Source organism: Labeo rohita, chromosome 10, assembly GCF_022985175.1.
Source record: "Labeo rohita strain BAU-BD-2019 chromosome 10, IGBB_LRoh.1.0, whole genome shotgun sequence".
Classification (NCBI taxonomy): domain Eukaryota; kingdom Metazoa; phylum Chordata; class Actinopteri; order Cypriniformes; family Cyprinidae; genus Labeo; species Labeo rohita.
Genome location: NC_066878.1, coordinates 3,839,812 through 3,911,900, shown reverse-complemented (window position 1 = coordinate 3,911,900; position 72,089 = coordinate 3,839,812). Strand labels below are relative to the sequence as shown.

Genomic DNA, 72,089 nt, shown 5'->3' with positions numbered 1-72,089 from the left:
CTTCTGACACTTTTCAGGGCCTGACCCGACTTCATGCTCTGCACCTCTACCACTGTGGCCTAATCACTCTGCCCGCTGGCTTATTCGAGGGGTTGCACAACCTGCAGTACCTCTATTTACAGGTAGGTGTCATATTATATACAGTACATGCAAAACAAGGAATAGCTGATGGCATTAAGAGAGATTTTTTGATGGAGCTATATATGCAGTATGTGTGTGTGTGTAAACATATATTTAGGTTCAGTTTGCTAAATTGAGCGTGAATTTATAAGACGCTTGGCTTGGCATGGTTGTGCTGACACTATAAATTCTCACTGGATACAATACCGTTTTAAAGAAAGCAAAAATGCCCTTCTTGAATGGATATACTTTTTTTAGACTGGCAGTGCTCCCGGTTTGAACTGTTGCTTAGGAATCATCTGACTTGCCAAATAAATCCAGATAAGATCTGCTCAAAATGTTCAATATCAGCCTTGGCAGCAAAAAGTGCTGCACTAAAACGATGACCAGAGACAATATTTCGTCCTAATGAAAATGTCAAAAAACGAAGCACACTCTTCAGGTGCAAAGAACATTATGGACACACAGCTCTAGGAATTTGATTTATGTTTAAGGTTAAATGCTTCTGACCTTTCATGAGGTTTAATAAGTCTAGTCATATATTCATACAAGTCATATAAGATTATGGCTAGATTATGGCTAAAAAAAAAAAAAAAAAAGATCATAGTGCAGTGCCGGGATCAAATAATAAAAGATATAATCCAAAATGTGTGTATATATATCCTTTACATATATACACACACACACACACAGTTGAGGTCAAAAGTTTACACACACCTTGCAGAATCTGCAAAATGTTAATTATTTACCAAATTAAGAGGGATCATACAAAATTCACATTATTTTTAATTTAGTACTGACCTGAATAAGACGTTTACATATACATAATAGTTGAATTTATAAAAAAAATTACCCTGTTCAGAAGTTTACATACATTTGATTCTTAATACGGTGTTATTACCTGAATGATCCACAGCTGTGTTCTTTTAGTGATAGTTGTTCATGACAAAATATAGCTGCAAGCAGCAATTACCGGGGTTCAGGTGCTTTAAGGCATTTAAGCACATGTGAAAAAAGATATTATTTAGCAAGGTTGTAACCACCTAAATCAATGATTTAAAAAAGCATTTTTAGCAAATCCAGGTAATTTACCATAGAAATATTATGTTTTTTTAATGGTTATGGCTGTTATAGCGACAGCTGTGGTCTGATCTCCTTAAAACGTCGCATGCTTGTTTAGAATCGCTTGTCTCATGTGCTCACCAGGTTTAATGAGTTTTCCCTTAGGCTTTATTAGACTTTGGGTAAATTCGGACAGGCCCTTTTTCTAAACGACCCCGTTATTGCTTCCCAAAGGGTAAATTTCAACATTTCAGCCAACTTCAGCCAACGGCAGACATGCTTTTTGAGATGCGCAAATAATTAATAATTATTGGCTTTCGCTCTCCAGAGAACCTTCTTGCACTGATTTGGTTCCAATCGGGCGAAAATCCTAGGACTAGTTTGCAATAGGTTTTTCAAAGAAAAATCTAAAATACCCCAAAATTTCACCAGGGTCACAATCGAATCCGAGGTGTGCGTTTTGTCCAGCTTGAACCAAGGATTCCAACGACATAAGACACTTGAGCGACTGACCGTTTAGGAGTTAAGAGTGATTTTGTACTTTTGATCACTGTAGCATGAGACTTAATGAAGTTGTTGGGGGTGTGAGTACAACCATCCCTCCAAGTTTCAAGTCTGTACAACTTACGGTTTGGTCTGCACAATTGTTTTTACGTGGAGATTGCTGACCCTTGGCCATTCTAACTGCTACAATAGGGTTACAGCTCTACGCACTTGAACCCCTAAATACACATAATGTTATTCGCTCTCAGACCAATCTTTCACCTTCACACATGCCTATTCATCATAAATACCAATGCAGAAGTTAGGAGTTCACATATTGTCTATAAATATATTTACCTTCAATGCATCTTGTCCTGAGAACTGAATTGAAGGCATGCTGGATTTTCAAAAAGATTCTTGTAAAAGAAATGTATAGAAGAAAATCTAATATCTAATATCGTCCAGTATGAATATCCAAGGTCTTCCAATTTTATGATTCATCTTTGAACTGCCTTTATGAAAAAGGACAGAGATGCACTTGCATGATTTGATTTTTTCCTTGAACATGTTTTGCGGTTTAAACTTATCAGCAACTTGATCAGCAACTTTTTTTAATTTCTCAGACAATAGCAAGACAAATATTAATAAACAATTTTAAATCATAAAACCTCTTCTAAGTGATATTGTTGAAATTATGATGAGAAAAAACTAATCTACTGAGAGATATTAACAGTGTTTTTAGTGTTTTCTCATTCAGATAATCCAATCATAGTTATTTGAGCTGATTGAGCCGTTTTGTCGCAACATTTCACTCAGAGTTAAAACGGGCTAAAACTAATCCATACCACAAGATGAAATATTGACTAAATTTGCCAGGACATTTCATCAAAAGACGAAAACAATAACACTGTCGCTTTGGATATTCATATCTGTGACTCGTTTTTTCTGTGCCTGTTACTGACTGTTGGTGTTTATCTGCCGTTCTACAGAACAACCAGCTGGAGTTTCTTGAGGATGACATGTTCATTGATCTTCTGAATCTGAGCCATTTATTTCTGCATGGAAATCGGCTGTGGAGCCTGCACCAGAACACTTTCCGTGGCCTGGGGGCCCTCGATCGCTTACTGCTCCATCAAAACCGGCTCCAGTGGGTTCACAAACAGGCTTTCCACGACCTGCGGCGCCTCACGACTCTCTACCTGTTTAACAACTCCTTACCTGAACTTCCGGCCGAAAGCTTGTCTCAGCTCCCGGCGCTGGAGTACCTGCGACTCAACGACAACCCTTGGGAATGCGACTGCAAGGCAGTGCCGCTCTGGGATTGGCTGCGGCGCTTCCGTGGCTCCACCTCCTCGTTAATATGCGTGGCTCCGCCAGAGCTGGCGGGGAAGGATCTTAAACGGTTGACGAAAGAAGAGCTGCCTTCCTGTACGGGCTCGGAGTCGCTCCACCAGAGCAAATCCAGTCAAGGGGACGTGGGGGTGTCACTAAAGAAAGATCACCATCACCGATCACGCAATCATCATCATCATCATCATCATCCTCACCTGCCACATCAGGATCAATACTACCCCACCTCCCCGTCGCCGCTCCCTCGACCACCCAAGTCGGGACGCAACAGGAACTGCACGAGGCATCGCAGCCGCAAAGGCAATGGACAGAACGAGGTGTATAACCTAAAGGAGCTGGCTAACAAGGAATCAGACGACAAATATGACCCGTCAAAACCGAGGCGAAAGAACAAATGCATCCCACGGACTTCGGTGGGTCCCCCTAGTGGCGTGCAAAGAGCGAACAGCAGGGCGGCGTCCCTCTTGGCACCTTGTTTCATCATCCCTCTTTGCTTATTGGTGTCTCTCACTGCCCTTATTTTCCGCTGAGCCTCGTGGAAGCCTCTACTAATGGTTTTACTGAACAAACTCGGCCCTCTGTCTACTCTGGCTCCTACACTTCAGTGTGCGAATGTGTGTGTGTGTGTGTGTGTGTGCGTTTGTGTCAGTCAGTGAGCCCTTTTCGAGGGACAGAGGACTTGTGCGAAGTTGTGGGCCTGGAATTAAACCGGAGATGGGACGAAACTCTGGGATTTGTAGGCGGGACACTAAAATGGACTACTCCTCGATCATCACCATTTCCTGTTGCTCCTAATAGACCAGGGCAGCTTCGATAAATAAAAAAAAAAAAAACCCAACTGCATTTGTTAACTACATTTAGTTGTACATCACACCTCTGCAGAATAATTAGCAGCTCATTGTGATCAAGCTCACCGCCATTAAAACCTCCGAATCCCTGTCCTAACCTTCGACCTGCTCAGGCTGCGGCCCAGCGGGAGGGAGGAGTGTGAACGAAATACATAAACCAACCATTTACACAAATGTACACAGGGGCTGCTTCGCTAACCCGTTAGCATCTCAGCGGTTTCTGTGGGAGGGTTGTTGTTAACACCTTTAGCACCTGACAACATAAAAATGAAAGCCAATCACACAAGAGAGTGATTGGGTTAGTTATGAGTTTTTTTTTTTTTACATGTTAGAAATATAATTGCAGTTGCAATATTCACACATTGAAGTTGGTTCACATAGCCCAAACAGGGTTGGATCCAACAAAACCAAAAGTTGCTGTCGCAGTGTGAATTAGAGCTCAGATTCTACTGTTCTGAAGCTGCTATGCTGGCGAGGTCAGTAAAAAAGAAAAAGTCAAGTTTATAAAGCATTATGGGATGGCTGTGGGTTTGTGTGTTGTTATTCGTTGATTGTGCCCTCAAGATAGTATTTTGCATAAAAACCGGCAGGCAAAAGTTATTAAGACATGAAAAGGTCAAGTGGAGCTCAAAAAAGGCATCATGCGTTATCTGTTGCTCAGCTGCAATGTGCTAACCTTGAAGGGAAACAACACCAACACTACATTAATATTGGCACACGGCACAGTTTAGGAAAATGAAACAGGAAATTTCACAAAGGGAGAAACACAGCTGTTCAGTCACAAATGTCGAGGCTAACTTGGAAGGCTAATTTACTATAGGTTCCCTCAGGAAGTTCTTAAGGGTTTTTAGTGATTTTTTTTTTTTTAATTTAAAAGCACTATGGAGAAAGAAAAACATCTCAAACAGTTAGACTTTCTTGATATTATAAATAGCACTAGGAAGTTAAAGGCAGACATTGTGCATCTGCATATATTATAAGCTTTATAGCCTACACATCTGTCATTATTATAAAAAATAAATAAGTCTCAAGTCTAAATTTATTTATAGAGCCCAATTAAAAACAACTACAGTTGACCAATGTGCTGTACACTGTTCTAAAAGACTTATAAAAACATGTATACAGACATGATTATTGCTGTTGAAAATGGAGTAAGTTTATTTAATAAAATAAAATAAAATAATAAAGAGTGTTTTCACAACACGTCATCAATCGGCCATATTGGCGGCACTAAAATTTGAATAAAATAAAATAATATAAAATAGTGTTTTCATGACTCATCAACTGGTCATATTGGTGGCACCGAACATAAACAATGCCACTGAACTGAATGAAACTCACATATTTTGGTGATTATTGCTGCTGAAAATTGAAACATTTATTAGACCATATTTCCAATCTGGGGCCATAAGTGAATGTGCAGGCAAGGTTCTGAAAATAATAAAAAAAATATATATATGTAAAAAATAAAGTGTTTTCACAACATGTAATCAATCGGCCACACTGGCGGCACTGAACATAAACAATGCCACTGAACTGAATGAAACTCAAATAGTTTGCAGATTATTTCTGCTGAAAATGAAGTAATTTATTAGACCATATTTCCAGTGTTGGGCCATAAACCAATGTGAAGGTAAACTTCTAAAAATAAAACAAAACAGAACAAAACAAAATAAAACAAAATAAAATAAAAAAATAAAATAAAATGGTGTTTTCACAACATGTCATCAATCAGCCACACTGGTGGCACTGAACATAAACAACGCCACTGAACCAAAAGAAACCCACATATTTTGGTGATTATTGCTGCTGAAAATTGAAAAATTTATTAGACCATATTTCCAGTCTGGGGCCATAAGTGAATGTGCAGGAAAAGGTTCTGAAAATAGTAATAAAAAAATAAAATAAAATAAGTTTTTTCACAACATGTCATCAATCGGCCACACAGGCGGCACTGAACATACACAATGCCACTGAACTGAATGAAACTTTCTGATAAAAATTTCTGCTGAAAATGGAGTAATTTATTAGACCATATTTCCAGTGTTGGGCCATAAACAAATGTGCAGGTAAACCTTTAAAAATAAAACAAAATAAAATAAAGAGACTGAACGAAACTCACATATTTTACTGATTATTGCTGCTGAAAATGGAGTAATTTGTTTCCAATCTGGGGTCAGTGTTCAGGCAAAATTCTGAAAATAAAATAAAATAAAATAAAATAAAATATTTTCACGATGCATCATCAATTCGGCCATATTGGCGGCACTGAACGTAAACAATGTCACTAAACCGAAAGAAACTCGCATATTTTGCTGATTATTGCTGCTGAAAATAGTCAATTACTGCCATGTTTTGGGCTGTAGTAATTGGTCAGACTGAGAAAAGCATTTGTAGTACTATAGACTGCCTAAAGTTAAAACAAATCAAGGTGAAAAGTGCAAAAAACTGAGGCACAAAAGGCGTTTGTGGTTGGTTAAATTGAACCAGGATTTCCAGGGCAAGACTCGTGACAACATTCATGTTTGTTCTTATTTCCTGTCAGATAGGTGAAATATTAGACTAATATCTTAATGAAAACCGTCCATATCTTTACCACCTATTAACTTAAGTTTGTCAAAATATTGCGCCCTTTTCTGCTTGTGGAAACTGAGCAAACTGTGGGTCAAACAACCTCTGTAATCCTTACATAGCCACTTATTACACAAATACGAAAAATAATGTTACACTACAGTCCTTATATTACTTATGCGAGTAATATAAGTAATAATTCTTAATGAGAAGCCAACTTCTAAAAACCCATTAGAAACTCCAGAGGGAACCGACTACCCAAAAATGCCAATTCTCGTCCAGGTTTTTTTTTGGAGTACAAACTGAACAGCTCCATACAGAAAGTCAACGCAAGTTCTGAGGTAATAATCCTTGCAATCCAGATTAATCCTTGCAAGCCATAGAAAAACTTATCTGTCACTCACCGTCTCTGACCCCTGCTGCTGTTCAGCCATCAAACACATGTCTATACTGGGATCCTAAAGCTGAGAGATAAATCGTCAATGGAAAAAGTCACAGAGCCCCCTTTTGGACAGGTGGGGTAACAGCACTTTCCTCACCTCTACCTTGTCCCTCCTCAAAGACTCTATATCTTTATACAGAAGAGAACTGAGAATATTATGACATGTCCAGTGTGAACATTTATTTGTTTGAGAATATATGTCACTTGTTGACAAAAGACTATGTGTATGACATTGTCAGAGGAAGTTATTTTATATTCATGTTTTTTTTTTCTTTGTACATTGTTGTCAAAATGCAATTTTGAACATACGAGTGCACCATACTAACACCTTCCTCGTATCCCTCGGTCTGTCCTTCATCTTTCTTCCTCCTATTTTCATGACTCAAACTTTCTGTCTGTTATGAAACACCACCAGACTCAAAAGCTGTTTCTAAAGAACATTAAAGAGAAATGTGGTCTCACGCTGATGCCTCTGTTTGGATACTGCTTGAAAACAGAGAAAACAAAGTAGAAATCAGACACTGTTTAACCAGGGAAACGATTACACGAGACAGAGCTTTTCATTTTCTGGACCAAACGAAGTTACTGCAGAAACATTTCATAGTAATTCACATTAAATCGCTGGGGTGATTTAAATTCTGATTATAAAAGACAGACGAGATATAGTGCTTTCTCAATTGCATATATTTTACCTATTCACAGACGCACAGTGGAAATAATTGAACAGATACATATTTCAAGCTGAATTTCTTCAGGGAGTTGCAGGACATCTCCTTTCAACAGACAGACATATTTTATTGAACCCTGCAGGGGAATTTTGTCACCCAGACAGATAATAAGCCTGTTCAAACTGTTGCTATGTACAGTAGTTGATCTGAAATGGAAAAGTGAGTGTAAGGGAATACGAGTTTATACTAATACTTGCTATAGTGGCCCCTGTGGTTTGGGGCAAAGCTACTTCAACTTAACACTTCAACTGTATTCGGTTTCTTTCTCATTCAAAAAACAGACAGCTCAGTTTGGTTGTCAATTCACCTTTTAGTGCTTAAAGGAGAAGTCCACTTCCAGAACAACAACCCCCTTGTCATCCAAGATGTTCATGTCTTTCTTTCTTCAGTCGTAAAGAAATGAGGAAAACATTTCAGCATTTTTCTCCAAATAATGGACTGGTATGGAAGTTTGAACTTCCAAAATGCAGTTTAAACGCGGCTTCAAACGATCCCAAATGCATATGTAAATAATCCCAGCCAAGGAAGAAGGGTCTTATCTAGCGAAACGATTGGTTATTTTCATAAAAATAATATAATTTATATACTTTATAATGTCAAATGCTCGTCTTGTCTTGCTCTCCCTGAACTCTGTGCATTCTGGCTCAAGACAGTTTAGGGTATGTCGAAAAACTCCAATCATATTTTCTCCCTCAACTTCAAAATGGTCCAATATCACTGTTTTACCTTTTTTGTTAAGGGTGTTTGATCTTCTTTGCATGTTCACTTTGCAAACACTGGATTGGAACTTCTGCATTGATGTAGGATGATTTTGAAATGATTTTTGAAGTTGAGGGAGAAAATACGATTGGATTTTTCGACATACCCTAACTGTCTTGAGCCAGAATACACAGAGTTCAGGGAGAGCAAGACAAGACGAGCATTTGAGATTAAAAAGTATTTAAATGGTTTTTTTTTTTTTTTTTTTTTATGAAAATAACCAACCGTTTTGCCAGATAAGACCCTTCTTCCTCGGCTGGGATCGTTTACAACCGCATTTGGGATCTTTTGAAGCCGCATTTAAACTGTATTTTGGAAATTCAAACTCGGGGCACCATATCAGTTCATTATATGGAGAAAAATCCTGAAACGTTTTCCTTAAAAAACACAATTTCTTTACGACTGAAGAAAGAAAGACATGAACATTTTGGATGACAAGGGGATGAGTACATTCTCTGTAAATTGTTGTTCTGGAAGTGGACTTCTTTAATCCTGTTCTGTTCACACATATTGCAGTAAATTTACAGGAGTAACAACTACTTGTTAATGACGCATTTAAACGTGAGTTGTGTCTTTTCTGTATGTGCGGCGCAAGAAATCCTACTCAAATCCAATCGCGTTATCTTGGAAATAAGCCACATACCAAAATATAGCGACCTACTCCTGCCTACTTTATCTCCATAAACTGGATCGCTTTATGAGCCGAGCCCAAACAACAACCCCAAAGATGCATAATAAGCCTTGCTTATAATAAGTGGACATGGCAACCCTTCAAGAATGCGCTCTGCAAAGCAGCCTTCCAAACTTAAACAAAACATGATAGCGCTGTTAAAGAGTGGTTTAGTTCAAATCACTGAACATAATAGAGTCTTTGGTTGATGTAATATTACTTTGATTTAAAACAGCAGATACCAAATGGGCAAGATGGCAGAATGTTGCTATGGTTACCATGCTGTCAATCATCACAGTTTTGAGAGCGAGTTTTGATCTGTACACACACGAAACAATGATTTAGGAAAACTCACTGCATATTTAAACACAGCTGTCACCAGATCTGGGTAGTAACTGATTACATGTAATCTGGATTATGTAATCAGATTCCAAAAATTAAGTACTTGTAATCAGGGTTGCCAGGTTTTCACAACAAAACCCAACCAATTGCTACTCAAACCTATCCCAAAAGTTGCCCAGTCACATTTTAAAGGGGGTCCCTGTTAAAAATACTCTTTTTTTTTTAAGCACGGTTCCCCTGGTAAAATTTGCATTCCAGGGCCTAAATATTACGTTATTGGGGTCGCTTCAACCCACGGACATGAAAAACAACTCGCAGCAGCAGTGTTAAAGTAGCCCAATTCAAGACTTGGTAACAATGCTTGTAATGAGATTAAATTACATTTTAAAATAATCATAATCAGACTACAGTTACTTTACTGATTGCATGTTTACATATTCACACAATAGCAATAAATTATAATTTATTCTCCCTAATTCCTCTTTTTCATCTTTTAAATGTTTCTTTCTAAAATAGCCTACTGCTTATATACAGTCAGAAAGTCTTCCAGTTTTGTAGACATTACCACAAAGAATGCAGAGTTTTAAAATGCACAGAGTCACGTTACTTCTTATGTACATGTAATGCAGAATCTGAACATCTTTCACCTAATGTGACTTGAAGTGCCCTGAGATATTAAAATACTTTTTTTTATTTTATTATTTTTTTTATTTTTAATATTGAAGTATTACATTTGCATGTTCATTGGTTCTCTGACGTTGGTTAATGGTCACACGACATGCAGGTAAACTAGTATAAAAAACAAACAAACAAACAAAAAACAAATTAATAATAATAATAAATAATATTATAATATATAATATATAATATATAATATATATATATATATATATATGTGATTTAATTAATGATTAGCTGTTCATTAGATTCAAACCTCCTGCAGTTTCTTTACGAACCCCAGTATTTAATCCACTTCATGTTGTTAATTACAACATATTTAATATATTTTCATACTCTTTGTATTTTTACATCAATATAGTATTATCCTATTACAAATCAATGTGATAAATGATTAAGGTCAAAAGTAATCTAAAACTAATCAAAATGTAGTGTGATTACATTGCCTAAAATGTGTAATGTTATGGACTGTTACTAACTACAATTTGTCACGTAATTTGGAATCAGTCATCCACCCAGCTCTGGTTGTCACTCCTGTAACTTTACAGTGTGTACGTGTTCAATATAATACAAAGCAGAGCAAAATGAAACTGTTTAAGAACAGAAAATGGTTGACACGGAAGGTCAGGATGACTGTTAATGGAACTTGTGAAGAAAAATTGCCTTCTTTTCCCCCTTGGCACCTGATGAAAAGTGATCTGAGAGTTGGGATAAAATCGGGTTTTGTTTTGTCATTCAAAAGGAAAAGAACTTCATGCAAGACTGCAGTACAGACAGGCTCTGAGCTACATGAAATATCAGCAATCTGAATCTTTTTTCAAAGCACACACAACTGACCTTCTCTCCCTGTTATACTTATTCCCCATGTTAAATATTGATGAAACTTCCAATATTTTGATGAGAAAAAGAGAGACATGACTGAAAGTCAGCAAACAGTGTGATACTGACTGGAAAAGCAGTCCATGCGTGTAACATTTCAGCAGTTTACACTGTGCACAGTTAGCACATTTTCTATATGCTTGGAATATCCGAATGACCTTCTGCATTTTCCAGATTCTGCAATATACAATGAGAGCACACTGAAAACACAGACTTTAGCGTCACATGATCCCCCAGAAATCGTTCTAATATGAAGCTCTGTTGCTTTTGATGCATTAAAGGTCCAAACTGTAGTTTCAATGCAGCATTAAATGGCTCTTCATGATCCCAGCCGAGAAACAATGGTCTTATCTAGTGAAACGATTGGTCATTTTCTAAAAAAATAAAAATGGATATACTTTTTAACCACAAATGCTCATCTTGCACGATACGTGACATCCAAGATGTTCATGTCTGTCTTTCTTCAGTCGTAAAGAAATTATGTTTTTTGAGGAAAACATTGCAGCATTTTTCTCCATATAATGGACTAAACGATCAAACGATCCCAAATGCGGTTGTAAACAATCCCAGCTGAGAAAGAACGGTTTTATCTAGCAAAACGATCGGTTATTTTCATAAAAATAACACCTACTCTGCCTGTCTTACTCTGCCTGGACTGTTTTTTTCTGGTTCATGACAGTTAGGGTATGTCGGAAAACTCCCATCTCATGTTCAACCGCAACCGCATTTGGGCCACATTCATTTTGGAAGTTCAAAATTGGGGCACCATATCAGTCCATTATACGGAGAAAAATCCTGAAGTTGTTTTTCTCAAAAAACTATTTCTTTAAGACTGAAGAAAGAAAGACACAAACATTTTGGATGACAAGGGGGTGAGTACACTATATGTGAATCTTTGTTTTGAAAGTGGACTTCTCCTTTAAAGTCCACTATATGGAGAAAAATCCTGGAATGTTTTCCTTTCTTTTTTCAACTAGAGAAAGAAAGACATGAACATCTTGGGTTACATGAGGGTGAGTTAATTCCCTGCAAAGTGTAAACACATTGTCTCTGCTATCAAAACATTGCTTTGTTTGTTTGAACACCACTAACAGCCCAACAACAGCAGCAATGAATCAACCAATGGCTTAAAATTGGGGGTGGGGCTATCTGATTGACTGACCAATAGCAGAAGGGGTTCATGAAACTTTGATAACAGTCATTATATGGCAGTTCCATTAAGTGAGACTAGTGGTGTGGAAACACACACTTCACCTTTAACTTTAGTCATCACAAAGCACTTTGCCTCGGCAGATTTGCGTTCCTTATTTGCTACATACTCCAGTTTCTCGTTAAGGCAGCACAATGTGTGTTTAATTAAATACAAGCATATTAAACACAAGCATATTAAAACACAAGATGACAATGAGGTGAAGGAGTGCCCCTCATGGAGTCCTGGAGCGTAAGGGGTGATGACACTTCAAAAAAATGAGTCTGAGCAGGAAAAGAGGCAGGTGGGGATGAAAAAAGAGGTGCGTGAAGAGAAAAGAAAGGGCTCTTTTGTTTCTTCTGTCTACCTACTGAATCCCTCTTGCCCTTCGCCCCCCTCCTCAGTCAGTCCCTGCCTCCCAGATCAATCATAAATCTAATGTCGCCTGTTCTCCTAAAGCTCTTACTTTCTATAATCCTTTTATCCTGGTTATTTACTAATTCAATAGTTTCCTTCTGAGTCCAAGGACACCTGGCAGCATGACGAGGCCTGACAAGAAAGACTTGAGAAAATGAAAAACAGTAGGAGGAGATGATAGTATGGGTGAGAGAGCAGCACCTCCCACAGGTAGGGGATGGCAGCGCACAACCAAAGGCAAAGTATGATGCTGCAAAATTAATTATATCTTCAACTTTTCACACAGTGTTGCCTTAGAAGAATGTCATTCGTATTGGAATGTATTCCTTGGATGGCTAACGGCTCATTCTTTGTGGGAATCGAACCAGAAACCATCTGTTTCCAACCCTGAAGTACAGTAAACACCATCATCATAATAATGCAATACTGCAAAACACCAGCTGTTTTCAGATACACCTTTGTGCTTACTGAGTTTACAATACTTGTACATAGAAAAGCACTATCATAATTGTTAATGTCTCCTAGCAATGAAAACAAATGAAATGTAAACTTTTACTTGAGTCTTAAAATGAGTTCAGCCAAAAATGAAAATTCTGTCATTAAAGTAGAAGTCCACTTCCAAAACAAAGATTCACATATAATGTACTCAGCACCTTGTCATCCAAGATGTTCATGTCCTCCTTTCCTTAGTCGCAAAGAAATTATGTTTTTTTTTGAGGAAAACATTTCAGCATTTTTCTCCATATAATGGACTGCTATGGTGCCCTGATTTTGAACTTCCAAAGTGCAGTTTAAATGCAGCATCAAACGATCCCAAATGCAGTTGTAAACGATCACAGCTGAGGAAGAAGGGTCTTATCTAGTGAAACGATCAGTTTTCATTAAAAACAAAACAAAAAATAAATAAATAAATAATTTAAATACTTTTTAATCTCAAACACTCGTCTTGCCTTGTGCTCCATGAACTCTGTGTATTCTGACTCAAGACAGTTAGGGTATGTCAAAAAAAATCCAATCGTATTTTCTCCCTCAACTTCAAAAATTATTTCAAAATCATCCTACATCGCTGCAGAAGTACCGACCAAGTCTTTACAAAGTGAACATGCAAAGAAGATCAAACACCCTTAACTAAAAAGGTAAAACAACGATATAGGATGATTTTGAAGTTGAAGGAGAACATGAGATGGGAGTTTTTTGACATACCCTAATTGTCATGAACTGGAAAAAAACAGTCCAGGCAGTGTAAGACAAGATGAGCGTTTGACATAAAAAAAAAATATATAAATGGTATTAGTTTTATGAAGATAACCGATCGTTACGCTAGATAAGACCCTTCTTTCTCAGCTGGGATCGTTTACAACAGCATTTGGGATCGTTTGAAGCCACATTTAAACTGCATTTTTTAAACTGGAAGTTCAAAATCGGACACATCATACCAGTCCATTATATGGAGAAAAATGCTGAAATGTTTTCCTCAAAAAACATAATTTCTTTACGACTGAAGAAAGAAAGACATGAACATCTTGCATGACAAGGGGTGAGTACATTAAATGTGAATCTTTGTTTTGGAAGTGGACTTCGCCTTTAATTACTCATGACGTTCCAAACCCGTAAGACTTTGGATCTTCGGAACACAACTTAAGATATTTTTGATGAAATCTGAGAGTTTATGACCCTGCATAGACAGGCTGTCACCATTCCTCAATTCAATTCGAGTACTCAATTTGAACAAATCCTCGACTGCATTTTGTCCGTGTCAGGTAATCTGCATAATACCGGAAGTGGTGCATTTTAGGAATGAGAATACATGAAATGCATTATTAGACCGTTTTCCAATGCTGCATAATGTATTAAACCAATCTAAAATAAAAATAAAGAACAATGCCATTGTGAATTCACAAACGCTACGATTAAATAAATATATGCGTAGCGAATTTAATATATGTAAATCTTAAACTCCATCTCTGCATATTGCTGTGAGTTTGAGTTTATTACAACGTTATACTGGGAACGCAACATGCGCCATTTCATAAGGTTTGTATTTAAAATCATTTATAACCCTACGCAAACACAGGAGAATACATTAGTATCTTTCTCATTATAATCCGTTCATCGCAATTTCAAAATAAAAGCTCAAATCCTGTTGATTTCATGTCCACGTATTCAATTAATTACAGGGGATGTAGCATTTCTGTCATAAAGAAATAGCCAAATATTAAAGGTTAAGTGGACATTTGAATAAAATGTTCTTTTTAGTCAATTTAAACAAGGATTATATCGCACAGTAAAGTGTAAAAACGTCAGGCTGTTGGCGCCCTCTGCGTATATTGGTTCTGTTAGATCTATTGTTTATAATACATTATGTACTTAAACAGTTTTGTTCAATAAAACCATATGATCGTTTTGCTTTCGATACATTACTTGAACTAAAAAGTATTGCCTCATTGCTATTTTATATGTATTTTAAGTCATTTTAAGGCCTTTGTTCATTTAGGTCTGTTTTAATTACCACAAAAAAATAATTATAATTATCCGATTACTCGATTACTGAAATAATCATTAGTGACAGCCCTAATAGACAGCAATGCAACTGACACATTCAAGGCCCAGAGAGGTAGAAAGAATAGTCCATGTGACATCAGAGGTTCAACCGTAATTTTATGAAGTAAAAAAAACAAAACAAAAAAAACACATACTGCCAACCATTTCCGAGTTGGCAAACGAGTGAACTGACCTGCTTTATAGACTCTAAATTTATTAATCTACGAAAAAGTAACCTCCAAGTGATGAAACTGTCCTATGGGTTTATCTTCATTAAATGACATCAGTTTAGTGTCACTTCGTTAATGTTGCTCACTAGAAGAGCACAGTATAATCCTTTCATGTTTATGAGCGCACAGGCATGCTGAGAACTCTAAAGTGTCATCTAAAAAGCCTCAGTGAGGAGCTCTTACAGAATTCCCAGCACTCCTTTCTCTGACATGAGCTCAATGACTCCAGATTTGAACATGTGACTCCAGAAGTTTCGATGTGATCCTCTCTTAGTACTTCTAAATCCACTGTGCTGTCAAGTCAAAGCAACGCTTAACTCGGAGACCCAGAGAGAGAGACAGAGCGAGAAAGAGGGGAACAAAAGAACAAAGTCAAAATGAGAGCCTAAATCTCAGCTAGGGTCTTAAGACAATTGTGGTGAAGAGGAGTTCGACGCAGTCACTCACGCAGCGCTTCAGATGCGGTTCATCGTATGCATGTCTCCCAGACTGAGAGAATCACAGCGACATGGGAAAACAATAATAACTGTAGAAGCATTTATTTGCATCCTATTTTCTGAAGTATGTTTTTATCTCTTACATGCCGAACGTTTCTCTATCTATCCATCCATACATCCATTTCTCTGTCCATAAATATTTGAACTTCAAGGCTTTTTAATTATTTGAAAGCTTTTTGATGGCTGGGTTATTGTGGATTATTGTGATGTTTTTAATTAGCCGTTTGGACTCTCATTCTGATGGCACCCATTCACTGCAGAGCATCCATTGGTGAGCAAGTGATGTAATGCTACATTTCTTTTTACTTATTTGCAATATCTTGGATGGCCTCAAGGTGAGTAAAGTTTCAGCAAATTTGGATGAACCACTTCTTTAACATTAGCTACATTAGTTCACAAGAATTAACAATGAACAATACTTCTACAGCATTTATGAATCTTAGTTTATGTTCTTTTTAGAATTTACTGCAGTATTAATAATAATAATAATAATAATAATAATATAAATTATGAAATACTTTAAAGTTAAATAATATTATAGTGATATTTCTTTACTGATTTTTATTAAAAAAAGTTTATTATTATTACTATTACTATTATATTTAAATAATGTATTTAATATTAATTAAAAAAATCATTATTGCTATGTAACTAAAGTATTTTATTCAGTTTTAAATTTATATAATAATAATAATAATAATAATTTTTAAAAAGAAATAAAATTAATGAGTTTTAATTTTATTTTTACTTATGTATTAAACGAGTATTAAATAATTTAAATAAAATGGAAAAAATGAAAAAAGTAAAACTCTATAATACTATTTAACTGTAAAGTATATTTCATACAATTTTAATTTATATAATAAAAAAAAAATCACTAAAGAAATACAAGCATCACTACTATTTAACTGTAGTATTTCATACAATTAATAAAATAAAATGAATGCAATTAAAAATACAAAAAAGAAAAAATATTTTTATTTTATTTTTATTTATTAAATTAAGTAATTTATTTAAATTAAATCTGAGAAACACTGAAAAACAGTAAAGAAATCTCAATATCCTATTTAACTGTAAAGAATTTTTAAAAATAAAGTTTAAAAAATATTTTATTAAATTTTTATGAAATTCTTATTAAATAATTTAAATAACATTTAAAATTAAAAAAGAAAGAAAAGAAATATCACTATATTACTGTTTAACTAAGGTATTTCATGCAATTTTAATTTGTATAATAATAATAATAATAATAATAACAATAACAATAACAACAACAACAACATTTAAAAATAAAGTAAAATTAATGAAAACAAATATTTTTTATTATATTAATATTAAATACTTTACTAAAATAAATATATATATATATATATATATATATATATATATATGTATGGCAGAATGTTTTAGGCCTTGTCTCCAAGTAATGTTACCCACAGACCTGGTTACCATACAAATACTGTACAATAAAGTACTGTACTGCACTGGCCTACTGTACAAACTGATTTCAAGACTGAATAGCATACCACTGATAACAAAAAAAAAAAAAAACCCTAACATACCAATGACAAGAAACCCAAATAGGAAATGGAATTTGAAAAGCTGAGAATTAGACCCATGCCTGTTGTCTCTAAAAATGCGCACATATTTTGTATTCACGCCTCATTGCTCCCTGGATCTCACGCAGTTCTCATTTTCAGAGATGTTTCTCTGAGACTAAAATAGTTTTGTTTGGACAGACTAATTTTGTACCAACACACCCATAAGGGTTTACAGACAGGCCCAAAAAACAACAGAAAGCCCAGCAAATCATCAAATCGTTGTGCTCATTTCATTTATATTTATAGATACGTGATTATCATATCCGTTCTCGTTAACAGGGCATTAATATTCCTTAAATTGGCAGAAAGACATAAAAATAATCCTCACAAATCTTTTTACTGGCAACAAAATCACAAACTCTCCATGGATAACTGCTTATGTCACATTTAGGGACGACTGGACCATCGTGTACCATTTTGTCTGAAATTTTGATTACACTGTCTTGCAGTAATTTTTGTGTTCTCTTATGAGGATTATGATACTTAAGAAAACTTATTATCATGCATTAAAACTGACGCTTAAATGTGGCAAAATGCTAAGATTCAAATGATCTGTTTATCCAAATTTGTAATCCAAGTTCCCTTCAAGCTCATCAGCTACACATTACGCTTCATAAACTCACAGGTCAATGAGTCAATCTTCAGTCTTAAATGAGTCCAAACAGACATGATCACTCATGAGCTTCAGATGTCAGACAACCTGAGCCGTTTTCTGCCATTTAAACCACCTCTGCAGTATTTGCATAAGTTACCCAGCTGGCCACCTTCATTTGTTAGCGGAAAGGATGAAGAATGGCCCATATCAGCATCCTCATTACTATTCATATATCACCGGGAGCGGTATTACCATACTGATTAAGGCCCCTCTCAAAGATTCAGAAAAGTTTTCCGTGGCGATATGAATATCAGAATTAAAAGAGTAATCAGCAATATTCCATCTGTTCCGGAGCCTCCTGGAACCTCTCTGTCTGTGTCAGAACCTGCCCAGAGGCTCTGTGGTTAGCAGATTGTTTTGCGTTTTGAATCCAGACCAAGATCTGATCTAGCCCAAAGCAGGCGGCTCGGAGCGCTGCTGATCCACCTACTTTTTAACTGGCAGAAGGACAGAAAATGCCTCGGTTTGATTTAACAGCTGTGTTCTGCTAAGACGACCATAAAATTAAGTTGAGAAGTCTGTCATCATTTACTCATCCTCATCTCGTTCCAACTTCATATGACTTCATTTCATCTGTCAAACACAAAAGCAGAATGGTTGTTCTTTTCCATGCAGGGACCGGAGCTTTCAATTTTTTTAAAAGTAAATCCACCAAAAAATACCACTGGTACCACAAGTTACAAAATACATTTTAATACACGTCCCATTTGACACATAGCATACTGGCTGTTTATTAATACTTATAAAGCACTTATACTACAGGGCTGTTGAAAGCTTGATTCTGATTGGCTGATGAATGTTCTGAGGTAAGGGAAACGCGTCTGCTAAAGTAGTTCCAGGCAAGCCTTGACCGCATTACGTGTTTGTATCACTTCGCCAAATGATTTCAGTTATTATTTCAAAAGTCCTTACAGCCTGAGACAGCAAAACACCCGAAACCCACAACGACATAGTCTCACGTAGCCAGACTTTCAGACTGACGGCAGAAGGTCTGGGAACTTTGGCCGCTTTGAATGGCCAAGTCCTGCTCAAGAGGCCATATGACTGACAGATAAAGCAACCAATCACTTTTTTTTTGTGCCGCATCATGTTTAGGGGCGTGGAAATGTCGCCATAATAACAGACTGGTGTGTAAGGGTGCTTTCACAACTGTAGACTGATTGCTTTGTTCCGAAACAAGGATTAAAATTATTACAATGTTGCTTTTTATTCTTGGTATGGTTAGCTTTCACACAGCAATGTTTCTAAATGGACCAAATGTGTTAATACAAGTCACGTGCAAGTAAACTGTCCTCTCATTGGTCAAAGTTCACCGGTTTATTTTCCGGGATTCCGCTCAGCTGTCATCGACAGGATGGAACAACAACAGCTTTGCAGGCTTTGCATTTTTTGTAGCTGTCGTTTTATTATAATTTATTAATTAATAAAATAAAATAAAATAAAATTATAATATATATATGTATATATGTATATATATACACATATACATATACATATACTGTATACAATAATTAGATTTTATATAATTATACAATTTATTATAATTTTGAGCAGGAGTCCAGGATTTGTAGAGAAAACATTTTTAAAACACACCTACTACAAAGAGAGCATTATAAAATAAAAAGGCACGCTTTGATTTTGAATGGCGAAGACGTGTTTGTTCCCAGGAAGAACGTTAAAGAACGCGCACACACATCTCCTGGAAATCCTGTATAATCTAACCAAACATATAACGACTTTGAAACTCCTGAAGTGTTTCCAGTTAAGTGTACCTTATACATCAGACGTTTAGCCAACGTTACGTGGGCGTGACGTCTGAGGCTGAGACTAACAAAGACACTGACCAAGAAAATAAATAGAGTAGGGCTAGGCGATTTGGTAAAAAACTTAAAATCTCAGTTTTTTCAGAACATTTGACCGATTCTCGATTTTTGAGTATTTTTAACTAGTCAACTTAAAAATGTAACTACAACTTGATTCAAGTAACTGACACAAGTAATATAAATGTGTTTACAGTTTTTTTGTATTTTTTACAAAATTATTCTGGCAACCACAGCTGCCAAAATTATTTTGCAAAAACTACAGAATTTTTTTTTACAGTGTAGTTCTAAAGTAATGCATTTCGAAAACCAGTCAGTATCTAGTGTGACCACCATTTGCCTCACGCAGTGCAACACATCTCCTTCGCATAGAGTTGATCAGGTTGTTGATTGTGGCCTGTGGAATGTTGGTCCACTCCTCTTCAATGGCTGTGCGAAGTTGCTGGATATTGGCAGGAACTGGAACATTCTGTCGTATATGCAGATCCAGAGCATCCCAAACATGCTCAATGGGTGACATGTCCGGTGAGTATGCTGGCCATGCAAGAACTGGGATGTTTTCAGCTTCCAGGAATTGTGTACAGATCCTTGCAACATGGGCCGTGCATTATCTGCAACATGAGGTGATGGTCGTGGATGAATGTCACAACAATGGGCCTCAGGATCTCGTCACAGTATCTCTGTGCATTCAAAATGCAACCAATAAAATGCACCTGTGTTTGTTGTCCATAACATACGCTTGCCCATACCATAACCCCACCGCCACCATGGGCCACTCGATCCACAACATTGACATCAGCAAACCGCTCACCCACACGACGCCATACACGCTGTCTGCCATCTGCCCTGTACAGTGAAAACCGGGATTCATCCGTGAGGAGAACATCTCTCCAAAGTGCCAGACGCCATTGAAAGTGAGCATTTGCCCACTCAAGTCAGTTCCGAAGACGAACTGCAGTCAGGTCGAGACCCCGATGAGGACCACGAGCATGCAGATGAGCTTCCCTGAGACGGTTTCTGACAGTTTGTGCAGAAATTCTTTGGTTATGCAAACCGATTGTTGCACCAGCTGTCCGGGTGGCTGGTCTCAGATGATCTTTGAGGTGAAGATGCTGGATGTGGAGGTCCTGGGCTGTGGTTTGCAGTTGTGAGGCCGGTTGGATGTACTGCCAAATTCTCTGAAATACCTTTGGAAATGGCTTATGGTAGAGAAATGAACATTTAATTCACGGGCAACAGCTCTGGTGGACATTCCTGCGGTCAGCATGCCAATTGCACGCTCCCTCAAAACTTGCAACATCTGTGGCATTGTGCTGTGTGATAAAACTGCACATTTTAGAGTGGCCTTTTATTGTGGCCAGCCTAAGGCACACCTGTGCAATAATCATGCTGTCTAATCAGCATCTTGATATGCCACACCTGTGAGGTGGATGGATTATCTCAGCAAAGGAGAAGTGCTCAGTAACACAGATTTAGACAGATTTGTGAACAATATTTGAGAGAAATAGGCCTTTTGTGTACACAGAAAAAGTCTTCGATCTTTGAGTTCAACTCATGAGAAATGGGGGCAAAAACGAAAGTGTTGTGTTTATAATTTTGGTCAGTATAGTTCAAAGTATGTTGAAAGGAAAAAGGAAAAAGTTGGCTTTGATTCAGAGGGTCCACTGCACCATTTCTCACACCAATAAATAAATAAACGCAATGCAAGTCACAGTAGCATCTTATCCATATTCCATTACCAACTGTGAGTGACATTCTGTCTCCACATGTATCTTGCAAAAGAAGAACAGGATGTGCCTGTGAAAAGGCTCTAAAAGATGACACATACGTCTGTGGTACGTACAAGTATCGGAGCACCAGACTGCAGTTAATTCTACAACTCTATCTTCTCCCTCCTGCAAAAACATTGAACTGACTAGTTTCTATTCTTGTTTTTTTTTTTAATCTTCAAACAACACTGTCTTGTATGGTACGAGGCTACAAACTTTTAGCATTCTTTAAAAACAGCATTCTTTAAGAAAATGCTTTGAGGAGAACGAAGCAACGCCATTGGATAAGGAATGCTGAATAAATGAAATATTTAAAGCATTCAGTTCATGTCTACGTACAATGGAATGTGTGATTAAGACAAGCTCATTAGCAGAGAGTCCAAACTGTTTCTCAAAACTATGGATGAAAGGAGAAACTACCCTAATTAGCTGAGAACTGCTCACATTAGAGCCACTTATGTCATAACAAAGAAGTAAAAAACGGTGATGCCTTCATAGCGAAATGTAAAAATAATACCTCATGACCTCTTATTTTTCATAACAACATCTTTCTTATTCCTTTGAAGAAAATCTGGCATAGAGATAAAAGTCAAAACAACATAATAACTACTCAAAACATGCAGTCATGCTCATCTACAGTCAACCAGCTAACTTGTTACATTTATGACCCACTGAAAATGAAACGGGTTAAACAAAATCTTTTTAGTGAATTAAGTGCCATGGAAAGAGAGATCTCTTTTTGTTTAAACAGAAAAATGTATGATATGACCCCTTTATTTAAAATTTTCCCCTGAGCTCTAATTAAAATGTTAGTGAAATAATGAAAAAAAAGGTCAAAATCTAATTTTTATGAACACATTCATATTCCAGAATTGAATTTGTACTATTTTCCCTTTATTTCACTTAACATCTAAAACACTTTTACTTTTGGGCAAAAAACCCGACTTTGAGTCCTTGAGTTTTTTTTTTTCATATTCATGCTGCCTTTATTATTTTTTATTTTCTTTTTGTACTGTTTAAAAAAAGAAGAAAAAAGTATTCTGGACCTTAATAAATTCGGACAGACTTACTCAGGGGCAAGTTACGCAATCAAACAAAACTGATCAGAAAGTGCCTTCATAATAACATAAGGGAAGTCCATTAATGTTTCAGGGATGACTAAATGATGGTGTGAGAGTGAAAAGAAAGGTTGAGAGATGAAAGGAAGGGAGAAGCGGTTTGTTTTTGATCCGTGAAGATTTACAAGGCAATATGAGACACACAAACAAGTGTTCTCGGACTCTACAGACAACTGTTTACCAGATACAGACTGCTGTCTTACTAGATGTTTTTCTTTCCTTTTCACCAGTGTTGTACAGGCTTGATTGTTTGACTGTTTTTGCACTAGCTAAAAAGAGATTTATAGCCAGATTCCATCAGAGCTTTAAGACGATAAGAATAACAATCAAACAGTTTGAACAGTGTGAGACATCATTGTGATCATTTCTCAAGAAAACAAGCGAGTATTTTCTGACAACAAAATCGGAGAAGCAGGAGGCTTGCGTACGAGTGTTCAATTACATACAGCGTGAGAAATTTCTAAGTGTGAAGGAACGGTGAGATTTCAGCAATGCCTAATAGGTGTGATATTTTGTGACGTCATTGTGCAGTTTGAGGTTGGCATCTCACTCAGGTTTGGGTTGAGGCAAGCTTGTTCTTTGAAGACCTCAGCTAAACTCAGAGCAGGATGCAGATTCTGCTGGCAGGATATATGGTACAGCATGTCTAATTTGAGCCTGAGGCGGCACACCCACAGACCACCTACAGTCCGTTCATGGACCGCCTGATGCTTACTGCACACAAAAATGCCAAGTGCTAACTGAAAACCATCCGTTTCAATCTGATTAAATCTGACTGGATTTACACAACGTTAAAGTGTGCCAGTCTGCTAAAGTCATCTTGGCAAGGGACTGAGTCAAGCACTTTTGTGGAAATACTAGTCACTGCTTTGCTGAATTAGTGACTCAACTTTAGTTTGAGGCACTTATTAGCAATTAAATAAGATATCCATTAGCAGAACTAACTGTTTCACTTTGTTTTCTCAGCTATATCAGTGAAATAATCTGTGCAGTGATTTAAAAAAAAAAAAAAAAATTCTAATTTTCATTAGCAAATTTTACAAACAATTACAAAGAAACAGCAAGAAACACACTGAATTAAATTTTGAAGCAGAAAAACGGAAAGTATTTTTTTTGTTTTATATTTAAAACTACTTAAAATTTAGGGATGCCAGGTTCTCACAACAAAACCTGTCCAATTGCTACTCAAAACTAGCTCAAAAACTAGCATTTGCAACTTAGAGAACTCCACTTCCAGAACAACAATTTACAAATAATTTACCAACCCCCTTGTCATCCAAGATGTTCATGTCTTTCAGTCTTCAGTCGTAAAGAAATTATGGTTTTTGAGGAAAACATTTCAGGATTTTTCTCCATATAATGGACTTGATTGGTGCCCCGATTTTGAACTTCCAAAATGTAGTTTAAACGCAGCTTCAAAGGGCTCTAAACGACCCCAGTTGAGGAAGAAGGGTCTTATCTAGTGAATAGATTGGTCATTTTCTTCGGAAAATAAAAATTTGTACACTTTTTAAGCACAAAAACTCGTGTAGCACTAGGATGCGCGTTCACGACGCTACGAATCACGTCTAAGCTCATTGTCTATGTACACTGGCTAAAAAAGGTAGAGTATGGCGAAAAACTCTATCTTATTTTCTCCTACAACTTCAGAATCATCCAACATTGTTGTACCTTTTTGTTTGTAAACAGCGTTTGACTTACTTGCACTTCCTTAGTCTTTGCGCGTTAGCGTTACACTGGGTCTGTAGTTCCGCCTACGTTTCGCATGACCTTTCAACGTGACTCGAATGGTATGTAGCGTTGTGCACGCGCATCCCAGAACCTGTGCTACACAAGCTTTTGTGCTTAAAAAGTATACAATTTTTTATTATCTGAAAAAAAAAAAAAAAAAAAAAGACCAATCATTTCGCTAGATAAGATCCTTCTTCCTCGGCTGGGATCGTTTAGAGCCCTTTGAAGCTGCAAATGTTTGGAAGTTAAAATGTTGTCCTAAAACCAAAACAATACTCATTCTTGTTTTAGGACAACTTTGATGAACTTTTCTGATTCACTTCAAACGTTGACTACTGAACACTCACATATATTATGAACGATTTCTTATTAGAGTGATTTTAATGAATGAATGAATTAAACTTTTATTTTTGGTTTCACATAAATGAAGATTTTAATTTTGGTTTCAGTGTTTCAGGAAAAGTTCTTAATTTGTGTTCCGAAGATGAACGAACATCTTAACAGTTTTGGAAAGATATGAGGGTGAGTAATTAATGACAGAATTTTCATTTTTGGGTGAGTTATCCCATTAAATGTAAAAAAAAGGGGAATATGGATAATTAAATAACCACTATTGACATATTATTGGCTGATAACCAATATAGTAGGCATATCAATATTATGGAACTTCATGTTAATGTATTCCCAAGTAGAAATTGGCATGAAAAGCCTGTGGTTGAGCACAGAAACAGACGTCTACTCTGATGAGGTGCCTGCTCTGGAAAGCGACGAGAGTTTTAAGGATCTGTTACGCACTAAGCTAACCGAGGCACCTGTACTTTTCTTCAGATGTTATTTTATGCATATATGACTTTACAAGCATACATATTAGCATATAGAGAGCAAAGAAGATGAACAAACTGAGAGAGTGTGAAAAAGAACAAAAAGTTCCCTCCTCATGAAGGCCCGAGGGTAGAGATGGTTAGCGTGACAGCCTTCCATCTTGTCAGACAGCGTCAAGCGCAAAACCGATCAGTCTCGTCAAATTTAGGTGCAAGAGCACATTTGCTTGACGCCACTGGAAACTTGAAGGGCGTTTTGTGACGCAGGCACAGCAGGGGTGGGTAGACGCGTATGACAGCGCTCTGACATATTCTTGAAGTTCAGGCTTGGAAACCCAAAATAAACTGGCAAATTAAAAGTAAATTATAGTTTTTAAATGCTAACAAAAATATACAGCTTTAATTATAGTATACACATATGTCAAACAGTGAGTTCTTGTGAAGGAGCTGCAGTGTACTATAATTTCATTCACATTATCGTACAAAAGTTTGGGGCAAGTAAGTTTTTGATTTTTACTTTATTTAGTAAGGATTCATTAAATTAATCAAAAGTGGGCAGAGTAAGGAAATTTATAATATTACAAAATATTTTTATTTCAAATAAATGCTGTTCTTTTAAACATTCTATTCATCTATAAACCCTGAAAACATTTGCGATTATGATTTTCAACATTGATGATAATAAGAAATGTTTCTTGAGCAGCAAATCAGCATATTAGAATGATTTCTAATAGCAAAAAAAAAAAAAATAGGTAAGATTTACTTAATTTTTATTTTGCAAGTTTTTGCACACATACATTAAGTTAAATTTAAGCATTAAATTAAGTAAAGTCTACTTAACTAAGTTTGGTAGAATTAGCAAAGGAAATAAGTAAATTTAATGTGGCCAACTAAAATTTAATGAGTAATTTCTACTTAATTGTTTTAAGTTAGATCTGCTATACTTACATTTCACTCAGTATACGGTTTATAAAATTTACTTAAGCCGCTTTTCCACTATCGGGCCGAACTGTTCTCTTTGCTTAGCCGTTCCATTCCGTGCCGATCCGGACCAGTCAGCACGGATATGGTTTCGTTTTCCACTGTGGTGCTGATAAAACAGAACTCCTTGAAATGTAAACACAAATGCGTCAGTCGTTGCCTTAGTAATGCAACCGTAATATAAACAGCGATATGGGCGATGATCAGATATTTCTGGTTTTGGGATTACTTCGTTAAATAACAGAAAAAAAGGACACAACTCTTGGCGCGAAAAATAAAATAAACAGAAGGCGACGACAGGTATAACGTTACCAACAAATGCTGAGGGGATATGCATGCCAACGGAGATGGACACAGAAGGTAAAACCTTTCTAAAAAAATACCACATTTATTGACGGTATTAATGCATGAGCTATGAACGCAGCGTAGCAGCTGTTTACTTGGCTATTTGATCAAACAGCGCACTTTCGCTTAGCAAACACATTCTATGAGCACGGTTTGGCACAGTGGTCTAACCGTGCCGAGAATTCCAGGCCGAGAACGGTTTGTAATCGTGCTGTGCTGTACCAGGCTCAGGTGGAAACACAACCGGAACCGTACCTGACCGTTCTAAGAATCGTTCGGCCCGATAGTGGAAAAGCATCTTTAAATGTAACACTGGAAAAAAAACATGCTATTAAAGCATGTGGTTCACGTACAAACATGCAAGTAGGCAAGTAGACAGCTTGTTATCCTTTTAAGATAATATGTCCACTAAATATAATTGTGCAAATGAACACAGAGACCTCAATACTTGGTACACTATATACAATGACGACAATACCCTGGTGAAAAACCAGCATATGCTGTTAGGTATGTTTTGATGCTGGTTTAAGCTGGTCCTTTGCTGGTTTATGCTGGTCATGTTGCTGGACAAGGACCAGCATAAACCAGCTAAGGACCAGCATAAACCAGCATCAAAACATACCTAACCAGCATCCCAGCTTTAAAACATACCCACCAGCATATGCTGTTTTTTTTCACCAGGGCAATCCAGTGGATAGTGTTTGACTCCAGATGTCACAAAACAGTAAGTTACTAAACCTAACAACAAAAGCAACCATAAAACAGTGTAAATACAACTCGAAAATAGTAAAAAAAAAAAAAAAAAAAAAAACAAGTAACCTTTTTAACCCTTTTAAACTGACTGTGTCGACACCGACACATCAAACCAAGCTGTATTCATGTTACCATAACTCTTCAACCGTTTGCACTATCAAATAGTGATGGGTCGTTTTTGAACGAATCTTTAATGTGACTCGGGACAAATGAGTCATCTTGGGGAGTGATTCGTTCAGTCGTGCATGCGAAACATCCTATTAGGTTCTGTGCTGGAATTGGTTCACCTGTTTCGAGTCTCAACCCTTTCGGGTTTTTGGAGTCGTTCGTTCATCTTATGGGGATGTCACATGATGAACGAACGACTCGAACCCAAAGCCTTGAGAGATTAACTAATCAATTCTTTCTCTGGCTCACACTGCATTGGTTAAGCATATAGGGGAAGGAAGAATTTGAACGGAGATAGACGGAGCACAGAGTTTTGGATTGTGTAAAATAATAAATGAAACAAACAAAAACATGACGGAGAAGTAAACAGCACAAAAGGTGATTGGGATGATTTTTCATGAGATTGGGAGCAGGCTGGGTGAGACTTTTTCACATGTGGTGTGTGCATCTCTATAATGTGCCTGTGCGTGTAAATGTATGTGCGTATATGTGTGTATGCATGTGTATGTGCGTGCGTGCATGAATAAAAAATGTGTCTTGAATAAATATAGTGGAATTTTCAAGTATGAAGTGTTGGATTATTTTAATCATGATTTTTCATCCTCTTTTTCTAAATAAAAATCAGAAAATTTATTCCTCACCTTGCACTTGAAAATTGCACATTATGTTTTTACAGTCAAATTTTACAGTCAAATAAACAAAATATGTGAAAATTACCTATTTTACTCTTAGGTCTTAATTGGTTAAATATTCATTCCCCTGTGCATGATGGGAAAAACAGGATCATAACTTTGATATATACTTAAAGAATCCTTGTAAACATAAACAATTCTAAGTAAAATATACTTTAATTGAGTACTAATATAGAATTTACTTTAATTTTTTAATTCTTGCCTGAACTAAATTATTTAATGTGTAATTTAAACAAATTACATTTGTTTTTATGTAGTATTCATCACAAAATCATTTTTATCAGTGCTGAAGACTGGAGTAATGATGCTGAAAATTCAGCTTTGCATCACAGGAATAAATTACATTTTTAAAACTTTAAATTGCAAAAACATTTCACTGTTTTTACAACATTTTGATCAAATAAATGCAGCCTTGATGAGTATTAGAGACTTCTTTCAAAAATAAATAAAACAAATGTTACCACTGTGGAACAGTAGTGTGTTTGTGTAAATACTGTGAGATTCTGACTTTCTGACACCAAAATATTTAACACTGCTCTCGTTTTGTAGGATCTTCAGGCATTAGCTCTCTCTCACACACATACACACACACAGGCAGAAATTATGTTGACAGCCACACACACACAAAATAATTTCTTTCTGACAAGCAAGGCCAAAACCTTAGGCCATCAACTTCTTTTTTGCAAAAAGATCCACATAAAATCTACATGAAATCATGCTGGAATATGTAAAGGCCTCAATCTCAGGGAAGCAGGGCTGGACCCTTGAGAAAAGCTAATCCTCTTTACGCGGCTTCATCGCCTGAGCCAGATTCATTCTGAACGTTTCAGACAGACCGGTACTGTGACTCATCATCGCTGGTGGAGGGAGGCGCAAGCGTTTAACAGAACAGCCCGCAGCGGAGGGCATGAATGCGTTTAGCGGAACAGCCCTCAGGACAGCTGCTGATGGCTCCGAGCAGATAGACGCAGTTTGCTCATTTTCTAAGGATATTTTCCTCGCATATTTTATTATTTATTATTCCCTGCTAACGCGCCGAATGTCTATCAATTCTAGGCGTGGCACGTGTCTGGAGGCGTCCTGTCAAAGTGCGTCTCTAGAGACGTTTGCACGCCCACACACACAGTATCCATGTCTCAGTACATACAGTAGCTCTGTCATAGCTCTGTCTATAGCTGTAATTGGCAGCGACTGGCGGCTGTTGGTGAATGTCCAATTCCATACAGTCGTTCTGAAACAAAAACAGATACTTTTATCTGTCATGCTGTCGGTTGGGATGTCTGCCGATCCAAAAGTCGTAATGATTCAACATGGTGTGTCATTCAAAGCTGTGACACTTACGACCCGCCTCAGTGAGCACGGGTAGAAGACTAAAGCCTGTGACACACCAAACCGACATCAAAGAACTAGCGGTGATGAAAGCCGACTGTGTGAACACACACGACCTGAACACACTGCAAACAGCCAAAAGCCAACTAGTATGTACATTCTGTGCCTGCGTGAGCGGAAATACCCGTTTATACCAACAGGTGGCAGGAGTACAGAGTCCAGTTTCTGCCACAGAATAAAAAATAAAAAAAATTCAAACAGGTAATTGTGACTTTGCCTTCCAATTCTCAAAAAGGAAAATGCAGAATATCAACTCAAAACTGCGATATAAACCCAGAACTGTGAGTTTATAGATATACTACAAACCATATACTTCTGGTATTAAACAAAAGCTCATCTTTAAAACGTTGTAATTAAAGAAATTCAAACCATAAACACACAGGAACCAAAAGTCCTTTCTTCTCTACTTAAAGGAGAAGTCCACTTCCAAAACAAAGATTCATATACAATGTACTAACCCCTTGTCATCCAAGATGTTCATGTCTTTCTTTCTTCAGTCGTAAAGAAATTGTGTTTGAGGAAAACATTTCAGCATTTTTCTCCATATAATGGACTGATATGGTGCCCCGATTTTGAACTTCCAAAATGCAGTTAAAATGTGGCTTCAAACGATCCCAAATGTGGTTGTAAACGTTCCCAGCCGAGAAAGAAGGGTCTTATTTAGCTAAACGATCGGTTATTTTCACAAAAATAATACAGTTTATATACTTTTTAATGTCATGCGCTCATCTTGTCTTACTCTGCCTGGACTGTTTTTTTCCGGTTCATGACAGTTTAGGGTTTGTCATGTTCTCCTTCAACTTCAAAATCGTCCTATATCACTGTTTTACCTTTTTTGTTAAGGGTGTTTGATCTTCTTTGCATGTTCAATTTGAAGTATAATTGGAGTTTTTCAACATACTCTAACTGTCTTTAGCCAGAATACACTAAAGACAGGGAGAGCAAGGCAGGATGAGCGTTTGAGATGAAAAAGTATTTAAATTGTACTTTTTTTAAATGAAAATAATCGATCGTTTCGCTAGATAAGACTCTTCTTCCTCAGCTGGAATAGTCTACAACCGCATTTGGGATCGTTTGAAGCTGCCTTTTGGGAGTTCAAAATCGGGGCACCACATCAGTCCGTTATATGGAGAAAAATCCTGAAATGTTTTCCTCAAAAAACAATTACTTTATGACTGAAGAAAGGAAGACATGAACATCTTGCAAGAAACAAAAGAGAATTGTGAGATAAACTCAAAATTGCGAGGGAAAAAAAAAAAAAAAAAAAAAATCACAATTGTAATATATATTCTTAAAATTGCAAAAAAAAAAAGTCAGAATTGTGAGATACAAACTCATAATTGTGAAAAAAGTCAAAATTGTCGGATATAATGTCAGAATTGTGAGAAAAAGATCAGAATTGCGATATATAAACTTAAAATTGCGAGAAAGAAGTCAGAATTGTGAGATACAAACTCAATTGCAAGAAAAGAGTCAGAATTGCAAGACATAAACCCAGAATTGTGAATAATAAAAGTCGGAAATGTGAGATATAAACTCAGAATTGTGAAAAAATTAATTGTCAGATATAATCTTAGAATTGCAAAAAAAAAGTCAAAATTGAGATTTAAATTCAGAATTGCAGGAAAAAAAGACAGAATTGTGAGATGTAAACTCAAAATTGCGAGAAAAAGTCAGAACTGTGATATAAACTTAGAACTGCAAGAAAAAAAGTCAGAATTTAGATGAAAACTTAGAACTATGAGAAAAAAAAAGTCAGAATTGTGCGATATAAATCAGAATTGCAAGAAAAAAGTCAGAATTGTGAGATGTAAACTTAAAATTGCAAGGAAAAAGTCAGAATTGGGAGATATAAAAAGTCGCAGTTACCTTTTTTATTTTTTTTTTTACAAGCTTCCATACACAGCAATGCAACTGACATGTTCAAGGTCCAGAAAGGTAGTAAGAACATCATTAAAGTCCATGTGACATCAGTGGTTCAACCGTAATTTCATGAAGCTACGAGAATACTTTTTGTGTGCAAACAAAACTATTTTAACTATGTCCTTACTACCTTTCTGGGCCTTGAATGTGTCAGTTGCGCTGCTGCCTACGGAGGGTCAGAAAGACATAACATTGCAAGTTATAATGTTTTTATATACTAGCACTTTGTTCATTTCTAATGAAAACTTTCCATAGTGTACCTTTATGTAAACATGTTTATTCCTACCACCTTGTTTACACACCCTTCATGCAAGACCATTTATAGTTGTTGTGAAGGAGAAATCGTCAAATCTCAACAGGCTGACCCACCCCAACTCTACACTCGGTACACACAGGATTTTGAAACTTACTTCAGAGCGCAATGTAAGTCTTTTAAAAAAATAAAAATTCACTGAAGCCTCCAAAAGGCTTTCAGAGCGGCAGGGGGGCTTCTCAACAGAGCATCACACTGAACAGAGATGTCTTCATGGCCACAAAGAGTTGCTTGCTCCTCCTGTCCCCCAGCAGGCTTCAATGACAGAATCTACAGAGAAATTTCATTGAAGATGAAGGAGTTTGTTCACCGATGAAGAGGGGACTTATATCAAATCCACCGCTAGCACATAATTCAATGGAGTAATAAAGCTGCCACACAAAGAACACAACATGGACAGGAACAAAACACTTACGAAGGAGAATCTGATGCTTCCCAGAGCCGTACCCTAGTGCACATGACTTCAAGTTGTGCTGCTCAGGTGGTCAGTGCAATCAAGCTCGTGTCACTTCCTGTCATCGCCACTATTTCTCTCTGTCCTGAATAAAAATCAATGGAATTCTGTTCAATCAGAAAATCATTTCAACAGCTAATTAATTTTTAAAAAAAAACTATTTAAATAAATGCAAAGAGAATTAAGGAATGCAAATTATGCAATGAAAAATAAAAATAAAATTTTTCTGCATAATTCTGTCATTTTATTTGTTTTACCTTACAGGATATGATTTTTCATAGCGCATGGAATTATTTAGCATTGACTGATATTCAAATAAGGGATCAAAATGAAAAATGGGGTTGGAATACCATTTCAGCATTGCTGACTGTAAAATATAATTACTGGCTACAGTTTCTAACACTCAATTTCCAAATCCGTGCTTGGATTCACTGTGCAAATGAGAAACAATGCCAGCAGAGTTAGTGCTGAATCAGGTCTTTTGAGGAAAATAACCACAATAAACATGTCAGTATGAGGATAATTCATAAAGCTCTGCGTTATCATCGTCCGACACACACACACAAACACACTCACGCTAATTTCCCATAAGTCTATTTAGCATGCCTATTATATCAGTATGAGTGCGTGTGTGTGCATATGTTTTGAGTGATGGGTTGAACACGTCAGTCTGTGTTTTTCAATTTCTGTTTTTTGGAGGGAAAGCTTAAAAATGTCCTATAAAATTAATTGAATATAAAATGGACTCTTCTATCAATTGAATGGATCATTACCCTGAAAACTCTTTGAGCGGATAAATCTGTGGCTATTACTTTCAACTCGACTGGGCGCCAGCCGAGTTTAATCGCCAAATGAACCAGAATTACAATTTGAGCCAATGCATACCTCACTCTGAAATCCTAATGAAAAGTAGTCAATAGAAACAAGAAAAAACATATACACAATCAAAAATAGTCCCTTATTATTTTCACAGACAGATACTTGTTTGACATTTGTCATCGGTACCTGTAATAAAATGAATGAACCTGTCGCCATGGTGACAATTAGTCACTAGTGATAAATGTGTAACAAAAGAAAGGTGATGGCAGCCATTCAAAGGAGAATCCAATTAAAGGTGTTCAGGAACAGAGAGCTCAGACCCCACATAAGAATCTTTTAGAAAGCTGCTCAGCAGATGTTATTACACCTCTACATTATATTATATATATGCATTGCATACATAACAGGGAACATTTTCTTAAAGTGACCTATTTAAGCTAAAAGAGGGTCATAGCAGATAAAACTATAAATCATCTCGTGTATAAATTAGAATTGTCACGGCACCAAAGATTCAGCACACAATATTAATAATACATACAGTGGCATGCGAAAGTTTGGGAACCCCTTTGCAGAATCTGTCAAAATGTGAATAAATTTAAAGTAATAGCTTTCACAATCATACACAATGCATGATATTTTTATTTAGTACTGTCCCGAGTATCATATTTTACATAAAAGATGTTTAAATATAGTCTGCAAGAAAAATAGCTGAGATTATTAAAATAATCTCCTTTAAAAGTTTAGGAACCCTTGGTTTTTAATACTGTGTGTGGTTACCTAGATTATTTTTTTGTGATGGTTGTTCATGAGTCCCTTGTTTGTTCTGAACAATTAAACTAAGCACTGTTCTTCAGGTCCTGCTGATTCTTTAGTTTTCCAGCATCTTTTGCATATTTGAACCCTTTCCAGCAGTGACTGCATGATTTTGAGATCCATCTTTTCACACTGAAGACAATTGAGGGACTCACAATGCATTAAGAGCCAGGGGTGAAAACTTTTGAACAGGTTGAAGATAGCCCAATTTTTCCCTCAGTTGTCCTCAGTGTGAAAAGATGGATCTCAAAATCATACAGTCAATGCTGGAAAGGGTTCAAATATGCAAAAGATACTGGAAAACGAAAGAATCTGCAGGACCTGGAGGATTTTTCTAAAGAACAGTGCTCAGTTTAACAGTTCAGAACAAACAAGGGACTCATGAACAACCATCACAAAACAAAAAAAAACAATCATAGATCATCCAGGTAACCACACACTGTATTAGGAATCAAGGGTTCCCAAACTTTTGAAGGGGGTTATTTTAATAATTTTAGTCATTTCAGCTATTTTTTTTTGTCTTGTGGACTATATGTATGTTTTGTTTTTTTACAATAGAAGTGGGGGAATTATGACTTCAGGAGCCGACAAGGCTAAAATAACAGAAAGCAACTAATATTTTAACCCTCTGAATTCCCTTGTTTACAAAATTAGCTCAAGTCCCTGGTGCTCACCATGCTTGTTGGTTCCTAAACCTGATGGGTCTTCACATTTCTGTACAGGTTATAGGAAGGTTAACCAGGTCACCAAAGCAGATTCCTATCCACAGTTCTAAATCTGTAACTAAATTAGACCCCAAAAACAGAACCCAAAACAGAAAAAAAACACAAATAAAACATAAGGGACATGACACAGTAAATGTCATATTGTCTTAAAACAATGTAGAAATAAGTATAAACCTCTAAAGAGAATTTTAAAAGAAATTCTATCATAATACATCAGTCTACTGGCGTTTAAATCATGATGAAAGCAGACATCATATTTTGCATAATGTTTATAATTTAAATTAAAATGTCCTGTCGAGACGACACACAAGTGGTACTCCACCTATGAAACACTTGATGGCACACAAGAGAGTACTTAGTGGAAACGTGGAAGAGGAAGCGTTCGATCTAACACTTCACCTGTGTTGGCAGCTCAAACGCATAAACAAACACACACACACACACACACACACATCATGGATGGCTGCAGTGGCTTGTGACCTGATCCTGGCCTTGGCAGTTTTGACTGTCAGCTTGGCTTGAGTTTTAAAGAAAGTGGCACTGCAGTAAGTACAAACGTGAGTGGCACAGACCCTCAGGCCAAGACAGTTGAGAGGTATGAATGCAGAAAGAGAAAGAGCACTCTTTCTCTCTATACTTATGTTTAATCTGTCTTTCATATTACTGTATACACCTGTAAAAGTCATGATTTGACTGTTTGGGGGATTTAAAAAAAGGGGCCATTTGTGGACACAGCAGGATTTAAAAAAAAAAAAACATATACATACATTTATTTAGAAAAGGATGCATTCAAGTGATAGTTCTACAAAAAAAAGAAAGCTCCGTCATTAATTACTCACCCTCATGTCGTTCCAAACCCATAAGACCTTCGTTCACCTTTGGAACACAAATGAAGATATTTTTGATGAGATTCGAGAACTTTCTGACCCTGCATAGACAGCAATGTAATTACCATTTTCAAGGCCCAGAAAGTTAGTAAGGACATTGTTAAAATAGCCCATGTGACATCAGTGGTTCAACCTTAATTTTATGATGCTACATGAATACTTTTTGTGTGCAAAGAAAATAAAAATAACTACTACATTCAACAAAGTCTTCTCTTCCGCGTCAGTCTTCGACGCACGTTCACGACAGAAGCATCAGCATGCGTTGTATAAACATGACCCATCTTCCTTAAAGGAGAAGTTTACTTCCAGAACAAAAATTGACAGATAATTTACTCACCTCCTTGTCATCCAAGATGTTCCAAGTCTTTCTTCCTTCAGTCGCTAAGAAATTTTGAGGCAAATATTTCAGGATTTTTCTCAATATAGTGGACTTTAATGGTGCCTGTGAGTTTGAACTTCCAAAATGTAGTTTAAATGCAGCTTCAAAGGGCTCCAAACGGTCCCAGCTGAGGAAGAAGGGTCTTATTTTGCAAAACGATCAATTATTTTCTAAAAAAAAAAAAAAAAAAAAAAAAAAAAAATTGACAATTTATATACTTTTTAACCTCAAATGCTCATTTGTGTGTGAACCATGTGTATTCTGAGTTAAGACAGTTAGGGTAGGTCGAAAAACTCCCATCTTATTTTCTCCTCCAACTTCAAAATTGCTGTAGAAGTACCGACCCAGTGTTTATAAAGTGAACGTTAAAGGAGGGTCAAACACCCTTTGCAAAAAAAGGTAAAACTGCGATGTACGGCAATTTTGAAGTTGGAGGAGAAAATTAGATGCCAGTTTTTCAACATACCCTAACTGTCATGACAAGCATTTAAGGTTAAAACGTATATAAATTGTCAATTTTTTAGAAAATAACCAATCGTTTTGCTAGATAAGACCCTTTAGAGCCCTTTGAAGCTGCATTTGAACTGCATTTTGGAAGTTCAAACTCACGGGCACCATAGAAGTCCACTATATGGAGAACATTTCTGAAATGTCTTCCTCAAAAAGCATAATTTCTTCACGACTGAAGAAATAAAGACATGAACAACTTGAATGACAAGTGGGTGAGTAAACGATCTGTAAATTTTTGTTCTGGAAGTGGACTTCTCCTTTAATAAAGTTGAGAATGTTATGCTAGTACACCACAGGGGTCAATACACTGGTTTCACTGGATGATTGATAGCTTAAAGGTTACAGACAGTTTACCTGAAAATGAACAGCTCTGGGGGCTCGTCCAGGATTTGAACTCAAGACCTCTTGTAAATTGGGGCCCCCTGCTGCCAAGATGTCAGGTGCCTTCGAGTTCAATCAATAGAGGTCCTCTGCAAAACATGTAAAAAAAAAAAAAAAAAAAAAAAAAAAAAAAAAAAAAATTCTCAACCTTTTCTTTTTTTCAATCAAATCAGCAGAACAGGAAGCTTTTTTTTGAAACTGTATGCATGTATGTATGTAAGTGGTAAGTGTGAAAGGGTAGACAGACTTTTGTGAGTGGGTTAATTGAAAGAAAGAGGGTGCAGTCAGAGGTTAGACAGATAGCAGTGACCTCGAGCTCATGATAAGCACAGCTTCATTAAGATAAGAGGCCCAGCACCCTGCCTCTGATCAGGGCCCATGACTCCAGTGATAACCAGCGTCTTTCTGCCTCCCTCTATCTGTCTGCTGACGAGAGGAGAGCCTGAAAAAACTCTTTAAAACTTAACGTAAGCTCCCCAAGAGCTTGTAATCTCCAGATGACATGAAATAAAGTTTTTAAAAAGTTAGAGAATATGACCTTCAGAATATACTTTTGCACCATTAAAGGCCCTGCAAGAGCTGAATACAGGTAGATTTTCATTTAGTATTAAAATAAACAGGCACAATTAATCTAAAATGAATCATATATGTTTTATTACATTTGTAATTTTCCCATCACATTAGTGTATTTATTGTGCAATATGTACAGTTGAGGTCAAAATGTTTACATCCCCCTTTCAGAATCTGCAAAATGTTAATTATTTTACCAAAATAAGATGGATCATACAAAATGCATGTCATTTTCTATTTTGTACTAGTTAATTAATACTCATATGCAACTATTACAGGTGGTTCAAACGTTCACTGATTCTCCAGAAGGAAAAATGATGCATTAAGAGTCGGGGGGTGAAAACTTTTGAAAAGAATGGAGATGTTTTTTTTTTTTTGTTTGTTTTTTTTCTTATTTTGCCTAAATATCATATTTTTTCATTTAGTACTGCCCTTCCGAGGCTATAGAAGATACATGTTTCCCAGAAGACAAAATAAGTTCAATTTAAACTGAAAATTCAATAAGTTTTCAGCCCCCGGCTCTTAATGCATCGTTTTTCCTTCTGGAGCATTAGTGAGGGTTTGAACCTTCTGTAATAGTTGCATGTGTGTTCCTCAGTTGTCCTCAAATGCAGGAAAACCAAAGAATTTGTGGGACCTGAAGGATTTTTCTGAAGAACAGCGGGCAGTTTAACTGTTTAGGACAAACAAGGGACTCATGAATAACCATCACTAAATAAAAATCAAAACAACAACAAAAACAAAAAAACAACAAAAACAACAAAAACAACAACAACAACAACAACAACAAACCGGTGTGGATCATTAGGGTAAGAACACAGTATTAAGAATCAATGGGATGACACTTTTGAACGGGGTCATTTCTTTATAAATTCAACTATTATTTTCTCTTGTGGACTAACATCTTTCATGTGAAATATTTTATTCAGAGCAGTATTAAATAAACAATAACATGCATTTTGTAGGATTCCTCTTATTTTGGTAAAAATTCACATTTTGCAGATTCTGCAAAGGGTATGTATTTTATATAATGTATTTAATATAGCAATAATAATTCTATAAAATAATTCTAAACAAAATAATTATACAATTATAGGAAAGATAATGGTCTAATTTTTACATATTGATGTATAACTTTTTTTAAATCACAAAGTAAACCCTCTTAACATGATGAAAATTGTAAATAAATAAGTAAATAAACATGAAATATTAATTTGAGAATATATATTTAGATTTATTTATTGCCCCATCATATTAATATGATGTATTAGTATGTGTGTCCTTTATGGAGGTTTAAGAGGTTTATATTTAAACACTATGACATAATGAATTTAATATAACAATAATATCAATTATAAATATAAAAATTATATAAAGTATGCATCTCTAAACCCTCTAAACACCACACAAATGGCATATATATTACAATAAATACATTGAAACAATAATTTGGTAAGAAAATGATTAATTATTAATTACAATAATTATCTATTATTAATATATCCATTTATTTATTTTCAACAAACACAATGAACATATGTATATGTATTTTTTTCTGAATATTTAAAAATAATAAATATATATATATATATATATAAATTGGTGCACATAAAGAAATGGACAAACGAAAAAAAAAAAGAATAAGTATATACATAAATAATTGACAAAACAGTCCACTTGCTTTGTCTTTGTCATTTATTATTATTTATCATTTATTATTAAATATCTATCATTTTTATAACAATATCTGTTGTGAGTGGCACTTTCCCATCTAAAACTCGTATTAAAAAAAAAAAAAACATCAAATAAATGAACAAATAAATAAACTAGTTAGTTACTTAGTTAGTTAGGACAATGGTCAAACAGATGCTATTAGATGGAATCTCCAAAGAAAAGCTATTATATATGGTATATACAAAACGTTTTTGACCGTTTATGTGATTCTAATTGTCTTTCTTTTTCAAACCAAGAGTAATTTTCTCCACCTCTTCCAAGAGTGAATATCCTTCCTTTTTCTGTTATGGTATGTAAATAAGGTCATGTTTAATTAGACACGTTTCCTTTTCAATGATGCTCGGCACTTCAGAGCGGAGAAGAAGCTTCCAGAAAGGGTCACGGAGAGCAGGAAACACTGCGGATATGAAAGAAGGGGGTTTATTAAGGAAGCGGTAGGCAAGCAGTGATTTAAGAAGATCAGAGAGAGGCCTTGGATGTGTGTGAAATTTGCTCGACACGCTGAAATGACTTGTTCATTTTTAGTGTGCTGGCAGATGTCTCAGCCTGTGCTGTGTGTGTGTATGTGTGTGTATGTGTGTGTATGTGTGTGTGTGTGTGTGTGTGTGTGTGTGTGTGTGTGTGTGTGTGTGTGAGAGAGTGAGAGGGCAGATTTGACATCAGCGAGTAAGGGTGTTACAGCTAATTTCGGCCACTCCCGTGGAAAGCACTCATCACCAACAGAGACATGGCAAAACCGCATTCTCCATGGATAGCGCTGTCAAGCTTTAAACGAACACACACACACATACATAAACACTAATGTACGGACACAGAGCGCCACACAGGCAGCAACAAAGCCTTTTAACTCGCACAGGATGAAATATTAAATGACATACCATTTTAATGTTATACCAGCCACATTGGAAAGCATAAATCTTGTCTTTTCTAAAGGCTACGCTCAGAACAGAATACAAAGCACAATGCATTCTAGGAGGTATACAGTAGTCAACAAATGAAGTGGATCAAAAAAGTTAATCAAACTTGTTGAAAGACAAAATTTGATAAAAGGTTTTTCAAATGTTGAATACTGTACACTATACACTGCCTACTATTTCTTGTTCTTGTGCATTTTTTAAGCTAAACATTTCAAAATTATGCTACATTTCTGTCACATGAGCTTATTATCTTAACATTATTTAATTCAGCATTTGAATTCATTTTTTTTTTTTTTTTTTTTTTACAATGTCTACAATGTAAGATCCCATTCAAATAATTATAAAAGCTTGCAAAAAAAAAAAACATACAGTTTAAACTAAAAAAACCACGTGCGATAGTCACAAATGCAAAAAAATATAGCTACAATCGTGAGATATCAAGATTAAAATGATGAGAAATACATTTGCAAAAATATAAAGTCTTGAGTTCGAATAATGATTTACAGTTGAAAGAAAGTCTAATTGTGAGAATCATAATTATGAGATAAAAAGCACAAATTATGAGAAATATAGTTACAGCTTAAAGAAATAAAGCTGAAACTGAGACATTACGCTGCAATTATGAGAAATTGTTGGCTAAAAGCTATAAAGTCTTACTGTGAGATACATTTTTATAAAATATAAAATAGTCACACTATGAGATAATCATTTGCAATCACAAGAAAAGGGCAAGTGTGGAAAAAAGTATCAATTATGAGATATACAACTGCAGTTATAAGAAATAATGTCAAAACTTTTACAAATAAAGCTGCAAATCTGAGACATTAAGTTGCAATTATGAGAAAATCATTTGTACACACAGTGAGATATTAAGTTGCAAAATTATAAGAAATTAAGTCACCAATATGAAAAAATAAAGTAGCAATTTTGATATACAGTAGCAATTACAAGATAAAATGGCAATTAAAAGAAATAGTCTCAATTATAAAAAATATAGCTGCAATTTTGAGATATAAAGTTTTAAATAATGATTTGCAATTGTAAGATATAAAGTCTAATTGTGAGAGAATCGTAATTATAGGATAACAAAAAAAAAAGCAGTTAAGCTGCAATTATGAGAAATACATTGCTGGTTGAAAGACAAATTTTTTTATAAAATACAAAAGTCACACTTTGAGATATTCATTTGCAATTATGAGAAATCACCACAAGTATGAAAAAAGTATCAATTTTGAGATATATAGTTGCAGTTGTGATATAAAAACATCACTTTTTGTAAAAAACAAACAAAAAAAACTATTAAGTCATATATAAGTCATAACTATTAGAAATAAAAGTGCATACTATATCTGAGATATTAAGTTGCCATTATGAGAAATACGTTTGCTATTACAAGATATAAAATCTCACTGTAAAATAAAAAAAATAAATATAAAATGGTCATACTGTGAGATATTACGTTGCAATTATAATAAGTCACAAATACAAAAAATAAAGTAGCAATTTTGAGACATACAGCTGCAATTATGAGATAAAACACCACTTACAAGCAGCCACAATCTTAAAAAATAAATCTTAAATTATGGGATATTAGGCTGTAGTTATGAGAAATACACTTGCAATTGCAAAATTCAAAGTCTTATCCTGAGGTGCTGTTTAAAATAGGATATAAACTCAAACTGTGAAATATCACAAAAAGTCACAATTACAAAAAATTGCAATAGCAATTGTGACACATCTTCGATTACAAGAAACAGTCAAAACTACAGTGTTATTTGACTATGGGTTGGAAAGGGACTTCAAATAATGAGTCAAGAAGGAAGTATGATATGGCAGTGTGCTATTCTGAGCATAGCCTTAGTACATATTCATATTCATCAGATCTTTCTGCGTTCTCTCACAGGCTGTCTCTATGTAGATTAGCATCTCTCTACTGGAGGTAAAATTGAGCTCCGAGTTGGTCAGATCTGTCCACACCTGATAACAGACAGGATGTGCAGACAATCCCACCACAAATGACTACGATAACGACTCTTATCCTGCCTTAAAACTCAGCATATCTATCCAATTCCCTTAGATGGCCTACAAACACTTGCATGCTCTACTAAACGTTTCTGTTTGCCAAACATGTCTAGACTGCAGGTTAGTTTAGTGATTACAGATTATGGAAAGACAGAACATGATGCAAACATGATATATTGTGCTCATCTATCAAGAGCACAAGATTCCAAAATATTCATTTCCAGCAAATGTTGTTGCTCTGCTAAGATGGTAGAATTTTTATGAAGTGCATTACGCTGAATTAATGATGCATTCATAAATATTTAGATGTTTAAGAAATACAACTAAAGACAGCGAATACGTGTCACGCAAGCAGACATCTTGTTCAGAAGGGCCTTAATCAGAATTCTTCATCATTTTCGAGACGAAAGAACAAATATTGGGTTTTTGTTCTTTTGCTCGTGACAAAAAAGGAACCTTCATTTACGTAATGCAACTAAAATGAGCTTCTCATTTCTAATGTGTTTGTTTCCTATGCCTGAAGGAAAAAACGTCAGCGTGATAGTCACAATCACTTTTGGTTCATCAGTGCTGAAAATGAAATGCAAGAATACCTTTCCACCCTGTCACTATAGCGCAGAGCTGTTGTATTGTAAGTGTGACCCACAAAGCATGCAGGGTGGAAAGCATTCTGTCAGCGTCTAAAGAAAATAAATCTTGTTGAAAGCCCCGTGAGGAAAAGCATTAACATACAGTACATGTAAAAAGAAACTTTTTTCATGCACAGTTGGGAAATCAGGTTGAAGCCCCTGTTGAAGTAGGACAGTTTTGTTATTTTCTTCAAACATACGGAGATCACTGAGCATAGCTGAATAGATCTTTTATTTGGGTTCTGACATGGACAATCTGTCCAGTGGCTTAAAGGATTTGTTCACTCAAAAAAAAAGACATCTTTTGTCATCCTTTGCTCACCATCATGTCATTGTGTGAATTAATTAGTGGAAGACAAAAGATGATATTTTGAAGAATGTTCATGCTGCTCTTTTTCATAGACTACAGCTCAAAAATTAGTGTTTTTTTAAAGGCAACTTCATTATTAAGACTTGTATGACTTAATATAACATAAATGAGGGTTCTTACTGAAAACTATTAAAGGTTTGCGTTATTTAAAAAAATTCCACATCCACTTTTTATACATATTTTGGACTATGGGGGGCGCCATTGTTTAGATGACGTGATATAGACGTGAAATAAAATACTGATACAATGCCACATTATCCAGGTTTCCATCCATAGATTTTTTGCAACGAAATATTTAGCGCTTCGAAATTTTTACCGATATAGCTGATGGAAATGTCATTTATCGGCAAAATTTCTCATGTGTCGACATCTTTTTCTGTTTAATTTTAGTGCATAAATTCTATATCGATAGTTCAAATGTTGCAAAAATTCATTTGGAAACACTTTTTTGTTTAAAGCAAAGCTTTAAAGCAAATAAATTTGGTGTCACGTGACAGAATCAGCATATAGACAGCGTCTGTGTTCATGCTGTTGCTCACTTTAAAGCACTGTTTCTCTGTAGTTCAAAAGCGCATTCAATCACATTCATATTATTAAATTGTATGTAAAATTATTTTATATATGGTAAGAAAAAGACAAGTTACCTTTTAAACATACATATCTTAATTTGATGTTCCTTTAGTATGTTGCGAGTTAAAACGTATTCATTTTATACAAAAAGTATAAATTTTACATGAATTTGTTTTGGTTTGTTAGCTTTTATTTTCATTCTTGTTTTGTTCTCAGTTCTGTTCTACCGTTAAATTTAAAGGATTTGTTGTGGATTGAGGGGAAGTAAAATGGCAAAGTACAATACTCCTTTTATGGTCGTACAAGAGTAATACAATTCGAAACTATTTTAAATATATATATTTTTTATTTGTGTACATTCACAATAAAAACAAAACTGCACTTTTGTAAAATAAAAGAAACAAACAGGCTGCTGCTTTCTCAAGAGCGCATCAAAAATGAAACTAAATTCTGCATATAGACTGCTACTTGTTGCAGTTTTTTAGCAATTTTGTTAATTTCTTAATATTTAGAAAAAAAGCATATTTCACATATAAGCCCATTTATTTCTTTTATATATAGCTTTATTGTTTTTCTCTGTTCGCAGAAACACTGCAGGTATGTGATGTGACCATTTGAATCTTCACTTTCTGTCGTTTATGCTCCTTTTTGCATGTATAAAATTAATCCCTGCAAGTGCAGGTATTTTTAATGGGTCACAGCCATGTAATTTAATTGTAATTTAACATAGTCTTGTCAGTTAATGGTTACTAATGGCTTAAAGGAGAAGTCCACTTCCAGAACAAAAATGAACAGATAATTTACTCACCACCTTGTCATCCAAGATGTTCATGTCTTTCTTTTTTCAGTCGATAAGAAATTATGTTTCTTGAGGAAAACATTCCTGAATTTTTGTCCATATGGTGGAGTCCAGTGGTGCCCCCAGACTGAACTTCCAAAATGCAGTTTAAATGCAGCTTCAAATGGCTCTAAGTGATCCCAGCAGAGGAAGAAGGGTCTTATCTAGTGAAACGATCGGTCATTTTTGAAACAAATTAACAATTTATTTACTTTTTAACCTCAAACGCTCCTCTCTGTGATGCGTATGCGTATGCGTAGTCTGTGTAATCCGGGTTAATACAGTTAGGGTATGTCGAAAAACTCCCGTCTCGTTTTCTTCTTCAACGTCAAAATTGTCCTACATCACTGTTTTACCTTTTTTCTGTAAAGGGCATTTGATCTTCTCTGCATGTTCACTTTGTAAACACTAAGTTGGTACTTCTGCAGTGATGTAGGATGATTTTGAAGTTGGGAAAAAAAAAACGAGATGGGAGTTTTGACATACCCTAACTGTCTTGATCGTATTGAATTGAAAAAAAAAAAAAAAAAAAAAAGTTCACGCAGACTTTGACAAGACGAGTGTTTGAGGTTAAAAAGTAAATAAATTGTCAATTTGTTTCAAAAATGGCCAATTGTTTCTCTAGATAAGAGCCTTTTTCCTCGGCTGGGATCATTTAGAGCCATTTGAAGCTGCATTTAAACTGCATTTTGGAAGTTCAAACTTGGGGGCACCATTGAACTCCACTATATGGAGAAAAATAAAATAAAATGTTCTCCTCAAGAAACAATTTCAAGTGAAGAAAGAAAGGCATTAATATCTTGGATGACAAGTGGGTGAGTAAATTATCTGTAAATTTTTGTTCTGGAAGTGGACTTTAACAACGGACAGTTGTCGGTTAGGAGAAATAAAATAACCGAAATGAAGGTTCCTATTTCCAGTACAGTCTAATAAAAGTTAAACAGAAAAATAATAATAATACAACTGCACCTGTTTATAAAAAACTGCTTGATGCTCAAGTATTTAAATAGTTTATAGGACTAAGTAAAAAAAAAAAAAAAAAAAAATGACACTTGTTAATTAAAAAAAAAAAATAAAAAAAAAAATAACTATGTAGGCCTATAGCCTACAATTAAACAATAGCCTATATAATAAAGTTTTGTTTTAAACAGATGAAGAACAGGCTACTATGTAATTTGCACAATAGGTAAAATTATGTATGGAAACAGCTCAAGGGCATTTTTTTTTGCAATACACCAAAACTTATACGACAATTTGTTTGTTCACGCACACCATTTCATTGGTAAATAGCCAATTAATGAAGAAATCCACTTCCAAAACAAAGATTTACATATAATGGTTGTAAATGATCCCAGCTGAGAAAGAAGACTCTTATCTAACGTAACGATCGGTTATTTTCATAAAAATAATTTAATTTATATACTTTTTAATGTCTTATCTTATCATCTTGTCTTATTCTGCCTGGACTGTTTTTTGTTTTTTTTTTCGGTTCATGACCGATGACCCATATCGCCGTTTTACCTTTTTGTTAAGGGTGTTTGATCTTCTTTGCATGTTCACTTTGCAAAGACTGGGTCAGTACTTTTGCAGCATTGTAGGATGATTTTTAAATGATTTTTGAAGTTGAGGGAGAAAATACGATCAGAGTTTTTTAACATACCCCAACTGTCTTGAGCCAGAATACACAGAGTTCAGGCAGAGTAAGACAAGATGAGCGTTTGAGATTAAAAAGTATTTAAATTGTATTTTTTTTTATTAAAATAACCAAGCGTTTCGCTAGATTACACTCTTCTTCCTTGGCTGGGATTGTTTACAACTGCATTTGGGATCATTTGAAGCCACATTTAAACTGCATTTCGGAAGTTCAAAATCGGGGCACCATAGCAGTCCATTATATGAAGAAAAATGCTGAAATGTTTTCCTCAAAAAAACAATTTCTTTACGACTGAAGAAAGACATGAAAATCTTAGATGGCAAGGGGATGAGTACATTATATGTGAATCTTTTTTTTGGAAGTGAACTTCTCCTTTAAATGGAAACAGGCTGGAGACAGCACATTTTTTTACACATATTCCCTTTTCTGATAAAACATCACAAAAACTTTTGGTTGAGATAAGAAACGCTAGATGCCATAAATACAACACTTGACATGACACCACAGCCACAGAAGGTGCTTCTTAGCATGGATTTCACTCAATATCCGGAGCGTTTAGTCTCCTTGTGATGAAAATCAATGATAAGTCGTTTGGTTTAAGCCTATTCTTATATTTCACTGCCACTCAAGCATTTCTTTCAGCTGAAGCTGTAGACTTTAGTATTCTTTACTTTTTATTTAAACTTAAAAGGGAAAATATGATTTACAGTTTAACCAACACAAAACTGCTGTGCTGAATGAGGAAGCCACTAATAGTGCATTTCCACGCATCAGTTATGGTTTTTGTCACCTCATATGAATTTGCGAAACATTTTAACATGTTGAATATCTTACAGTAATAAATGCGCCATGAAAGGGTATGACATGAAAGTGTTTCCACTCAGAATTCTACAACATTTCTGCAGTTTAATATTAAAATGTATTTAATTATGACTGTAACACACCAGCGGCAAGAAAGAAGTGGAAAAAAAGATTGCAGGCAGAAGGTGAGAAGGAAAGGCCAAATCTGTTTGTATATATATGTGTGTGTGTGTGTGTGTGTGAGAGAGAGTGAGAGAGAGAGAGAGAGAGAGAGAGAGAGAGAGAGAGAGAGAGAGAGAGAGAGAGATCAGAACAACACTCCCTGAAATATTCTGGGAAGTGGTTCAAGGAGCTGAGAGGATTCCAATTTTTTAACAACACAAATCACAAATACAGGCATATTAAAAATGAAGTGGGAAACATACATATGTTTGCCAAGATACGAAATTCAGTGGAAGGTTACATGCAAACACAATCTATTTGAAATGCAAACTGAATAGTGGTGATTCACAGGAACATTAACACCTCGGGCAACAACACATCCAGAACTGCTTCAGTCAACGGATATACTGTAGAGAAGTAACTGTGTAAAGAGGTAGTGTCCTCTGTACCTTTCTATAAAAGGACATATAGAAGTACAAAACAAGGATTTGTAAAGAAAAACTGTCGGAGGATTATGATATAAGCCAAGAGACTGGTTTCCTTTTGCTGTAAACAAAACTTGGTTCTCGCGAGACTAGCATTTTATTTATTTATTTTTTTCACCGGAGCCTATCCAGGGTCAGCTGCTGAAATGCCACTCTCTTGTGAACGCGCGTATGACAGTTGGCAGAAGCTAGACATCATGGTTTATTAAGTTTTAAACATGAATGTATTTTTTTTTTTTTTTTTTTTTTTTAACACAAACGCATTGATTCAGTTCAGAAGCCTTTGTTAACCCCTCGGTGCCATGTGGAGTACTTTTTATGATGGATGGATGTAGTTTATTGGATTTCAAAATCTCAACACCCATTCACCGCCATTATAAATTTTGTAAGAGCCAGGACATTTTTTAATATAACTCTGAGGGAAGAAGAAAGTCATATACACCTAGAATGGCTGGAGGGAGAGTAAATCATGGGGGTAATTTTCATATTTGGGTGAACTATCCCTTTAAGAAGTGATATTTGTTAGTTTAGGGTAACAAGAGACTTACTAGATTGAAAGTGATGTTGAGGACACATGAAAATCTTATAAAGTAATTACTAATTAAAAGAATATTATCAAAACAAGCATTATATTATTTCTTAAAAGAAAAAAAGTCCTAGAGATAAAAAAAAAGACCAAAATTTGTTTTAAAATTATTTTTAAATCACATTATTTTTAACTAATCTCTATTTACTTGTAGTTTTGTAATACTACAAAACTAATATGACATTTTTAAGTGAACATTTTATTCATTAAATTAAAGCAAAATGATGTGGAAAATGCACTACAGACTCTTCTCTAAATGTTCTTACAGTTCTCAAAGTGAATAATGCAAAAAGGAATTAATTAGACTGAAAACAGTGTAGAAAATGATGCATTTACTCACAATAATTAGCACACACACAATTAAATGTTAATCTTAAAAGGCAATTATGCTGCCGACTGCTCCAGTTAAGTTAATGTCAAGTTAATGCAACCTCTACGGTTTTTATCCTTATGTTTTCAAAACACTAGCAAATTACCTCAACTCAAACCACCTACCTACACAGATTTCTGTTTATTCCTGGCAGGACTAAACTCTATCTTTCTCAACATTGAGACTGAAAGATAATGAAAAAGAACATTCTTAAAGTCATATTCTCATTAGAAAGTGCCTCATTAGTTGTAAGTGTGTCCCCTCAAGCATCATTACGTGATGTAGAACGCAGCAGCGGGTGGTCCTGGACAAAGAATCCCCCAATGCTGCTACATACCCGAGACAAACAATCAAAATAATTACATTTATGCAACCGGCAAAGGCGTCTTTCCGTGCATTAGAAATGTTAAGTAAGCCAGTGTTTAGAGAGAGCACAGCAGGAACTGAGGCAAATGTGGCATCATGGTTCACTGTGCATTTACTTCTCAGAGAGCCTGTTTTATTTTGCCTTTTTCGGACTTGCTCATCTTTTCTCTGTCTTTATTTGCATGTTCTTCATTCTGGCAGGGGGGAGGACATTTAAGGATAACCTGAAGACTCTCATTCTTATGCATAAACTCACATATTCATTCTGCTCGCAAGCGGGAAAATAGGATTTTTCCTCACACAAATAATTTTTTAGTTATTTACATTTTTATTACCCTCGATGCCTCTCATATCTATCAATTATAGTTAGGTTTACACCTCAATTAACATCAGACTGTCATCAAAGAGTACTTTTCATTTCACATTGAGTCAGAGTCCTTCAGAGGGCGACACTATCTACTAGCAGACTGGCGGAGTGCAAAATGAATCATGCAAGGTGATTTCCTAGGTTTTTCTGTAGTCAGTTTACTGGTATTTACACCATTATTTAATGCCTTAAACCATTTTTGTCTGCGTTTTTAGTAGATCACCCAGACCTGCTCTTGCTAATGAAAATTCTGTCATTAATTACTCACCCTCATGTTGTTACAAATTCTTAATACTGTGTTGTTACCTGAATGATCCACAGCTGTTGTTGTGTGTGTGCGCGTGTGTGTGTTAAGTGATAGTTGTTCATGAGTCCCTTCTTTGTCCTGCCCACTATTCTTCAGGAAAATCCTTGAGGTCCCACAAATTATTTGGTTTCTCAGCATTTTTGTGCATTTGAGCTCTTTCCAACAATGACTATATGGTCTTGAGATCCATCTTTTCACTCTGAGGACAACAAAGAGACTCATCCTGTATGCAACTATTACAGAAGATTCAAATGCTCACTGACGCTCCAGCAGGAAAAATGATGCATTAAGTGCTGGGGGTGTAAACTTTTGAACAGAATGAAGATGTGTACTTCCCCATTAAATCAAATTCAATTCAAAACGTTTTCACCCCCCGGGTCTTAACGCATTGCGTTTCCTTCTGAAGCATCAGTGAGCGTTTGAACCTTTAATAGTTGCATATACGAGTCTCTCAGTTGTCCTCAGTGGGAAAAGCAGCATCTCAAAATCATGCAGTCAATGTTGGAAAGGGTTCAAGTACACAAAAATGCTGAAAAACCAAAGAGTTTGTGGGCCCTGAAGGATTTTTCTGAAGAACAACTTACGCAGAACCTGATTTTACGAAGTACGACATGTTCCTCGATCAACATCTTTGTTGACCCTGGAACAACATTGTGATTAACCAGATTTTTTTTTAGATTTGAAAAGAGTTCATAGTTTTTGTGAAGTTTAGGCTTACAATCAGTGTTTGGTGCTTGTACATCAGTGTCATTCATCTATCATTTCCTCTGATTTTAGGGATTACTCACGGGTAAGGTTAGGTTTAGGTGTAAGGATGTGGTCAAGATTAAATCTTTGGATTAAAATGTTGTTCCAGGGTCAACAAAACATCTAATTCAGCATCAGGACGTGCAACAGCGGGCAGTTTAACTGTTCAGGACAAACAAGGGACTCACTTCTGGCTCAAGACAGTGAACAACTATCAACTATCAAATACAACACAGTATTAAGAATCAAGTGTATGTAAACTTTTGAATGGGGCCATTTTTATGAATTAACTATTTTCTCTTGTGGACTATATGTAAATGTCTTATGTGAAATATCTTATTCAGGTCAGTACTAAATAAACAATAACATGCATTTTGTATGAACCCTCTTATTTTGGTAATATAATTAACATTTAGAAGATTCTGCAAGGTGTATGTAAACTTTTGACTTCAACTGTCAGTTAAGTCTGTAAAACCTAAAATGTTGCTACCATCTTTTTATGGCTTTTTAAACTCTGGCAACCACAGCTGCTGGTATTTTACTGTAAATTTCACTTTTTTTTTTTTTTTTTTGTAACAGTGTGGCCCATAATATTACAAGTATTCTGAAACCATACGAAAGCTTTATACAAGAAAGAGTTCTAACAAATTATGTCAATTAAGGTAAACCATGTGCAACATGTCTTATATTTCAATGTACACAAAATGCAAATAAGATTTTTGAGAAAAAGGTGATCTTTAAAAAGGTAATTTGTGAACCTATGGCCTAATGGTACAGCGTCCAGCATGTGTTGTGACTCATGTGGACAACATGTGTTAAAAACATTCCTGTTTCTTTTCCCCATAGTTCCTTTCCCCCTGCTGTGTGTTTTTCCAATAAAGAGAGTAACTTTGTTTAGCCTGGAGTATTTTATGTATGACATCCTAAAATGGAGATCAAACTGTGCAGGTTGTGAAATCGCTCTCCTGTGAGTTGTCTTCCTTTATCTCCACACGCTAGCTGCTAAAAACAGCAGGTGGCATGAGTTGTTTACCAGCACATGTATTTTTTGACGCGTGACAAATGACCGGTGTCATAGTAGCTCATATATGACAGACGCATTTTGCATGAGTTTGGTGGGTCGTCTCCTCATGTCTCTGGGCTCTCAGTCTAATGATGATTTATAGGGCTCATCGCGCCCACGGCCTTGGCCATGCCTCTGTCTCCATCATTTATATTCTCTAGCTGTTCCGCTCGGCTTTGCTTGCCTAGGTGGCCTAATTCCACGCACGTACACACACCGACACTTTTACTTTTGCTAAAGTTTATATAATAGACTGCTTTACTTGAATGTCTCTGTCCCGTTTATTTTGTTGCTGTCCCTTCTGCGGTGTTATTGTTGATTTATCTTGCTTAGCCACTGGGCATGGTGTACATTTAAGGAGCAAACTTTACAAAAACAATGTTCCTGGGTAAACAAGTTTTATCAACAGCAATGCATGACTATTGCCAATTACAGAAAGTAATTAATATTAATATTTTTTAAAATAACAGCCACTTAAACATTAATAGTAACCTTGTACAAGTTATTTATAACCTTTAAACTTTTAACGTCATAACCATTTTTAACTATTTTAACTACACCTACAAGAAAAAACGTTCCTTCAACTATAAAAGTAGTTCAACCTTTCTGGAATCTTGACCTTGCAAACATTTGCATTCACTGACTTGTATATAAAAACTTATATAAATAAGTTATATAAATATTATATAAATATTGTATTTTCCATACAATATTTATATAATTTGTTTTAGTACAATGGAAGCTTGTTTCTGTAATTTTAATTGTGTTTATATCTCACAATTCTGACTTTTTTCCTTGCAATTCTCAGAAAAAAAAAAAAAAAGAATTGTAAGCTATAAATTTGCAATGTGAGAAAAAATCTGAATTGTGAAATAAAAGTTGTGATTAGCTTTTTTATTTTTATTCTGTAGGGGGACATTAAAACAGAATTGAGAGAATTCTGAGAGGGGAAAAAAGTCAGAATTGTAGGAAAGTGTCAGAATTCTGTGTTTATATTTGAATTGCCAGATTAAACATCGCAAGTACCTTTTTCAATTTTATATATTCCGTGGCGAAACAGGCTTCCATAAAAGTTATATGGGTTCCCTGTAAGAGGGATCAATTTTTGTAGTCTAAATGTCTAAAAATACATTACTTAAAGAACTTTACATATCAAATAGCAAACTAAATACTGAATAATACTAAAATTAAATTTAGTAGCTGTGTTGTTGCTGCTGCTGCTGCTATGAAAGGCCGTTTCCACCACTGAATTAAAAAAATAATAATAATAAAAAATAATTTTCACAATTCTGACTTTTTTCTCGCAATTGTGAGTTTACATTGTCAGAATTGCAAGATAAACTCGCATGTGCAAGAAAAGTCAGAATTGCGTGATATAAAAAAAAAAACTTTATCTTACAATTCTGAGTTTATTTCTTGCAATTGCGAGTTTATATCATGCATTTCCGAGAAAAGTCAGAATTGTGAAATAAAAAGTCACAATAACCTTTATTTTTTTATTCAGTGGCAGAAACAGGCTTAAAAATCTGTTTTGGGAAGGTTACTTTGGAAAAGTAATAGATTACAAATTACAAGTTACCGTATTTAAAATGTAACTATTTTAATTACTGTATTAATTAAATGTAAATTAAATGTAACTGATTACATTTAATAACTTTTCTAAATCAAACTAATATTTTCAACTGTTAATCATTTTGAAACATTTAAAGCAGGCAGGTTAACCTTACAGTAGTATTTAACACTGATTACTGTCAGACATCTCAAAATCCTTCATCACTTGAATTAAGATTATAATAATTTAATTTTAAAGCACAGCCACCACAAAATCAGACTTTAACACCTCTTTTTACTTTGAGATTGACAAACTAATTTAAAATAATAAGATATAGTTTAATAGCTATAATACGGTTTTTGAAATCCTTCCATAGCTATGACTGGACACACATGCATCTAACAATGCTTTGGAAAAAAGTTAAGAAAAATTAAGCAAATACATAAATCCAAATAAGAAATAAAACTTATCAAATAAGCAAGTGTCCCATTCTTTGTCCTAAACTCCTGAAACTTTGGTGTCTCATATTTTAGAGCAGTCAATGCAAAATGTCAGTGCACTTTTTTTAGTAATTAAATTCTGTAAAATAAAATACTGTTTACATGTAACCAGTTACTCCCACAGACTGAGTAGTAGTAGTAATAATAAAGTTCCATTAAAAAAAAAAAAAAAAAGCTTTTTGTTTTTACAACAACAAACAACAACAACAAAAGGACGAGTCAAAATTATTGTTTGTGATAATAGCATGTTATAGATGCTATTGATGAAGCTTAACTGTATTTAACCCAAAACATCCCTCTATAAAGCAGATGATTGTAGCATTGTGTTTTGTGCTTTTGATTTCTGCTGTGCGTAATAAAAAAAAAAGTGGGACCATAAAGAGAAAGAAAGAAAAAGATCAATACAAATGGCATTACAGACAACACAAAAGCATAAAAATAAATAAAAAGCCATGAAATACTGCTTCAAAAAAAAACAAAAAAATTGTTTACAACGTCTGTGCCTGTGATATTAGGCATCTGAATCTTTTCACAGCTTTTACTTCTCAGACCATTTAAATGAGCACTGTGACTAACACACACACACACACACAAGGTGCAGAGGACATCCAGCAATGAGACGATAGGTTTAATTAACAAACAGCCAACTGTGTGTAAGTGAGAATTTACAAGCAATGAGAATATTTGATGGAGCGCGAGTCTGACAGTCACGTGGACGGAGCGCCAGCGAGCCTCGTTCCAGCACAATGCAAACCTGCCTTATCAAAACACCACAGATGTGACAATAAACCAACAGAGAAGCCAGGAGACAAAGGAGAGAGAAAGCGAGGGAGCAAGAAGGGCAGAAAAGAGAGTAAAAGGGTTTGTGGAGAGGGAGACACTTCATATCCATCTCATTACAGTAAATGAGAAACACAAACAGCAAGTGTGAGGCGGACAGAGCTAATGAGCCCAGAGTGCTGAGGTAATTACATCAGAGACGACACATCATCAATAACACCGACCTGATCCCAGCCCTCTTCACACACACACACACACACACACACACACAGGCAGAGTCTCGACACCTAATCTAGCAAACACACTATTATCATGCCACATGCTGTAAACACACACATACACAAAAACAGTGAAAAACGAGAACTGAAAATGAATCATCACTAAAAGGAATGAAACGCTAGCATGATTCGAATTACTAAAGACTCATTTTGATTTATTTAAACCAACGAAAAATATGAACAAAACAAGTTATATAAAGACCTGGTTACATAAAAATCTCTAGATGGAAAACATCGACCTTACATAAACAGGTTTCTTCATCACGAATCTTTCAGATCTTTATTCCTAGACGAGATCAGATGTTGATCAGACTGAATAGGAAATGACATGCGCATGTCACAATCTTTACAGTAGGACTGAACGTTATATATTGGCCAAGAGTTTGAAATAATTATGAGGTCTCTTTATAAAAGGTCTCTTTTTGCGTACATTTTTATATCAAATTTACAGTAATATCGTAAGACATTATTGTCATTTACCAGTTTCTTGTATTTTTATACATTTTAAAATTTAATTTATTCCTGTGATGGCAAGCCAAATTTTTCTGCAGTCTTTAGTGTCACATGATCATTCAGAAATTATTCTAATATGCTCATATGATGCTCATTCCTATATATATATATATATATATATATATATATATATATATTATTCATGTATACATATACCGCAGGCCGGTCCCCACAATGTAAAAAATTTCAGGTTTTACTATCCTTGTGGGGACATTTGGTCCCCACAATGTAGCAAAAACAAGTATACACACACACACACACACACACGTGACATAAATGCTTTCGCGGTCACTTTTGATCAATTTGATCAAAGTCAATTGAGAAAACATCTTGTAAAATATATGTACATTTAAATCTATCATGTGAAACGCATCTAATTTGTTATGATTAAACTGCAACACATTACATATTTATTATAGCTCTCTGTAACTCCACTGTCTAAACATCAGGTATCAGTGTTTAAAAAAATAAAAGCTTTTTAAAACCAATTTGATTATATTTTTTGGAATGCAAGGAATGTTTCTAGACAATTCATCCACATAGTGTTTGTACTACTGACTTGGACAAACATCCTGTCAAAACATTATCAATAAAGGATAATGTAGTGAGAATATAGGCCTGAGGGTTCTATTACATAAGCTTCTTTCAGCCGAACCACCAAACTTGTAATGTGAGCATTACTATCTTGCTTTGCAGCTCAAATGAACTTCAAGCAGATGCTCTATTTGCCTTCAGTCAACCAGAAGATCCATTCCCTATCCTTGATCCAGTGGAGCACATTCAAATGAATGAGGCTAACCACACTGGGCACCTATTTGTTGTGAAAAATTATGGGAAAATAGGGCCCTATGAAATCAGTTTTTTTTTCTTTCCCAAATTCATTTTTTTTTTCCATTTTAATATTTCTAGTAGGGCTGCATTCCTCGATTCTATTCAAGTATTCGATTTTTAAAAAAATCCTGGATTGCATTTTTCCGAAGTGGCGCATTCCATATAATAAACCCATTTAAAAACCATACTAAATCATCCCAAAGCTACCATTCAATTAAATAATACTTAATAATAATAATATATGCGTTTTATTTACATGCGTGTAGGTTACATACGTGCATCTCAGAGCAGCTCCGTTCACAGTAAATGCTGCTACAAAAACTGTTATCATTTATCATCTCAAACTCCATCTTCGCATATTGCTGTGAGTTTGGGTTTATTATAACGTTCAACGTTCAAACTACAACAAACGTCTCCTTTGGACTACAGCGTTTGTTTTCCACATGCAATGAGGTCACAATGCAGTCCATTAGAATATCATTAAATTAAATCCCACCAGGGACAAGAAAGAATGAAAATGTGAGTGCATTAAAAAAAAAGGTTTATTTTTTGTATTACAGGTCAAACTCTCCATAGCCATTTAAATTAGAGGCAACCACTGCATTTTTAAACTTAATCCACACAAAGATGCTGCATGCATGAGCCGTTTCTGATTTAAATTAGATTATCATTTCAATATCTGAAGCAAAAACAGAATGGCCTGACAGACTTTCAACTTTGTGAAATTACGCTACATAAAACACCTGGGCCAAACCACACATGAAAGATAACTTACTCCAGTAATCAGGCGCTGTTTGACGGGCTTTTTATTTATTTATTTTGAGCGTGCACGCTTCAAATGTAAGCGCATGTCAGAACAGCAAGCGAATGAAATGTTTAAGCAGCAAGGTTTAAAGTACATGCAAATAATGTACTTGTGTGACTGCAAATAAGTGCACTGTTTAGTGAGTGGAATTCTGCTGCCGAGTACACATTAGGTGTGAATGTATGTTGCGTGAGACGGTGGTGCCGGAACTGCAACTGATAGAATGTGTGCTGTAGCATGATAAGCCTACTTTATTTCTTCAATAATAACAGCTCATAGTACACCCCCAAAACAAAATCAAGACTTTTAAAAGAGCATAATAGGACCACTTCAAGGCAAGTCATTTATAAACATGCAAATACAGGAGAATACATTATTCTCTTTCTCAATATGCTAACTGTTCATCGCAATTTCAAAATAAAAGTTTAAACCCTCAGAGTTTACAGGTTTGATGTCCACATATTCAAGAAATTACAGTGGCTGTAGCTTTTCTATCATAAAGAAATGGACAAATATTAAAAATTATGTGGACATTTGAATTAAACGTTGTTGAGTCAATATTAAACATGGATTAGATTGTGCATTAAAGTGTAAAAACAATCATTAGGGATGGGCGTATCTGAGGCGAGTATCAAAAGTATTGATACTACGGTGTTATTTACCAGTGATTTTGTTAATTTAACAAAATATAATGCATACAATATGGATTGAATTGGACGAATAACCTATGTTAGCGAATAACTGTGCAGGATAGGACTATTTTCCTGCTCATTGAACACTTGCAAATGTTGCGAGGCAGAATCAATCAATCACAGAGAGCGTTCACTCACTTCTGACAGTACATTCAAACAGGGCTATGTTTCCCAAAAGCATCATAGGAAAACATTGAAGGTTCTGGGAACAGCAGCCCAGAACAATGCTTATCAGAGGACAGAAAAAACATACGTTGGAGTTATTTCACAATAAACTGTAGCCCACACAGTTTGTACAATTACATTTATTTACATTGAACGTTAAAATTTCATATTGATTATGCTGTAGTCTGTAATGTTAATATAAATCATACACTGTCAGAATAAAAAAAAAAGAAAAAAAAAAAGTATGATTTATAGCAAGGTAAGGTTTATGCATACAACAGTCTGTCACTGGCAGTCCCTTATATAAGTGAGATTCATTACCCATTTTACTCTTTGTAATTTATTATTATAAGAATTGCATCGGTATAGATATCGACGATACTGGCCTTTAAAAGTATCGGTATAGTATCGAAAACAAAATAAGTGGTATTGCCTATCATTGGTGCCCTCAGCACGCATTTGTTATAAAGAGTAATGTACATAAGCTCTATTGTTAATAATACATTATGTATTTTGACAGTTCTGTTCAAAATTATATATGTATTCATTTTAAAGGCTAGTGTTCACTTAGGTCTAATTGTTAGGCTACTGTTCAAAGCCCTAATTTATAGACTGTGTTTTACTGGTTAAATTTAAAAAAATAATAATCAAAAACCATGTCTAAATAATCAAAATCATGAAACCTCCACAATTTAACAGCAATTTATTCAAAGTTTAACAAAAAAAAAACATTTTTAAGGGCAAATTCTTTTTTTCTGGTAAATAAATTCTGGTAAATATTCCTTACAGAATAATGTTTAAATAATAATTTATTAGTAGTGGTATTACTACCATCATTACATTAAGTAATATATTTCTGTCACCATTTCTTCAAGTTAAACCAAAATTTTATTTTGACAGGTTGCTGTGAAGAAAAGTTCCTGTTTGTATACATTTTCTCAAGAGAATGCTAAAATGCTATGAAGTGACACTCAGAGCAGTTCTAAAGGCTTTATGCATTCATTTGTGCATATTGAAATGGCAGAGGCTGAAAACGTTACGTGCACTTCAGTACTTGTGTAACGTTAGTAAACTAAAGTGGGCGTTTGTGCCATTCATTCACACAGAGACATGCAGAATGTGCAGGATTCATATTTAAATTCCATTTTTGCTTCTAATATTATACCTGGCAAAATCCGTGACACTACGTGTTATACAGTCAATTCCATTTTTATGACTGGATTCCATGATTCCGTCGCACATTCTGCATCGCAGAAATAATAGGCCCCTATTGTATATTATATATTATTAATTAGACACAATTTTACTGTATTATTAAAATTATGCTAAATACTTTATAATTGTTGTATTACATTATAATATTAAAATGTTATTTACAAAGAAAAACACTTTGAGAAACTGTAACAATATACACGTTTCATCACAAAAATGCTGTAAACTTTTGATCATTTCAAGAAGAAAGAGCTTTCGATTTTACCTTTTCTCTTCAGTTCTCTCAAATTAATTGCTTTACTGACCACCGACCAATGCGACCAAAATTAATACTGCAACACAAAAGAGTTTTTTTTGTTTTTTTTCAGGAGACAGATGTGCTCTATTGATCTTCATAACACACACACACCACAACAGCGACACATGCACCACCACAGACAACCCTGGGAAAATGCCAAAGCCTGTCAGTGGATATGACACGCACACAGCGCCAGTCTCTCTCGGTTAAGGCGATCAGACGTGAGGGCACGGAAGGCTTCTCACACTAAATCAACAGTTGTCTTCTTCGATTCTTGTCTAGAGATTGTATAAATAACATTGTTCCAAGAGTGGATATGAATGCTATGACTATAAATGAATGTTCTAAACAGCTGCTCAATGCTTACATTTACATCACTTTCGAGCACTTGCCAGACACTTTTTTCTTTGTACAAAGTGGTTTGCAGTGCATTGAGAGTATACCGTACCGTTGGAATCAAATCCATTGTATTACTGTACACTGTACAGTAGTAAACCCTGAATGCATAATCACTTATTTCCACATATACACCCAAGAGAGGCTTATTCAGATTCACGATAACGGCAGAACAATAGATACACTTCATAAATATTAAAGGTTTGTCAAAATAGTTTATCCTACTGTATAAAATAAGCATGATGACTTTGAATGAAACAAATTTGCAGCTTCAAAATGTAGAAGGCTCTTCACCTTCATCTTACAATTACCGGTTTCCATCATGAAAGATATCTATATCTGTACAAGTCTAAAACTATTTAAAGTTCAGTCATACTGAATATAAAGATACCACAGGCCTACTTTGTGTACCTACTGAAATGAAAGACAAATGTAAATGTTCCTCTGACCTCAGCGGGCCGTGAAGCTTAACTGAGCAAACTGGGTTTCACAACCCAGAAAATGAAATCAAACACTCTGTTTGGACAGAACATGGATCAGGACTTCATTATCCGGTGGCTGAACCAAATCTCACAAGACACGCACAATAAAAACACAGGGAACCCGAGCCACGGTGTCTCGACTGGTGCGTGTGGCTTTGTTCGAGAAACAAGTGCGTATGAAAGGGAGAGAGAGATTTGACGCGTATTTTCATCTCCACACAACTAAAAATGTTTGTTCAGCTGTTTAATGCATTATGGTTCTTGGCTCTGATTAAAATGAGATCGTTCAAGCCCTAATTCTGTGCATACACCAACTAAAAGCCATTCAATTACGTGATAGTACAACATTGTTATGCTCTGCAGGGTGCTGTTCACATCTGTTCGCTGGTGTTATTAAAGCGGGCATTGGAAAATACATTGAAAATTGACTGGAGAAACTTAAATGATCCTTTATTGTTAGGGTCTCCATTTATATAATCTAATTTTTCACCATTTTCTACAATAGGAGCCCTCCTGAGGCGCGCGACTTAATACTGTGAGAGACATCCCAGTTCTTGGAAGGCACCAAAGCAGACTACAACACGATTGAGCATGCAAGTCAACATGTATAATTTGAAACTGGATGTCAACGACAGAAATGCATGTGCAGTTTCCAACCAAACCAAATCCATCTTCACAACATCTTAATCAGCACATGGCAGCTATACTGGGTTTTTATCTCTGGTCAGATAAATAATGTTATATACTATTGATTGCTACATTTAGATTGATACTATTGTCACAGAATATATATATGCTACATACTTTTAATACATAGCAGACAGCTGAAATAGTTGGTGGTTCTCAACAAATTTGGCCCAACAGCAAAAGGCATACATTGCAAATTAATGGCAAGAAAACATTTTGAAAATGACATATCACGATCAGCGCAGCGTGAACTCTTATGAACCGATTCCTTTTAGTGAATCAAAAAACATACGGTGTAGTGTAGCGACCAGTGTAGTCCAATTTATGAACAAAAGCATACAGCACAACCAGGGTCATTCGACTGATGAATAAAAGACTTACGAATCTCTTTAAAAAAAAAAACAAAAAAAAAAACACAACAACAGAGCAATCAATATAATGATTCACAAACATCTCACTCTTTTGAACTAGTTCCTTTTAACAAAGCAGAAGTCCAATTAAAAGTGCAATTAATTAATAGCCCAACTTCTTTTAAGCAGATCAAAAACATACAGCGCAACTAGCGTAGTCCAGTTGACAGACAAATGACTCTTATTAATAGCTTCTTTTTTTTGTGAACAAATAACTCTTGTAATGAACCAGCTCTTTTAGAGAATCAAAAACATACACCTCAACCAGTGTAATCCGATTCATGAACCAATGACTCTTATGAAACCATTTATTCACAAGTGAATCAAATGCATATAGTGCAATCATGGTCATTCGACTGATGAATAAATTACTTTTATGAGCCTGTTTTTATTTCGGAAAAAAAAAAAAAAAAAAAAAATGTATAATATGATTCACAAACAAACGACTCTTTTGGACTGGTTCCTTTTAGCAAAGCAGAAACCTAAACCACAACCAGTATAGTCCAATTCACAAACAAACAACTCTCATGAACTAGTTCATCAAAAACATACAGCAAATGACTCGTATGAAGGCCTTCTTTTTTCCAAAGAAAAACACAGCACAACCAGTGTAGTCCAACTCATGAACAGAAGGCACTTATGAAACAAAAGCATACAGCACAACCAGAGTCATCCGACTGATGAATAAAATAAATTTTATGAACCTCTTAAAATAGACAACATACAGAGCAATCACTATATGATTCACAAACAAAGGACCAAACAGTATAGTCCAATTCACAAAAAACAAATCTTATGAACAAGTCCTTTTAAGCAAATCAAAAACAAATTGCTGTTATGAAGTGCTTCTTTTTTGCAATCAAAAACACAGTCCAACCTCTATAGTTTAATTCAAAAACAAACAACTCTTATAAACTAGTTCTTTATAAACATACAGCACAACTATTGTAGTCCAAAAAATGCTGACAAAAAAAAAAAAAAAAAAAAAAAATTTATTAAGTTTGCAAACAAAAACACAGCACAAGCAGTGTAGTCCAATTCCCGAACAAATGACTCTTTTGAATTGGTTCCTTTCAGCAAAGCAGAAACATACAGTGCAACCCGTATAGTCTAATTTCCAAGCAAATGATTCTTATGAACCAGTTCTTTTTCGAGAATCCAAAACATACACCTCATCCAGTGTAGTCCAAGTCATTAAGCAATGACTCTTATGAAACTGGTTCTTTTAAGTGAATCAAAAGCATACAGTGCAACCAGAGTCATCCTACTGATGAATAAACAACTTTTATGAACTGGTTATATTTAGTGAATTATAAGTAAGTAAATAAATAAATAAATAAATAAATAAATAAATAAATAAATACATACATACATACATACATACATACATAAATAAACAAACCCAGAGCAAACAGTATAGTACGTTTCACAAACAAATGACTCTTTTGAACTGGTTCCTTTTAGCAAAGCGGAAACATAAAGTGCAACCAATTAAGTCCAATTCACAAACAAACAACTCTTATGAACTAATTTTTTTTAGTGAATTAAAAACATACAGAAAATACACTAAAAATACATTGTATGGGTCAAAATTATTGATTTTTTTGTATGCCAAAAATCATTAGGAAATTAAGTAAAGATCATGTTTCATGAGGATATTTGTAAATTTCCTACAGTAAATATATCAAAACTTAATTTTTGATTAGTAATATGCATTATTAAGAACCTCATTTGGACAACATTAAAGGTGATTTTCTCAATATTTTGATTTTTTGCACCCTCAGACTCCAGATATTCAAATAGTTGTATCTCGGCCAAATATTGTCCTATCCTGATAAACTATACATCAATGAAAAGCTTATTTATTCAGCTTAAAATGTGGCCCTTATGACTGGTATTGTGGTCCAGGGTTACAAATGATTCTTATGAAGTGCTTCAGTGTAGTCCCATTCCAAAACATATGACTCTAATGAACCAGTTCTTTTTAGAGAATCAAACAAATACCCCTTAACCACTGTAATCCAATTCATTAATCAATGACTTTTATGAAACTGATTTTTTTAAGTGAATCAAAAGCATACAGTACAACCAGAGTCATCCAAATGATGAATAAACTTTTATAAGCCTGTTAATTTTAGTGAATACAAAAAAAAACAAAAAACAGTATAGTACAATTCACAAACGAATGACTCTCTTGAACTGGTTCCTTTTAGCAAAGCAGAAACAAAGTACAACCAGTACAGTCCAATTTAGCAAACAAATGACTCTTACGAAGTGCTTTTTTGGTGCACAAAAACACAGCATGTCCAATGTAGTCCAATTCCTGAACAAATGACTCTTATGAACCAGTTCTTTTTAGAGAATCAAACAAATACCCCTTAACCACTGTAATCCAATTCATTAACCAATGACTTATGAAACTCTTTTTTTTTTTTTTGTTTGTTTCGTTTTTAGTGAATCAAAAGCATACAGTGCAACCAGAGTCATCTGACTGATTAATAAACTTTTATAAGCCTGTTATTTTTAATGAATTAAAAAAAAAAAAAAAAAAACAGTATAGTATGATTCACAATTCAAACAAATGACTCTCTTGAACTGGTTCCTTTTAGCAAAGCAGAAACAAAGTACAACCAGTACAGTCCAATTTAGCAAACAAATGACTCGTATGAAGTGTTTTTTGGTGCACAAAAACACAGCACATCCAGTGTAGTCCAATTCCCAAACAAATGACTCTTATGAACCAGTTCTTTTAGAGAATCAAAAACATACACCTCAACCAGTGTAACCCGATTCATTAACCATGACTCTTATGAATCAGTTTGTTTTAGAGAAACAAACATATACCACAAGCAGTGCACTCTAATTCACAAAATGCTTGAGCATGTTTTTAATAACCATTAAAATAAACTCATCTGTTAAACAAATAGCAACTGAATTCATATTGTATCATATCATAAGGTTTGCTGTCTAATTAACAGCAAGAGCTGAGAATGAATTTCATTCACTGAATCATAATCTAAGCAAGAATTAAAATACAAGAGGCAATATAAATTGCATAATATATTCAACATAATAGCGAAGTTCATTTGTAAACTGACTTATATTTAGAAAACCTGAAGTGATTACATGCAAATGAAGACTCATTAGACAAGAATGGTAGAAAAAAAGACAACTCTTTAGAAAGATGGCAAAGATCACAAAGCACTACATTCTTGGAAAACATTCCACCCACAGGCAGCAACAAAGACAGTCATGAAAATACAAGATGCAAGAAGTGCCCTAGATCACAGGGTGCATTAATAGCAGCTGTTGAAATGCAAGTATGAAACACAACAGTACAACATAAAGCTCTTATAGAGAAACAACCACATGTGTGATAAGCATCATCCCCCAGGACCTCACAGAAGCAGATGCTTTACACATGCAATACAACATTAATATTCACATGCAAACACAGGAATGTTTCATAAAGTGAAAAGTCATGAACAAAATTAAATATTTTTCATTTAAATTAAGATTGATACGGGCTTGTCTTAAACATGCTGTTTAGATGAATGAAAAAGTTGCATCTGAAATCACCCTATATAGTAAAAAAAAAAAAAAAAAAAAAAAGTGACCTCAAGGAAAAGGAAGCTGTAGAGTGGCTAAACATTTCCATGTAAATTATGGAAATTGTTACTTTCTCACAAATGTTGTATAGCCGTTCTCCTTTAGCAGATGCTGATTAATTTAATCGGAAATTGCTCTTTCTTCAGAGTACAAATTCTCACAGCAAACCAAACAACAAATTAGCCTTGCAAATCCTGTAAATCCTTATGAAGGTGATTCAGATTTTTAATACAAATTCCTGGGACACTGATTAAACACTGTATTTATAATAGTGTCATGGACAAAATCTAATTTCAGTGCATTAGACAATCTTTAAGCACTGTATCTGTTGACAGAACCAACTCTCTAAATAGTCCCTATTTCCCACCGGAGATACAATAGCTAATGAAGTCCCTAGAGAGCTTGACCAACAGAAGAGATATTAATGGAACAAAATGCGCAGAGACATACTACACTTTTTCTTGTGTCCCTGAGACGCCTGTTTTGTTTTGTTTTTAAAGAAACATTGTAACGTAGAACAATATCGCCACCTGCTGGGAAAATTAATGCACGATCCATCTTTACAGTTTTTCATTGAATTTCTGCTTTTAAATAAACGTCTGTGTTGATAAATAAAGCGAAATAAATCAAACAAGTTATGGTCGCTACATGTCACTGCCAAAAATAATTCCTAACATATTAATAATAAATTAAAACATGTGCCTTATAAATTTAATATATGTGACCCTGGAACACAAAACCAGTCTTAAGACACTGGGGTATATTTGTAGCAATAGCCAAAAATACATTGTATGGTTCAAAATTATTGATTTTTCTTTTATGGCAAAAATCATTAGGAAATTAAGTAAAGATCATGTTCCATGAAGATATTTTGTAAAAATTCCTACTGTAAATATATTAAAACTTATTTTTTGATTAGTAATATACATTGTTAAGAACTCATTTGGACAACTTTAAAGGCAATTTTCTCAATATTTTGATTTTTTTGCACCATCAGATTTTCAAATAGTTGTATCTCGACCAAATACTGTCCCATCCGAACAAACTATACATCAACGGAAAGCTTATTTATTCAGCTTTCAGATTATGTACAAAAAATCTCAATTTTGAAAAATTAACCCTTATGACTGGTTTTGTGATCCAGGGTCACATATATAATGAAGTAAAAGAATTTTACTTTATGTTTTTCCAAAAGTATCCATAGTATTAATGCAGATTTGAGATTACTTTTTTTTTTTAATCATTTTTTTTAAACCATTTAATATAAAAACTAATTTCATCACAAATGTAATGCACGACAACTAATGTAACTATTAATGTTGTTGTTGTTGTTATTGATGAAAAACAACTGAATTAACTGTGCTTAATAATTATATCTTATACTTCCAGTTTCAGGACTTTGAGTCAAAAAGCTTAAGTACAGGACCTGTATTTTGAAATTTGATAAAAGTTTCAACAGGAAGTTACTTTATTGCAGCGAAATCCAAAGTTCGTGTCTTTTCTTTGTAGGGGATTAGATTACTAAATAGATTTTTGAATGGATCTGCCCTGTCCAGAGTGGGTTCAGCATGTCGAGCAGAAATGGACGGAACTGAGAAATGAAGAAACTGAGCGCTTCTGCCTTCTGACAGATATAGATGCCATATTCAACTATGGGCTGTCAATAATACGGTTAGCAATGTGGTGCTGTTTATAAATTAAACTTCAGTGTTATTAGATAATGTTATTAATTCTGAACTACCTTTTTTACGTTATTGCTGCACTAGTTGTTATTTTAGTTATTCAATTAGAGTGTCGACAATTTACAAATGCTTAAATATCAGCTATGCATTTCTAAATAAAAATAAATTATTGTATTTACCTTTTGTCACTTATTTGTCAATATTTCAGCCCAGAAGATCTCAACGCTTTTTCTAGAATTTCTGAGCAGTACTCCGTCAAAAAGTCTCCTGAAAGGGCATCTGAGTTTAGACAGCAAGGTAACCTCAGTTTCAAAGTGAAGGATTATACAAACGCAGCATTGTATTATTCCAAGGTAAGGAAAAGTCGCGATTTAAACACCTGCTTCCAATAATAATTAATAAGTAAAGCTAATGTGTGTACATAGTTGGCCTTTTTTGTCTTATTTTGGTATGGTTAAAACGTTTTCCATTATTGCTGCTTAACATGCCTAAACCAGATTCATTTCCACGAAAAGTTTATACTTTGTTGCACTACACCACGCCATTGCTTTATTTATGCAAGTAGCGACGCATATCGTCAGTGGCTCAACCAATGGCGTGAGTTTAGGGCGGGGTTAAGTGCTTGTCTGACCAATTACAGATAAACAGAGTAGTGAGAATTTAGGAAACCTGTTTGATAACCAGTGTTGCCAAGTCCGCAGTTTTCCCGCAGAATTGGGCTACTTTATCACTGCTGCCTTGGGTTGTCTTTCATGCTCGCGCCCCAAAAATGTGATATTTATGCCCTGAAATGCTAATTTTACAATGGGAGCCCCACCAAAAAGTGTATTTTACTTCATCAAACGCGATTTTTAACAGGGGACCCCCTCAAAATGCGATTGGGCTAGTTTTGGGCTAGTTTTGAGTAGCAATTGGGCGGGTTTTGTTGTGAAAACCTGGCAACCGTGTTAACAACAGACTTTTTGCATTCCGCTAATCTTTTCGTTACCAAGTACTATCAAAGTCAATATCAATATCTTTATTAAATTGGTATGTTTTTGTAATCGGAAACTATAGCTATTTAATATATGTGACATAAGTAGTACGGCTATATTTGTAGCACTAGCCAACGATACATTGTATGGGTAAAAATTATCGTTTTTTCTTTTATGCCAGAAATCATTAGGATATTAAGTAAAGATCATGTTCCATGAAGACATTTGTAAATATATCAAAACTTAATTTTTGATTAGTAATATGCATTGCTAAGAACTTCATTTGGACAACTTTAAAGGCGATTTTCTCAGTATTTTGATTTTTTTTTTTTTTTTGCAGATTCCAGATTTTCAAATAGTTTTCAAATCTCAGCTAAATATTGTCCTATCCTAACAAACCATACATCATGTCTCAACTTCAAAAAATTTACCCTTATGACTGGTTTTGTGGTCCATGGTCCATAGCTACAAGTTGGCATTTTGTATCTGAAGTCTTCCTGTTCATTCTTTCAATGCAGATGTCCTAAGCATGTAAACAGTGATTTATTTAGAATCAGGGTGATTCTAAATAACCTCAAATTATGTACACCTTTTATAAATGTCAAAGTGACCATTCCGAAATCTGAATATAGATTTATGCTTTGTAAGGTATCTATTAGAAACGTTGGAGGAGCAGAATCTGATGACGATATCCATCTTTTTTTATGGTGCTTTAGCTCAGTGTTTGCGTTACACTGATAGTGGTTTGGATTTCAAATGGCAGGTGCTCCTTTGAGCATAATATATTCCCACTCTCTCTGTTTGATGTTTCAGGGTGTTTGCCATGCTGACAAGAATACAGAAGAGCTATCGTTGTGCTATGCTAACCGTTCTGCTGCCCTCTTTTACCATAGCCTCTACAGAGTAAGAGTCTGTCTAAGATTTTTCATCATTCAAATAAGCACAGCTGACACATCTATATGAGTTTAAGTGATCTCCTCTCTTCCAGGAATGTCTTGAGGACATCCGGCGTTCTTTGGAGGCCAGTTACCCAAGCCACCTGCAGGACAAACTGAGAGCTAGACAGACCGCATGCTTGAACCAGCTTAAAAAACTTGAAAAATCCAACCAGCCAACCATAAATCAAGCAACACCACCATGCCAGAAAAAAAGAAGCACTTGTATTTCACCTGGAGTGTGTGTTTACTTCAGCCCAGAGAAAGGTCGCCACATATTAGCCATGGAAAATAAACTAGCTGGTGAGGTGGTACTGGAGGATGAGGCTTTCTGTTGCATACTTATACCAAGTACCAATAAGGCAGGAAAGATGTTTAATACTGAAGACCGACACTGTCACCAATGCCTGAGCCAATCACTGTGCTTTGTGCCCTGTCCAAACTGCAGTTACGTTCGGTACTGTGGAGAGAGCTGTCAAAAAGATGCTTGGGAGCGCTGGCACCAATGGGAGTGCCCAGTTGGAGCATATCTGTTGACTATTGGGGTTTTTGGACATCTTGCACTAAGAGTGACCCTGAAAGCTGGACAAAATGAGGTTAAAAGGGTGAAAAATAGCACTTCAAAAGACAATGTGACATGTAGCCCTTATAAAAGTGATTCACCAGTCAAGTTGAGTCTTGGAGATCCCTGTAGAGAAAGTTCAGACCATGCAGACTGCTATCATGGCAACTCCTACACGGGCATCTACAGCCTTTTACCACATGTGGCACAACACTCACCCAGCTCACGCTTCTTACTGGCGATCACCATGGCGGTGCTTTATAGGAGACTGCAAGATGGACCTCCACCGGACAAGTGGGCATCTTGCGAGAACGAAGGAGTTAGTGGAACCTGGCGGCCTGAGATGAGCATGCTGGGAGCCACAGCTTTGAGACACATTATGCAGCTCATGTGTAACGCTCAAGCAGTCACTGCCGTTATGGTCAAAGGTTCGACAGATCTATCATGTTTAAACACAAATGCAATTTAAAGGATTCGTTCACTTCCAGAATAAAAAATTCCTGATAATATACTCACCCCATGGCATTCAAAATATTCATGTCTTTCTTCAGTCGAAAAGTAAAGGTTTTTGAGGAAAACATTCCAGGATATTTCTCCATATAGTGGACTTCAATAAGTGCCAAGGGGTTGAAAGTCCAAAATGCAGTTTCAATGCAGCTTCAAAGGGCTCTACACCAGTGGTTCCTAATCACGTTCCTGGAGGCCCCCCAACACTGCACATTTTGCATCTCTCCTTTGTCTGACAAACCCATTTCAGGTCTTGGAGTCTCTACTAGTGAGCTGATGATCTGAATCAGGTGTGTTTGATTAAGGTGACATGGAAAACATGCAGTGTTGGTGGGCCTCCAGAACGTAGTTGGGAACCACTATTCTACATGATCCCAGCCAGTGAACACGTGGTTAGTTGTTCGTCAGTGTAGTTTGGTTCAAAAAGGTAGGGTAGAGTGAAAACTCCATCTCATTTTCTTCTCCAACTTCAAAACCTTTATTCCTTGGCTGGGATTGCGTAGAGTCCTTTGAAACTGCAGTTTGGACCTTCAACTCATTGGCTCCTATTGAAGTCCACTATATGGAGAAAAATCCTGAAATATTTCCCTTAAAAACCTTAATTTCTTCCAAACGAAGAAAGAAAGACATTTTGGATGACATGGGGGTTTTTATTCTGAAAGTAAACTAATCCTTCAATACATTTGATTGATGAAATTTAATGATTTGTTGATCATTTTTTACAGACGAAAGTGGAATGGCTGTTCAGTCCAGTAGTGAAATCCGCATCGCCACAGCAATTTTTCCTGTTCTCAGCCTGCTTAACCACTCTTGCAGTCCGAACACAAGCATTTCCTTCAACACAGGCATTCAAACTGATCTGCTCAATCAGTTTGGGTGTTCTGAAAGTCACGTTGACAATCCCGAGACCTCTTGCAGAGGTGTGACAGTCACTATACGTGCTTCAAAAGACCTTACTGCAGGACAGGAGATTCTGCACTGTTATGGTATCGTGTGATCTTGGGAATTTAGTTTGTTTGGTTGGGGGCTCGTCCGGGAACATTTGATTTTTTTTTTTTTTTTTTTTCTAATAAATGTCATTACACACAGGTCCTCACTGTAGCAGAATGGAGATGAAGGTGCGTCAGCGCCTCCTGCTGGAGCAGTACTATTTCCACTGTAACTGTCAAGCCTGTCAGAGGGACCTATCAGAAGAAAGCCAGAATGCAACAGAAAGCATAGCACCCGGCCTGAAGTGTGCAAAATGTGGAAAGCCTCTTCAGGTAAACATTTGCAGAAAAGCTCAACTGATCATTAGGTGGTTCATTTTGTGTATCTTGACGCATGCTGTACATTTCAGTCCCATATGGATAGGTACATGTGCTCTTGGCCGTCCTGTGGTCATCAGATCACCAGTGCAGATGTGCAGAACAAACTAAAGGGTTTACAGTGTCTCTTGGATGAAGCTTTTCATCTCATGGAGCGAGACAGATTAGGTACCACCTCAATATGAATCACAATCTGTTTTGTGTATGTGCTAAATATCCATAAATATACATAATATGGTTTCATGTCTTGCAGACGAGGCCCTAAAAATCCTAAAATCAGCTTCTTCTCAGGCAAACAGCATCCTAATGGAGACTCATCCTCTCCAAGGAGAGCTAGCAGATGCAACAGCTCGTGTGTACGCCACTACAGGTGAGAATAACAGCCTTAAATGTCACATTTCTTACACTATCAGAAAAAAATATGCAAAAATTTTACCTGTAAGGTTGCAACAGCTTGTACCCCTGAAGGTACAATCATTTTTTTTCTGACAGTGAATGAAAAAAAATGAATAATGAAATAAATAACATCTAAATTAATCCAAGGAAAGTGCATAGTACAATTATTATTATTTTATTGACAGGTGAATGGAGTCTGGCTGCATCCCATCTAAAGCATAGCATGGTTGCTATTCAAGCCCAATTCGGAGAAGACAGCATTGAGCTGGGACGACAGCTTTTTAAGATAGCACAGCTACATTTTAACGGGTAAGAGCTTGATGAGACTTTGTATGCTTTTGTTTATGATCAAAAACAGTCTCCTTACTTCAACATTTCTTTTTCCTTTGACAGCGGAGACTGTGGGGTGGCTCTTTCTGTGATTCCCAGAGCCCAGAAGCTCCTCTCTCTCCACTGTGGTCCACACTGCGAAGAACTTCAGGAATTGCTGGAAATGGAGCGCTGTCTGCAAGGACTTCTGTGAAAGAACAGCAAAAAACTGAATTATATTTTCATCAAACATAATAAATTCAAAGCCTGTTTTTCAGATGTACTGTATGTGCAATAAAGTCATGAAATAACAATGTGGTGTTCTAGTTTAGTGCTCACCTATTATTGCTTACTCATTTCTGAGTCTAAAAATTAAATTTAAGTCTAAATTATGTTAATATTTTATATTATTTTAATATATTTAAATTTAAATATAATGGGCCTCAATTCTTTGTGAAACTTAAGTAAATATATGAGTAAATTCTGAGTAAACTGTATACATGTAAAAGTAGAAAAGTAAAACTATAAATAATTATTTAAATAATTAATCCAATAAGGTGTTGGGCCCATTGAAAGCATTAGCAGGTTTCAGTACTTTTCATACCTCCAGATGGCAGTCTTTAACAACAGTGAGGGAATATAACCATGCATATGAGACACATAGTGCATGACACAACTCTGTGTCAGAAAGACCTAATGCATCCCTTTTGGCCTGTGATTGTACTCCATATTCCACTTTAGCCTGTTATTTTTGAATTATTAAAGGCTACTTTTAGTTCACATTGCATCATAGTAT

The 72,089-nt window shown here is 35.4% G+C and overlaps 2 protein-coding genes and 1 long non-coding RNA gene across 3 annotated transcripts in view; 2 read left to right on the top strand and 1 right to left on the bottom strand.

Moving 5' to 3' along the window:
* LOC127171990 (reticulon-4 receptor-like 1) overlaps nt 1-7,337 on the top strand; it is a 145,073-nt gene extending 137,736 nt beyond the window's left edge. Inside the window, exons 2-3 of the mRNA XM_051120994.1 lie at nt 1-122; nt 2,655-7,337. The exon at nt 1-122 is cut by the window's left edge and continues 330 nt beyond it. Coding sequence (XP_050976951.1) covers nt 1-122; nt 2,655-3,545 — 1,013 coding nt within the window. The 3' untranslated portion in view covers nt 3,546-7,337. The remainder of the gene's footprint in view (nt 123-2,654) is intronic.
* Nucleotides 7,338-31,729: 24,392 nt separating this feature from the next.
* On the bottom strand, nt 31,730-66,622 carry LOC127171775 (uncharacterized). The gene is made up of 5 exons (XR_007828563.1): nt 66,483-66,622; nt 36,827-36,942; nt 35,536-35,572; nt 32,301-32,424; nt 31,730-32,155 (listed from the first exon to the last, which is right to left on the bottom strand). It is a non-coding gene; the product is annotated as an uncharacterized LOC127171775 (long non-coding RNA).
* On the top strand, nt 66,084-71,594 carry smyd4 (SET and MYND domain containing 4). The gene is made up of 10 exons (XM_051120609.1): nt 66,084-66,292; nt 66,512-66,656; nt 68,091-68,180; nt 68,266-69,202; nt 70,007-70,267; nt 70,371-70,543; nt 70,621-70,756; nt 70,842-70,958; nt 71,170-71,293; nt 71,378-71,594. Exons 1-10 carry the CDS (start codon nt 66,159-66,161, stop codon nt 71,505-71,507), a joined length of 2,247 nt encoding a protein of 748 aa, XP_050976566.1. The 5' UTR covers nt 66,084-66,158; the 3' UTR covers nt 71,508-71,594.
* The last annotated feature ends 495 nt before the right edge of the window (nt 71,595-72,089 follow it).

Excerpts from the sequence above, each read along its gene's own strand:
- smyd4 (XM_051120609.1), top strand. The coding sequence starts at position 66,159 with ATGGATCTGCCCTGTCCAGAGTGGGTTCAGCATGTCGAGCAGAAATGG. Across the intron at positions 66,293-66,511 it reads TATGGGCTGTCAATAATACG|CCCAGAAGATCTCAACGCTT; the intron begins GTTAGCAATGTG and ends TCAATATTTCAG. Across the intron at positions 70,544-70,620 it reads AATGTGGAAAGCCTCTTCAG|TCCCATATGGATAGGTACAT; the intron begins GTAAACATTTGC and ends TGTACATTTCAG.